Source organism: Amblyomma maculatum, chromosome 1 (assembly GCF_055883805.1).
Source record: "Amblyomma maculatum isolate TAMU_Amacu chromosome 1, ASM5588380v1, whole genome shotgun sequence".
Lineage (NCBI taxonomy): Eukaryota > Metazoa > Arthropoda > Arachnida > Ixodida > Ixodidae > Amblyomma > Amblyomma maculatum.
The window spans coordinates 245088965-245161053 of record NC_139344.1 but is presented as its reverse complement, the minus strand read 5'-3'; the positions used below and the strand labels follow the sequence as shown (position 1 = coordinate 245161053).

The 72089-nt window shown below is 46.4% G+C and overlaps 2 protein-coding genes across 2 annotated transcripts; one reads left to right on the top strand and one right to left on the bottom strand.

Annotated features, from left to right (window-relative positions):
* Positions 1-25108: 25108 nt before the first annotated feature.
* LOC146206131 (pfs47 receptor-like) lies at positions 25109-35785 on the top strand. The gene is made up of 3 exons (XM_084608619.1): positions 25109-25124; positions 27731-27945; positions 35290-35785. The coding sequence occupies exons 1-3, from the start codon at positions 25109-25111 to the stop codon at positions 35536-35538; spliced, it is 480 nt and encodes a 159-aa protein (XP_084464745.1). The 3' UTR covers positions 35539-35785.
* Positions 35786-42863: 7078 nt separating this feature from the next.
* On the bottom strand, positions 42864-59254 carry LOC146206130 (pfs47 receptor-like). The gene is made up of 3 exons (XM_084608615.1): positions 59143-59254; positions 50564-50736; positions 42864-43172 (listed from the first exon to the last, which is right to left on the bottom strand). The coding sequence occupies exons 1-3, from the start codon at positions 59252-59254 to the stop codon at positions 42864-42866; spliced, it is 594 nt and encodes a 197-aa protein (XP_084464741.1).
* Between the last annotated feature and the right edge of the window lie 12835 nt (positions 59255-72089).

The following is a 72089-nucleotide window of genomic DNA, read 5'->3' as shown; positions in this document are numbered from 1 at the left end:
GAAGAATTGCAAACTCTAGTTAAGTATTGCGGAGATGAAGGGGACGCTCTAGGCTTCAGTTTCAGCGCAGTAAAGTCGGGTCTGATGATTTTCAACGGCTCAACTGATCAGGGTCCTAAAATACAAGGCCTTGAAATACCTAGAGTAGCAGAATATAAATATCTGGGGGTATGGGTAAACGAAGGATTGGCATACATTGGAAAGCACGAGCAATCACTTAAGGCCAAAGGGTGGAGGAATGCCGGGATAATGAAGCATAACGCATTGTGGGGATACAATAGGTATGAGGTTTTGAGGGGTATTTGGAAAGGAATTATGGTGCCCGGACTTACTTTCGGAAATGCGGTTTTGTGCCTAAAATCAGAGGTACAGTCGACATTAGAAAAAAATCAGAGATACGTTGGACGATTAGCACTAGGTGCCCACGGGGAAACTACAAATGAGGCGGTACAGGGAGATATGGGCTGGGCATCTTTCGAAGTACGGGAAGCTCAGAGTAAAATATTATATGAGGAACGCCTGAGGAAATTGGACAGTAACAGATGGGCAGCTAAAGTATTTAAATACCTGTACCTAAAAATCGTTGACTCACAATGGAGGAAAAGAACTAGGAAACTAACTAGTAAGTATGCTAGTAACAAGGTCGGAGAAATAAAGAGCATTAAGCAACAGGTGAAAAACACAGAAGGTAAAAATTGGATAAATTCGATGGAAAAGAAAGTGTGGAATTATACCGAAAGTGGAAAATGCAGATCAGGAAGGAAGATTTCTTTGATAACTCAAGAGGCAGCGCCCTACTTTTTGAAGCTAGATCAGGGTGCCTTAGAACACGCAGCTACAAAAAGAAATTTAACAATGGAGATGACGCATGTGCTGTATGTGGAAGCTCCAGTGAAACAATTGAACATATTATACTCGAATGTAATGGTATCCATCCGGAAGTTTGTGCAGGCGCAATCACTGTTCCTGAAGCTCTGGGCTTTAGAGATAACAGTGGCCGGGTGAATAAACCGGCGGTGGAAACTAGCAAAAAACGACTGGAAGATTGGTGGCTTAAAAGCAGAGAAGTGACATAATGTTAGCAATGTAGGAACAAATTTTAATAAACAGAATGGTGGTTTAGTTAACCATTCTAAATCAATAATTAAGAAATAGGGAGAAAAATGAGCATGATAGCTACTGCTACCACCCCGTTTCAAAGGGGACGCTCCTATATTCCATCCATCCACCCAGGTCGCGTTTTAGTCGATGTGACGTCGCCGTACCGCGCGCGCACGCGCGCGCTACGTCGGAGTATAACCGCGCCTTAACGCCACACATTACAAATTTCACTCTCTCACCTTCGGTAATGCCAGGGTCGGCGCGGCGAAACAGGCGCTTCATCTCCTCTACGTAGACCAGGACGGGCTGAGTCGCTTGGGAGTTACAGTCTTGATTGGAGGAGGGCCTGAGCTCTTTCTTTTAGGACAGAACTTGCAAAGGCCATCAAAAACTCTGCTTTGAATATCTCCCAATCCTTTAAAGAAGTCTCGTGATTTTCGAACCAAACTCGGGCATGTCCTTGAAGAACAAAGTAGACTTGCCCGAATTTCGCAGCGTCGTTCCAGCCGTTGAATTCTGCCACACGGTCGAAAAGGTCCATCCAGTTTTCCGCATCTTCGTCCGGTCGTCCATGGAAGCAGTTGGGCTCACGGGGTTGGACGAAAACAACCGGTGCAGTAGGCTGGGCCATTGTCAGCGTCGATGCCTTCCGAGATCGAATAAGGCCCGGCAGCAGACCGTGTTCAGGTTGGAGACCTTGAAGCCGGCAACTGGTTCGGTGGCCTGTTGGCTGGTCCTCCAGGGTAATAGGAACAAGGCTGAGGTCTTCGATTGAAGGACCAAAGGCGGCACCTCCACCAGATGTGAAGTAGTGGTGACAAGGCCGTTGACACCAAAAGAAGACACAGGCTTGATGGTACTGAAATTAACTCTTTATTTGGCTGACTTGCGCCCGCAAAAGAACTAAGCAACTCGCCGGCACCTATAGCAGCAAAGAAAAATTATTTGAAACTGAATGCTGCTACAACAACTCTGTAGCAGGAAAGGAGGGGGGAACATTTCTGGCAGAAGGTTTGAATTGTTGTAAGCAGCATGAGGTGGCGCCACAAGTACCATCGCTGGGGCAGCGTCTCGTCTGGCGTCGTCACCGCCGCACAAGATGAGAACATCGGACTTGATCGAATCAGGCAAGTACCCCGAACAAATTTGGTATTAAAAGATACTAGCAACAAAATACCATTTCTGTGCAAAATTTGAACTGCGAGGATTCCGCGGTTTAGCTGGGAAAAGCATTCTACATCGCGCCTCTAATTGTGCAACACACTATATGTATGTATGTATGTATGTATGTATGTATGTATGTATGTATGTATGTATGTATGTATGTATGCATGCATGCATGCATGCATGTATGTATGTATGTATGTATGTATGTATGTATGTATGTATGTATGTATGTATGTCCCTTTCCTGGATTACTGCCTTGTCGTGGCGGAGGGGCTTGCGAAACTCGATGATGTCGTGAGCTCTGCTGTGTAGGGCCACGCAACATCGACAGGTTACGGCAGAGAGTTCTGACAAAATGTGATTCACTGGAGAAGATAATGGCAACCCACTCCAGTATTTTCCGCCAAGAAAACCCTATGACCAGTCACAATAGCATTAATAATATGGCGCCGAAAGATGAGCCCCCCAGGTTGGAGGAAGGCATCCCACATGTTACTGGGGATGAACAAAGGGCGATTCCTAGTAGCTCCAGGACGAATAAAGCGGCTGGGCTAAAGCCAAAAGGACGCTGAGTTGTGGGTGTGTCGGGAAGCGACCGGAAAGTGCGATGTTGCAAGGAGATATATCACATAGCAACATGGAATGTAATATCTATGATGCAAGGTAAACTGGATGTCGTCAAGCGAGAAATGGACAGATTGAACATTGATATCTTGGGTATCAGCGAGCTCAAGTGGACCGGAATGGGAGAATTTAATTCCGGCTACCATTATGTCTTCTATTGTGGGCACGATGCCAGGAGAAGGAACGGGGTCGCTCTCATTGTAAACGGAAGAATGGACAAAGCAGTGCTAGGGTACAACCCCAAAAACGACCGAATGATTTCACTTCGGATCCAAGGTCACCCTTTCAACATAACGGTTATCCTAGTCCATGCACCAACCACTACTGCTGAAGAAGCTGACATTGAGAAATTTCATGCTGACCTGCAATGCCTTTTAGACCGCACTGCATTATCTCACATCTTTTTCTCATAGGAGACTGGAATTCTAAGGTTGGGAGTGAAGAAATATCTGGAATTACAGTCAAGTTCGGTCTTGGTGAGCCAAATGAAGCTGGGCAGAGGCTAGTAGAGTTTTGTCAACAAAACAACCTGACCATAGCGAATACTTATTTTCAACAGCACAAGAGGCCCGGTACACATGGACTTCACCGGACGGGCTGTACAGGAGTCAGATTGATTATACTCTTTGCCGGCAGAGATGGAGAGGCGCTATACAAGCAGTAAAAACAAGGCCTGGGGCCGATTGTGGCACCGATCATCAGCTTCTTGTTGCCAAATTTAAGCTCCGATTGAGGAAAACGCAGAAAACTAGAAGGGGTATGATCTGGATCAAATTCTATCAGAATATGCTGAGGAAGTGAGAACTCGATTTCAAGAATTAGATCTAGAAGACAGAGAGCCTGAAGAGAAGTGGACTGATCTTCGTGATAAATTACAAGAAGTTGCTACTAAGGTAGTTCCAAAGCAAAAGAAATGCAAGAATGCAAACTGGTTATCTGAAGAGGCTTTGCAAATAGCTGAGGAAAGGAGGATGGCAAAAGTTAAGGGGGAAAGAGAAAGATACAAGGTTCTCAATGCGAATTTTCTGAAAATAGCAAAAAGAGATAAGAATGCCTTCCTGAACATACAGTGCAAGCAGTTGAGGACAACAGCCAATTCAGGAACACAAGAGCTCTGTATAAGACAAATATATCAAAGGAAGCTTCTGTGCTAAGATGGGCGTGATAAAGGACAAACGAGGGAGGGACCTCGCTGGAGCCTCAAAGATAGACGAGGTGGCAGGAATACACAGAAGAAATGGTCAAGAAGGACCCGGAAGTGCAAACCCAACATACGGTGGTTGTGATTACTGATCTCGAGCCGGGCATCCTGAAGAGTGAAGTTGAATGGGCATTAACCAGCCTTGCTAAGAACAAAGCTAGCGGAATTGATGGCATTCCAGCTGAGTTGCCTCAAAACCTTAACCATAACGACGCTGTTAACGTTATGCATACATTATGTTAGCAAATTTGGACAACTCTGCAGTGGCCACAGGATTGGAGGAGGTCAGTTTACATCCCCATCCCAAAAAAAGGCAGTGCCAAAGATCGTTCCAACTACCGCACGATCACGCTTATTTCGCATGCTAGCAAGCAAGGTGATGTTGAAAATCCTCCAAGATAGGCTGCAGCAGTATGTGGATCGGGAGCTTCCGGACGTGCAAGCTCGGTTTCGCAAGGGCAGAGGAACTAGAGACCAGATTGTCAACCTTCGCTGGATCATGGATAACGCATGAGAGTTCCAGAAACCCATCTACTTCTGCTTTATTGATTATGCGAAAGCGTTTGACTGCGTAGATCACAGCAGATTGTGGCAACCTCTCCAAGAGATGGGAATTCCAATTCACCTCATCTGTCTGCTCAGGAACCTGTATGAAGGGCAAGAGGCCACAGTCAGGACTGGGTATGGTCTTACTGATTGGTTTCCGATTGAGAAAGCAGTGAGAAAAGGCTGCATACTGTCGCCCTGCCTATTTAACCTATATGCTGAGTACATCATGAGGAAGGCCGGTCTGGACGAGTCTTCAGCTGGAGTGAAGATTTCTGGAAAATGTATCAACAACCTCAGATATGCGGAGGATACCACTTTAATGGCAGAAAGTGAAATGGAACTCGAGGCTTCAGATGCGCGTACAAGAAGAGAGTGAGTAGTTTGGGCTTAAACTGAACTATAAAAAGACGAAGATCATGGCGCCTTGCCCTATCAAGTCCTGGAGCATCAAGGGACAAGAAGTGGAAGCTTTGACAGAATTTCTCTTCTTGGGTTCTAAGATTACCCGGGAAGGAGACTGCAGCCATAAAATTAGGAGATGCCTGCTTCTGGGAAAGAGAGCCATGGCTAGCCTTCACCGCCTAGTACAGAGCAGAGACATTACACTGCCAACCAAGATCCGTATAACTGGAAAGACCACAGTCTTTCCAGTTGTGATGTATGGATGCGAGGAGACTGCAGCCATAAAATTAGGAGATGCCTGCTTTTGGGAAAGAGAGCCATGGCTAGCCTTCACCGCCTAGTACAGAGCAGAGACATTACACTGCCAACCAAGATCCGTATAACTGGAAAGACCACAGTCTTTCCAGTTGTGATGTATGGATGCGAGAGTTGGACTGTGAAGAAGGCTGACCGCCGAAGAATTGACGCGTTTGAATTGTGGTGCTGGCGGAGACTCTTGAGAGTTCCTTAGACGGCCAGAAGATTAAATCCGTCGAGATTGTCGACCATAAACCCTGACTGCTCATTGGAGGGTCAAATTCTAAAGTTAAAGCTCAGCTATTTTGGTCATCTGATGAGAAGAGAGGATTTGCTGGAGAACGATTTGATGTTGGGAAAGGTTGAGGGTCACCGGAGAAGGGGTAGGCAGCGAACGCGATGGTTAGATGGACTCCTCGAGGCGCTGCAGACGAAGTTATGTGAGGTTAGGAAAATAGTGAGAGACCGGAAAGCGTGGCATGATATGGGCCATAGGGTCACGAAAAGTCGGACATGACTGAACGACTGAACTGCACTGATGTATGTATGTATGTATGTATGTATGTATGTATGTATGTATGTATGTGGTGTGTATGTGTGGTAGAACCGGGTTAAGTGGAGAAATATGGGAGAGGCCTTCGCCCTGCAGCGGGTATAATCAGGCTGATGATGATGTATGTATGTATGTATGGATGGATGGATGGATGGATGGATGGATGGATGGATGGATGGATGGATGGATGGATGGAAGGAAGGAAGGAAGGGAGGAATATAGGAGCGTACTCTTTGAAACGGGTTGGTAGCAGTTGCCATCATGCTCTTGTTTTTCCCTATATTCGGTATAGTTCCACACTTTGTTTTGTTTCCATTGTATTTATCCAGCTTTTATGTTCTGTGGTTTTACTAAGCGGTGCAACGAGTGTGCCACATCGTGGGCGATGGCCACCGAAAGGCTTTCTCCTTCTCGCTTTTTTTCGCCATTCTTGTGATGCGCGCTATAGAGTATCTTTTCATTATTTCAGCTGATCGCTTCTTGTGAAGCAGGTCATCGAAGATGGCTCAAACAAGGCCGGGACTGAAGCGTAGGCCGTAAAACTGAGAAAAAGGAGCAGTTTTTCTGGGCTATACTTCATCGATGGCGACGTCGATATAACGGGAAGCAACTATACTTGTCCATGCTAAGTGCAAACTATATGGCGACTGGACAGACGGCATGGCCGCTATAGTTTGACGTGATGTTCTGTACTGCAAGAAATAAGGATATCCGTAGGAAAAGATTCAACGACGTTTCTAGAAGTAGTTTGTGTGTTTGATAGACATGGGCGGCCGGAGAAAATTAGAAACTTAAAAGCTTTCGCTCTTATAACTAGGTTCAAGCCATGCTTATCCATTATTATCCAGTGTCACAGGTCTGTATTTGCTCATCAAATCTATGCAACTTTTACTCTTAAAAATGGTATAGATACGTTTTTTGTTGTTGATGTCGCAGTTTTCTTTCAGAAAAGAGAAATCACGGACTTAGCTCCAGCAGTGACATTGAACGTGAACTCTTTATGATCAGGGTTCATTTCAGCTTTCTACATATAGCGAAAAAGAAGTGCGGTCCTGAACAGGCATTTTGAAAGCGTCTTGAAAATTTTCTGCCGCTTACTGCGGTATTGTGAAACGAGTTGGGTTACACCTTACGATGAGATCTCAGTGATTAGTGAGGCATTGCCCCAAACAGTCGGGGCACTATAGACTGTCTCATGGAAGCCACTCGTACCGCCATAACACTCAAGAACGCACTTTCTCGAAGGGCAGCAAGAAATTGATTTCTGCACTGGGAATAACGGAAGGCATTCATGGACTGCAGATCAATCACGCAAGTATGGTGGAAAATGCGATGTTCGCGACATTGCTTTCTAGAGGTACTCAAGAGTCGCCTGATAAGTACTTAATATTACATAGCTCGCATCGTAATTCTCCAGGTCGTAATTTACTCATGCACCACTAGACGTAAATAGTGGCAGTGAATGAGAACTTTAGCCACTTTTCCATTTGTGGTAACGTCAAGGACTATCGATTGGCTATTTTGAATGCTCGATGTCGATTTCGACAGCCCGTTGAAGAGTCAACCACTAAATACGCCTGATGGGAGGCGAGTTGCGGCCTTCACTTTTAGTGCGAATGCAATATTTCACGAGGTCCAACCGGGCCTTCAGGATGTGCGCTACGGATACTGAGCCTTTCGTTTCCTGTAAACCAATTACTTATATGAAAGCCTTAGTAGGGTATGCAAAAATGATAGTGATGATGGTAATCGATAACAAATACTAATAATAATTTATTATAATTAGTGGGATAAAACAATTAAATAAAAACAAAATAAAAAATAAAATAACATCTTCCTGCGCGCCATGGTTGCTCGCATGGTGCACCGCGCAACTGCTACGGCACGTCAGGCTCGTCAGACGATTGATAACGCAAAAGCTTTAAAATGTCACTGAACAGTGACAATGCCATAGGCAACAACCGAGGAGACAGGCATGACACGGAAATAAGCTCTTTATTGGGCTGACGGGCCCCAAAAATGAACTAAACTCGGCAGCAGCAACAAACACACTCGACAGTTGTCGAACTAAAGGATTCTCTGCATTCGTAATGCTCAATTAAAAGTCGGTAATGAAACATCGAGATAAGGCCAGCAAATGCAACTATAAAACGACATGAATCAATGGGAAAGCAGCCGCGTGTGGCTGCTATCCTTCGAGATAAATCTCGGCGGGACTTGCGTTCCTAAGAAAGTGATCAAGCCGAGTCTTTGGAAGAACTGAAATTGGAAGCACTGAGCGTGAACCAAGAGGGCTAAATCATTGCAGCATAACACAGATCGTTCTGCCCGTTACAAGTGATATAAGGCCGAAAGCCGCCTGCTCTGTGAATTTACAGTCGTATCGTACAGCATCGACGAATCCAGCGACACCACCGCTAATTCTATCATCTATACATCGGGAACACGAGCCATTCCGGCTAGGAAAGCATGCTGGAGATCATGGCTGTACGGGAGCAGAAGTTCTGGAGGGTTGTCCTGGAACACTGCCCGAAGAGCACGTATCACGCGGTCTATAATGATGCCTTCTGCAGCGTTGATAGCAATTAGGGGCGTTCCAGGCCACATGACTACGTACGCCACACTGTGTTTAAGAGTGGAAAGTGTCGGATCTAAAATAAACAGGCAGGAGTGCACCGCAAGTCCACTGGCGTTCCACGCGAGTGTCACGTCAAGGTCGGGGTACCTCAAAGCAAGTGCTATGCCCTGGAACAGCGAACAGCACTCATCCAACTCCAGCGTTGCTCCAGTCCGGTACAGTATCCAGGCCGGCACGAACCGTCGTGGTAACATCCAGGAATAGAGCCAAGCTATGCGCGGCAGCCGGCTCGCCTCGGTCTCAGCAGTTTGCACGGCATCCCTGATAGCGTTGCGGATGATGGAGGGAGGCAGACCTCCTAGGCGCGGAAGCCACGATGAGGGAATATCGTCTAGACGCTGTAGTTCCGTTGATCTCAGCTCCGAGAGCGCCTCATGAAGTTCTGCCATGTCGATCGCGGTCATTGTAAAAAAAACGAGGTGATACGGTTGAGATTGAAGCAAAACCGCGTCGAAGAAACGCACCTCAACGCGTGCTCACGCCGTTTGGAGGGGTACGGACAGAAGTAAACGTACGGCGGAATTATGTATACCTTTGTAAATCAGCGTCCAATCCAGTCCAAGAAAACAACTGAAGGTCAGCGCCGCCTAGACGAGCCAGCCGAAAGCAGAAAATCGTCACGCGCATGTGCCCGCCTCCTGCCGGCGCGACCCTCCCTTTGTTCCATATGCCTTGTCACTATCGCTGTGTCAATGTTGCGATAATGATGATCATGATTGAATGGTCGCGCTCTTCAAGGCGAGCGGGCAGAATATGCGCGGACGGCTACCTTGAGACAATGTTACAAGAACAAACTCAGTTTTATGAGGAGAGTGTCCCAAGTGGCGGTCGTGAGAACTAGAGGCGCTGCAGTCAACTCTTGCTGCTTGCCAGGCGCGTCGTCTGCTACACGCGGCGCGAAAGCATGGAGCGGCTAGCAAACACGTAGCTTTTGCGTGCTGCCGTTGCACTGTACATGGCTGCAGTATAACTACATTACGACAGCTGTGGCTTGCAAGCGACGCATTACCTTGGAGAACGCGCTTATGTTATGCGAAATTCATTGGTAATGCTGTGAAATAAGCGTGAGCGCCGTCGGTTTGCTCCCAAGCACTATTTCTTGCGTTAGTCCCTCGCCTGTGTTTTGTAGTATGTTCTTGCAGAGAATAGATCCTATGATGCAAACAAATTAGTCAACTTTTCAGCCCGTAGGAGCACTCTAACCTTAGAAGGTAACGCAGTGGGTGTCACATTTACTACTGCGCTGCACATATTGCCGCAATTACACGCAGAAATCTGCTAGCCTGGGCAGCCTGTTCATGCAGTGCATGAAGTCTGGCTTCTCGCGTTAAACGATAAAGCGAACACAGATTACGCATAAACGGCCTCCGTCGTTGCCTAATCAGAAGCTCTTTTCTTGTTTTCTCACTTTCGAAGTATGGCGTGGAACATAGCTCCGGATCGGTACTCTTGCACTCCTGTGTATAGCAATGTAAAAAAATAATAATATTCCTTTGTCGTCTAAAACAACGTCAGATGCGAAGAGTTACGTAATGAGTTCACTAAAAGAGGAATAAGTGAGAATGGGCGTGTGCACTGCGAAAGGAAATGACTGAACAAGCGCATGCGTCTATTAAAAAAAACTTTTATTGCGAGTAATCAAGTCGCGCCCTGGTCGCTCTGGTCGTCTCCTGGACTGCCGTGTTATGCGCGAAGATCACGTACGGCAAGATGGCGTCCCAGGTCGTTTGTTCAACGTCGACATACAAGGCGATCATGTCCGCGATCGTTTTCTTCAGGCGCTCCGTAAGGCCATTGGTCTGGGGATAATATGCAGTTGTTCGTCGATGGCTTGTATGACTGTATTCTAGGATGGCATTCAAGGCTGTCTGCAGCCGTTTCAGGTGGTCTTCAAAGTTTGACGAGAAGACAACGACATCATCCATGTATACCAGGCAAATCTGCCACTTCAAGCCCGCCAGCACAGTGACCATTACTCGTTTAAAGGTCGCTGGTGCGGAGCAGAGGCCCAATGGCATCACCTTGAATTCGAAAAGGCCGTCCGGTGTGATGAATTCGGTCTTCTTGCGATCCCTTTCATCGACCTCAATTTGCCAATATCCGCTCTTCAGGTCCATCGATGAGAAGTACATTGCATTGCAGAGCCGGTCCAGTGTGTCGTCGAGGCGGGGAAGTGGGTAGACATCCTTCTTAGTTATGCTATTCAAGCGGCTGTAATTGACGCAGAAGCGACGTGTGCCGTCTTTCTTCACCAAAACGACTGGTGCCGCCCAGGGGCTGTTGGATGGCTGGATCACGTCATCATGCAGCATTTCCTCAACTTGAACGTGTATGGCCTGGTGTTCTCGCGGCGATACACGGTAGGGTCTTTGACGTAGCGGTCGAGTGTTTTCGCCTGTGATGACTGATGATGCGATGCTTTGCCAACGAAGTTTGCCGCCCCTTCGACGCTGAAGAAAAGCACTCGCTGTAGTTTTCAAGAAGAGCGCGAATTCGGTCTCGTCTGTCTCGGAGGAGCGCTGGATTAATGCCAAAATTGGGCTGCTTGGCTCGGTTGGCTGGGGAGGGCAAATACTTCCAAGGTGTGCGCTAGCTCGTCAAGGAAAGCAATAGTCATGCACTTGTTCAGGTGTCGATATTCGTCGGGGAAGTTTATGACGAGCACATGAGCTTGTCCATGACGGAAACGGACGATGCCTCTTGCGACGCCAAGACCTCTATCCAGTAACAACTGAGTGTGTCCTTCGACAACTCCTGTGATTTCGAGTTCTTTTGTAACCACGGGGACGATCATGCTTGATCGGGGTGGTACGGTCAATTCTCCGTCGAGGATGTTGAGAGCGAGGTGATGCGTCGATGTTCTCGTAGCCGGTATGGCTTTGTCGGTTGAGAACTCGATGAGCTTTGATCGGAGGTCGATGATCGCTCGATGTTCGTTCAGAAAATCCATGCCCAGGATCACGTAGCGGGAACAGTGCTGTGACGACGCTGGTAGGTAAATGTGTCCACTCACTGTCACTCTTGCGGAGCATCGCCCGTAAGGTGTAATAAGGTTCCCTCCAGCGGTGCGGATTAGCGGGCTGTCTCAAGTGGTCTTCACATTCTTGAGTTGGGCGGCGAAAGCTCCACTGGTGATAGAGTAGTCGGCACCGGTGCCCACTAGGGCGGTAACCGTGCGTCCGTCGACAGCAACCTCAAGGTCGCTTGTTCGAGTCCTAGTATTGCACGTTGGCTTCGGTGTTCGATCTCTGCTTCGTCTTGTGCTGAGGTCGCAGCCGGGGCACACCGTCGTAACGTCGCTGGGCGGCGATGTCAACTTGATGTCTTGTCGTGATCTCGTCGACGTTGTCTTGTGGATTGGCGATTTAATGGCTACGTCATCGTCACTCATCGTCGGCGATGGAGGACCTCTGTGTTTTGGCCGGGAAGCAACCTCGCCACCAAAGGTTGCTCAGTTTAGTTTCCCCTGCGCGGGCTTGGGGACCTTCCGCGCACACTCTCATCGTAGTTACGGCCTGGCGACGAAAAACGGGCGCTGTACGGCGATGGAGACCTGAACCGACGGCTTGGTGGTGCAATCTCACCGCTACGGAGATAGTTGTCGATTTCTTGCGGTCGTTCACCTGGGCGTGGTCACGGAGCGCCGACTGCAGATCTGCGGAAACCGATTCGTCGGTATGGGCAGTGGCGCACAATGTGGCCGACCTCACCGCAGTGGAAAAATAATGGCCGGTTGTTTGCTGTTCTCCAGGCGTCGCTCTTCCTGGGGCTTGGGGGTCGTTGGTAGGCTTGGTGGGCGGGAGCCAAGGGGCGGCTTTCAGGAACAGGACGGTAGCGGCGAGGGCTTGGAAAGTCATCACGTCGGGGCGCAGGGCGACGTAATGCAGCAGCGTAGTTCATCCCTGTCGCCTCTTGTGCTGGAACAGTAACAGCCGTCGCTTGGGGAATGCCCAGTACCTGCTGGACTCCTTCACGGACGACGTCCGCGATCGTCGCCACCTGGGGTCGTTGGGATGGTGGCAGCAATCATCAGAGCTCTTCTCGAACGATCTCCCGGATGAGGTCCCGATGATTGTCTCCACTCGCAGATATGCTGGGGTAGTGGCTTGAGTAGTCTAGTTGGGTTGGTCACTCGTAGTGGCGCATCCCGGTGTCCAGCGTCTTCCCGATGGTCGATGCTTTACTTTGAAATTCATCCACAGTTTTCGGCGGGTTCCGGACGAGTCCTGCAAAAAGCTACTCTAAAGGCGCGGTTATACTCCGTCGTTTTTGGCGGGCAGGCGAGCGGTGGTAGAAGTCTGATACGTCAAGTCGGCGACGCCGCTCCACGCAACATTGGCTCCACGCGCGTAACCTGCCATCTACTAAAACCTGCGACACTCTCCTCCACTCCGGCGCTTTCCTCCTCGAATATCCTCGCCCGCCTGCTGCGCGCGCTGCACACGGCACGCTTTTTGGGGCAGCGCTCCTTCGCCATCCGGAAGTGGCTGGCACGCGCTCTTAAGTTCGCGCTTTTTCAATGCTCTGTTATCGAATAAGACACGAGTAAGACATGCGACTCGCTTGATTATACCGCGAGCCACATGAATTAGCGTATCGTACGCGCAGTGAAGTGCAAATTACGAGCGCTTATTGCATAAACAGAAAATGCTTGCTGCATACACCTCTCATTCCTTTTGACTTTTCAATACCGTGTGGCTCACCACGGCATAACATATTTGGCGTAATATTTACTATATATTTGAACATTACGGAATATTCTCAGCATTCCGATGCTCAGTTAAATGTAGATTCACCTCAGACTAATTTTAGCAGAAGTAAAGTTTATGCAGTTGTTAACGAGCGGAGTTTCAGAAATGCGATGGTTGCTAGCAGCAGGCTGGAACATTTGCTTTGATGGTCATCCTAAAATTTTTCAATAAGGTTTAGACTGCGTTTGGTACCGCGCAGTGCACATGCAGCTACTTAATTGTTTTCGTGGTTTTTCTTTTGCTTTGAGTAGACTAAAGAAACGTGACCCAGAACACTTTCACCTCTTCTAGTGGCAAATGTGGAAGTACAGGCATTATGTCGATAACTGCGACAGGGTGCGCACGTACAAAATACTCCAATATCAGCTCAAGACCAAACAGCATTGTTTTCTTTGTACACACTAGACCTCTCGGGTCCACGGCCGACGGCTGCTCTACGCTCCGAAAATGGACATGACGCCCGTTAACTAGGCACATAATAAAGGAGACCCACTTAAATTTGGACGTCAAGACTGAGTTGGCCATACTCAAATCTGGTTATAGACACCGATTTCCGGTCAGACTCGGACCTGGTCACATTTTGGTGATTCAGAGGGCCAAAGTTTGGGGGTGGCCCTCATAATTTGGAGATTACCACTGAATTCCCCATACTCAAATAGGTCGGACACCAATTTTGGTCAAATTTGGACGAGGTCAAATTTCGGGGGTCCAGAGAGCTACATTTGGGGAATAGGCCACGTAGGTTTGGAGGTCAACGCTCAATTCGCCATACGCAAATTAGGTTGGACACCAATTTGGTCAAATTCGGATGAGGTCAAACTTCGGGGGTCCAGAGAGCTGGGTTGCGCTGGTTCAGTCTTCACTACATTTATTTTTAGCTGTATGCTGGAACCGTCAACCATATCATTCCTTTTTGAATGTTTCTTTCAGCATTTGTGATTTTAACGCCTATGCGAATGTCGCCATAGCATATTCTCGTCTTTTATCCCTACTGCACACATATACATTGGCATATATATATATATCTTTACTGGGCTGACTCGGGCCCACAAAACAAAACGGCTTCATCATAGTAGCAATCGTGCTCATCGGTCGTCGAACTATGAATGCACGTTCATTCGACAGTGCTCAATTTAAATTCGGCGTAGAAACATCTAAAGAGATCAGCGAAGGCATACTAGAAAAGTCAGAAAAATGGACAGGTGATGCGGCGGCTATGAACCGTACGAGCAAAGGTCAATTCAAATTTACAGGGTGGCCATGTAAGCACTCAAGAACTGTAGTGAAGCGCTACTCATTTGGCGGCTGACGAGAGCCCATGATCACAGAAAAAAGCACGCCATGGTGATCCTGAGGCAAGCGAATAGCGCCGAGGTGTCGAAATCGCTAGCACCCCACAACACGGGTTGCACGCCAGCTTTGAATGTCATTTGAGGGATCATGCTATTGGACCGAAGGCGATGCCCGGGCGCGCCAATCGGGACGCTGGAACCGTCCGGCTGAACGGCAGTCAGCAAAACGATCGTACATTACCCCTTCCGCACCTTGTCTGCAAGCGGACAGAAAACGTGCGGAGCGGGTCTAAAAAGCAACTGTACAGGGTTATCCTCTCTTCACACTACATGTCCTGCCCATGTCCATTTCTTCTTCTTAATTTCCACTAAAATGTCGGTAACTTGAGTTATTTCTCTGACCCACTCTGCACGCTTCCTATGTATTAATGTTACCCCTACCATTTTTCGTTCCATAGCCCTCTGGGTTGTCCTCAACTCAAGTAGAACTCTTTTGGTTAGCCTCCACGTTTCAGCGCCATAGGTGAGTACAGGTAAGATGCAACTATACTTTCCTTTTTAGCGATACCGGTAAGCTGCTAGACATAATCTGCGAGTGCTTGCCAAATGCGCTCTATCCCAGTCTTATTCTTCTTGTTATTTCCTTTTCATGGTCCGGATATGCGGTTACTACCTGTCCTAAGTAGACATATTCGCCTACTACTTCCAGTACTTCGCTACCTAATGGAAACTGCTGTTCCTTCCCGAGGCTGTTGAACATTACCTTAGTCTTCTGCATATTGATTTTCAAGCCTACCTTTCTACTTTTCCTGCCTAGGTTATCAATCATTATTTGTAGTTCATCTCCCGAGTTGCTTAGCAAAAGCAATGCCATCAGCAAATCGCAGATTACTGAGGTATTCTCCATCTACCCTTATCCCTAACTGCTCCCATTCCAAGGCTCTGAATACTTCCTCTAAGCAAGCTGTGAATAGTACTGGGGAGATTGTGTCTCCTTGCCTAACACCTTTCTTTATGGGAATTTTGTTACTTTCTTTATGCAGAACTATGGTTGCTGTGCATCCACTGTATATATCTTCCAGCACTTTCACGTACGGCTCGTCTATCCCCTGATTTCGCAATGCCTGCATCACCGCCGAGGTTTCAACTGAGTCAAATGCTTTTTCGTAATCAATGAATGCTATGTATAAGGGCTGGTTATATTCCGAGCATTTTTCTATCACCTGATTGATGGTATGGATATGATCAATAGTAGAGTACCGTTTCCGAAACCCTGCTTGATCCTTTGCTTGATTGAAGTCTAAGGTTGTCCTGATTCTTTTAGCGATTGCCTTAGTAAATACCTTATACGTAACAGACAGTAAGCTGATTGGTCTGTAATTTTTAAGGTCCTTAGAGTCCCCTTTCTTATGAATGAGGATAATGTTTGCATTCTTCCATGGTTCCGGTACCGTCGATGACACCAGGCACTGCGTATACAAGGTGGCCAGTTTTTCTAACACGATATCCCCCCCGTCCTTCAGCAAATCCGTAGTTATCTGATCCTCTCCAGCTGATTTCCCCCTTTTCATAGTTTCTAATGCTTTCTTGACCTCGTCCTTCGTCACTGGTGGAACGTCTGAATGTTTATCCCTACCGCCAATCTCATTACGGTCCTGACTACTTTGGCTACTGTAGAGATTTGTATAGAACTCCTCGGCTACTTTGACTATCTTATCCATATTCGTGATGACGTTGCCCGCCTTGTCCCTTATCGCATACATCTGGTTTTGCCTATGCCCAATTTCTTCTTTACCGCTTTAAGGCTTCCCCCGTTCTTTACAGCATGCTCAATTTTCTCCATGTTATACTTACTTATGTCGGCCAACTTGCGCTTATTGATTAGCTTTGATATCTCGGCCAATTCGATCCGGTCTGTTGGATTGGAAGCTTTCATTCTCTGGCGTTTCTTGATAAAATCTTTCGTCTCCTTAGACAGCTTACCGGTATCCTCTCTAACTGTCCTACCGCCTACTTCTACAGAGCACTCAGTAATGATATCTCTGAAATTATTGTTCCTTGCTTCTAGGGTAATGTTCCTTGCTTCTAGGGAACACATTATGATTCATAATGTGTTCAACCGTTCAACCCCCGCCATTATGCAAGATGTAGAGGTAATCGTGAAAGTGCGATGCAGTGACCACAGTATGGTGAGGGCCCCGAATCAGCCTAAATCTGAAAAAGGAACGAAACAGATTAGTAAGAAAGAAGCCCATCAACGAATTAGCGGTGAGGGGGAGGGCAGAACAGTTCAGGATCTCGCTACAGAATAGGTATTCAGCTCTAACCGAGGATGGCGACATTACCCTAGAAGCAAGGAACAATAATTTCAGAGATATCATTACTGAGTATGCGGTAGAAGTAGGCGGTATGACAATTAGAGAGGATACCGGTAAGCCGTCTAAGGAGACGAAAAATTTGGCAGTGAACTAGGATTTTTAAAGATGTGTTGTGAAGCAGATGAACACGATGAGGTAGCACCAGAAGCTTTTCTCGCAGGTTATGTTGCGAGGACATATCAGAAAAAGCTACGAAGTTCTTTTTTTATATAAGCATGCAATTTGTTCTAATTTTACCGCGCTAGTCTTGGAAGTAAAGGAGCCTGTGCATACAACATTTGTTTATACTGTCGAGACTGTTTGAGCCGACGCGATAAAATGAAAAGCACCGTTCCACAGAAAACCCGGCGCCCGCTCTATCGGCGGAAAGTCGGAAAGAAACCTCTCTGGTAAGAGGCACTTTGATGATATGGCCAGACACCTTTCGCGCAATGAGAACACATGACATGTTCAATGTGGCAGGAGCTGCCAAACCAGAGAGAGTCAATAAGATGTAAGGGAGAAATGGGAATTATTGAAAGCGCGACCCTTAGATCCCAAGTCAGGCACACTATACTCCTATAGGGCACGTTCTTACGGCTTCGGTAAAGAGGGGCTTTATATAGCTATGTGTATGGTGCTATTTCATATAATGCGGTGGCTTAAGGCTGCATTCTAATGATATGCGACAGAAGCAGCAATTACGGGATACGGTGAATAAGCAGGTAGCAAAGTGCGGGCACTCTAACGAGGCTCCTCAAGGAGACTTAAGAACCCCAAGTTTTGTTTATCACTACCAGGTTTTTGCTTAATTTATGCGATATTTGGTAATGGTTTTGCGGCGACATGTCAGTCGAGCAAGAGCCTGTTGCAGGGAATATGAGTCAACAGGTTAATGAAAACCAAGGACAATGGAGGCTTGATGTACCCCGCAAAAAAAGCAATCAAGTTTTGTCAGCTTACGAGCACCTTCATTAACAAGATGATGAAGTCTGAAGAGGTCCGGCGAAGTAGTGGGCTGTGTAAACTTTTGGTTTCATCATTGTTTTCTCACTGTACACAGTATCTGCAGCTAATCTAGAAAAACAATGATCGTGCCCATGTAAGGCGCTATGCAAGCTATCGTTAAGTTGCTGCCCCCACTGATAGCGAGCTGGGCTGGAAATGTCAACAGTGGAGCAATGTTTACGGCAATGTCATAAACCTCTCTCAAGAAAGGTTTTTCGTCTGTGACTAGCAATTTTCTTCCTTTTTTTGTGTGGCCATTAAATAAGCATACTCAGCTGCTCGCTGAATCTCGGCTGCAGTTGCGCTCTGACGCGTGAACATTCTTGTGATCACAGCTGAGAGTTTCACAACAGCAACACTCGATGCGCGTTCTTCCATTAAAAATTACGTACCAGCAAAATTGTATGGCTTTGCGAGCAGCCAATAAAAATAGTAATAAAGACTTTCGGCGCATATACGTAGCACCTTGAGGCAGACCGGCTCTATGAAGCACGCTTAGTTTGTCCGGTCATGCAAAATGTGGGAAGCCATGACGGATAGCGTTCTGGCGTACAAAGTTTAAGGTCTCCAACTGAGTCGAATATCCCAGGTTACCATTTAGATTTAACCGAATAAACATCTTCATATTTCCACCGTAAAATTTGTCACAATCAGATAGAAAGCTTGGTTACATTTCGCATTTTCACAGAGGTTGCTCGTAGTAAGACATTGTTTTTTTTTTATTGGGTAGCGCTGGCAGCTTAGAACAGGTTGACATCAATTTGTATATAAAAGCTGCTGCAGGAATGAGTAAATGGTATGAAAATGACACACGGAATTTGCGACATAGTTAATTAAGTGGTTATGCATTAGGCTACCATGGCAGCTGAACAGCTTCGAATAGTTCACAGCCGGGTCGCATTTTAATGTGACGCACAACTGGATCCGAATGCAACACCACGGTAATGCGAGCTCTCCAATCGAGTGGCCTTGAACCACCGTCACTATAAGTTTTTCGGGGCACACTCCAGTATACATGGTTGCCGAGCAAGTGCTAATTGCTGACGTGGTCACACTAGATATGACAGTATATACTAATCAATCAATCAAAGTGATCTTTATTTGTATGCAACGAAATACACAAAAATTATTTGAACCGATAGCCGCGAGGCTATCGGTCCAAATAATTCTTGTTGCCAAATTGTGTAAAGCGGAGGTCTTATATCCTTTAAATAAAAGGCTTCTACCACGCCGACGCCTCCCTCAAAGCGCAGCCAGGCGCAGCTCTCCGCGCGCGGCTGTCCCCGAATGGTGGCGCCGCGGCGGTGGCGACTGGAAGTAAGCGCTTCTCGCCGGTTTCGGACGACGTAGCAAGCCGCACCTAGTGCGCTTCCATCGAGCGGCCTGGTATGTATGTATGTATGTATGTATGTATGTATGTATGTATGTATGTATGTATGTATGTATGTATGTATGTATGTATGTATGTATGTATGTATGTATGTATGTATGTATGTATGTATGTATGGACGGACGGACGGACGGACGGACGGACGGACGGACGGATGGATGGATGGATGGAAGGAAGGAACGTACCCTCTGAAACGGGGTGGTAGCAGTTGCTATCATGCTCGTCTTTTTCTCTATATCTTAATTATTGTTTTAGATCGGTTAACTATACCATCACACCATTTATTGAATTTTTGTTTCGACATTACTAACATTATGTCATTTTTCTGCTTTTAAGCCACCAGTCTTGCACTCTTGCAGTTTTTTAGCTTCCACTGCAGGTTCATTCACCCGGCCAGTGGTATCTCTAAACCCCAGGGCCTCAGGAAGACTGATTGCGCCTGCATCTTATTCCGTATGGATACCATTACATTCGAGTATGTTATGGTTAACTGTTTCTGTGGATTTTCTACATACTGCACATGTGTCATCTTCATTGTTAAATTTCTTTTTGTAGCGGCATGTTACAAGGCACCCCGATCTAGCTTCAAAAAGTAGGGCAGTGCCTCTTGATTTATCAAAGAAAGCTTCCTTCCTGATGTGCCTTTTCCCTTTTCGCTATAGTTCCACACTTTGTTTCGTTTCCATTGAATTTATCCAGTTTTTATGTTCTGTGTTTTTACTAAGCGGTGCAACGAGAGCGCCACATCGTGGGCGATGGCCACCGAAAGGCTTTCTCCTTCTCGCCTTTTTTCGCCATTCTTGTGATGCGCGCTATAGAGTATCTTTTCATTATTTCAGCTGATCGCTTCCTGTGAAGCAGGTCATCGAAGATGGCTCAAACAAGGCCGGGACTGAAGCGTAGGCCGTAAAACTGAGAAAAAGGAGCAGTTTTTCTGGGCTATACTTCATCGATGGCGACGTCGATATAACGGGAAGCAACTATACTTGTCCATGCTAAGTGCAAACTATATGGCGACTGGACAGACGGCATGGCCGTTATAGTTTGACGTGATGTTCTGTACTGCAACAAATAAGGATATCCTTAGGAAAAGATTCAACGACGTTTCTAGAAGTAGTTTGTGTGTTTGATATACATGAGTGGCCGGAGAAACTTATATAGAAACTTAAAAGCTTTCGCTCTTAAAACTAGGTTCAAGCTATGCTTATCCAGTATTATCCAGTGTCACAGGTCAGTATTTGCTCATCAAATCTATGCAACTTTTACTCTTAAAAAATGCTATAGATACGTTTTTTGTTGTTGATGTCGCAGTTTTCTTTCAGAAAAGAGAAATCACGGACTTAGCTCCAGCAGTGACATTGAACGTGAACTCTTTATGATCAGGGTTCATTTCAGCTTTCTACATATAGCGAAAAAGAAGTGCGGTCCTGAACAGGCATTTTGAAAGCGTCTTGAAAATTTTCTGCCGCTTACTGCGGTATTGTGAAACGAGGTGGGTTACACCTTGCGATGAGATCTCAGTAATTAGTCAGGCTTTGCCCCAAACAGTCGGGGCACTATAGACTGGCTCATGGAAGCCACTCATACCGCCATAACACTCAAGAACGCATTTTCTCGAAGGGCAGCAAGAAATTGATTTCTGCACTGGGAATAACGGAAGGTATTCACAGATCGCAGATCAATCACGCAAGTATGGTGGAAAATGCGATGTTCGCGACATTGCTTTCCAGAGGTACTCAAGAGTCGCCTGATAAGTACTTAATATTACATAGCTCGCATCGTAATTCTCCAGGTCGTAATTTACTCATGCACCACAAGACGTAAATAGTGGCAGTGAATGAAAACTTTAGCCACTTTTCCATTTGTGGTAATGTCAAGGACTATCGATTGGCTATTTTGAACGCTCGATGTCGATTTCGACAGCCCATTGAAGAGTCAACCACTAAATACTCCTGATGGGAGTCGCGTTGTGGTCTTCACTTTTAGTGCGAATGCAATATTTCGCGAGGTCCAACCGGGCCTTCAGGATGTGCGCCACGGATACTGAGCCTTTCGTTTCCTGTAAACCAATTACTTGCGAAAGCCTTAGTAGGGTATGCAAAAATGATAGTGATGATGGTAATCGATAACAAATACTAATAAGAATCTATTATAATTAGGGGGATATAAAACAATGAAATAAAAACTAAAAATAAATAAATAAAATAACATCTTCCTGCGCGCCATGGTTACCTGTATGGCACACCGCGCAACTGCTACGGCACGTCAGACCACGCCAGGATGGAGAATGAGACGGGTCCTTCTACTGTATCGGCCAAAAATCACGCCGTAGCCGACGGGCTGAGTTGGAACGGGAGAGAAAACGCCGTGAACGTGAACTTGTTGTCTAATGCCTGTTCATCCTAAATCATCACCAAATAGAAAGTAGAGAAAAAAAAAAGCAAATACCGACCAACAGCTAAACCGAGTTCAATTTCAATTTTGTTTATTTCCAATGTATACATGGAGTGGGTCGAAGGAAAAAAGCCAGATATTGTGGCTCGACGTGCCCCTCGGCCCCTACATTGCAGGGCAGCAGGCAACATTCAAATATCTTTAAGAAGCAACATCGCGAAATGCAAACAAGTTTATATATAAAAAAAAAAAAAACAGCTGGCACAGAAGAAAAATAGAAAAAAAAAGGCGAGAAAATGAAGCAGACAGAAAAAATAACAAAAAGCAACAAAAATACAATTAGTAGAAAAGCAGGGTTCCGGTTATTCAAAACAGATCAACGCTTCATGGAACGTAAGAGACAAAGAAGCAAAGAAAGCACGGTGAAATCTAAAAAGTAGAACTTACATCCTGTATACATTTGCGGCATGCTCGAGATATATCAGCTTTTGCAGCATGAAACTCGTTCAAAAAACGGGGCAACCTGTTTGCTAAGCTATATGTACCGTGTATTGTGCGCCATGTTTGAATATGCCACAGTTCACCCTGTCTGCTAGGGTAAAATTTAACATTTAGCGAAAGGTGTGACGTGTCACGCAAGTAATTCCCATTTTACTTTATGCCCTTCTTATATCTTTCAGCCAGCCTAATGTTATCCATTTCAGATAAATTTGCGGCACTGATTTGGCGGAATAAATCAGATTTGTTAATATCACAATCTGCGTTTAGTATTGCACGCAGAGGATTCTTCTGTAGAACGTAAATTTGATGTTTATTAGTACCTGTAGCTGTTCCCCAAACTAAGTGCGCATAGTTTACTTGGGACATAAAGAGTGAATTATACAGAAAATTGTGCTTTCGCACACCTAACTCAGTTTAAGCTTTGTTGAAGCCCATCTAATTTCTTTTTTTACTTTGCGCAACGGCCTATATCTTAGTACTGCCGAGTGCCGATGGAGCTAACATACTAGTTTTCACATGAGGGTTTGTCCTGCTGAATCTCTTTATGTTACTGAGACGTTCGGGCATTTATCGAGGAGTGATGCATACGAACGAAGCTCACAGCAACTGACTCCAAAAAAGCGTAGATGAGATCTTGTGGTGTTCATAAATGGGAAATAATTAGGTATTTATTTTATGATTGAAATATAATGAAATAGACAGCATAAAAACAACCGCGACATTCCGCTGATGGGATCCGAACCCACCACCTCTGAATTTCGCTGCCGGCGCTTTACCATCAGAGCTCCGCCGATGGCTGCTCAACCTTCTATTTTCGTAGGTATTTATACTGCGTGTAACCAAGCCCTGAGAGTGTTCACCGGCACCACCCTCACCCGCAGCGGAGGACGTGGAAAGTCCTGCTTTACCGCTACTATATCGTGTGGAGCGTAATTTAACTGGGAGGCTGGGAACTGTGCTAAAACCCTCTTATGCTACCAATATGGTGTCAAGGTTGCCAGAATCCACGCCTGCGTCCAGCCAATCAGCAAATCGATCTGACAGTTACTGCACCCATCCGTTTCCTTAAAAGTGGTTTTCAATTTTCACGCTCCGTTTTCTTGTATGCGCGTGTTATATGAGTACATGACGTCCTGTATTGTTTCGACACTATAACTAAAAAAATATTTCTTGAAAGTAGCGGCGAGCAGCCCTTAAACACTATGACTGCGCGCCGGTACTTTGAAGATGCACAACCAACTAGATGCCTTTAAAGCTTTCCTTACGCTGTAGAATTTCTTCATGTACACGAAGGAATTTCCAGAGAGCAGAAGCGCATACTTGACAGGGCACGTGGCCTGAAAATAAGAACTGGTAGCAGAGAAAAAATAAGAACTGGTAGCAGAGAAAAGATAAAAAACCAAGAGTTAAATTTATTTTCATATTCGTCATCATCATCAGCAACAACAACCACTTAGAGGAGGTACTTAGACTTGCACCATGAACCTCAACTGAACGGGCATAATATGGTTGGTTGGTTTGTGAGGTCTAACGTCCCAAAGCGGCTCAGACTATGAGAGACGGCAACGATCAAGTAAAACTAATTGCTGGGCTAGTTGGTGCATTGCTCCTAAAGGAAATATTAACAACGCTAAGAAATGAACAAATAGACACTCACAAATAGGCACACAGGACAGGCGCTGACACTCCACCTTCCGACGCTCTAGGAGCATTTGGTTGTTGAAGAAGAAGCTTGTCTGTGGGTTGTTACGAAAAAGAAGTTGGAGTGTCAGCGCCTGTCCTGTGTGCCTATTTGTGAGTGTCTATTTGTTTGCGCTTTTAATCTTTCTTTTTAAAGACAACGATCAAACTATGGTTGTTTGATATTATAGATTATATCAGAGTCCTTTAGGCATGGTATTGCTACTGCGTTCCATAAGCGAAATTTTGTTCATCCGTTAAATATCCGCAGTAAATGCCAAAAGAAAAATTTCGATGCAGAAACGCATACGTGGCCCACCGTTTTTGTAAGAACCTTGAAAACGCTTTTTAATATTGGCCCCTCGCGGACAAAATTTAATTTACATTTCGTCTGTTGCCATCGATGCCGGAGGTTATCCTATTTATGCAAAAGACACAGCTCTTTCATTCGATGAACACAGAACTGAATCTTTCTGTCTAGGTTCTTTAAAATGAAAAAAAAAAAATGATAACATTCTCTATTGAGAACATTGCGCTCAAACATATATGCACCTAATTCTGAGGCTGATAAGGTTAAAATTGTTTTTAACCCCCACAGCAGGCAACATTTCTAAGGGGTTTGCTAAGCACAGTCATGGTCGTCATAGGAGCAGAAATCACAGAGCAGAATATGTTTGTGAAGGAACGCTAATTGCCATCGGTCAGCAAGAACACTCCGCCAATGCATTACATTTAGACTGAAAAGATAACGTCCTTATTGTTGTACGTCCGCTACGGGTCAAGGACATCTCCAAATGATTTGCAATGCGGCTTTTTCTGCGTCGGCAGCGGACTCTTCACCTCCGCAAGTTCCCTCGCATCATTTCCCCGACGCTGTGCCGCTCACTGTAATGCTTATCCTTTCTTGGAACCCACGCCGTTATCCCTAGCGACCGCCGAGTATTGGCCGATATATTCAGGATTTGCTCTCCACATTAAAACAACAGATGCAGCCAGAGGTAAAAATCGGTGCCCTAAAACAATAGTGAGGTGATCTGTCCGTGTACATATAGCAAGCCCAATCCCACCAGCGAGTTCATATAGTTCGCTTATCTCCGGCATTGACTGGTGGATCTCATTGTCTGTGCTGCCGTATATATAGACCGTGTTACGCTAGGCAGATTATAGTGGAAGTGAAGACCGTACCACCACAGCTTATTAACGATGGCGAACTACAGATGTAAGTCTGGCTTCCTTGCTTCATGATGCATATTTCTTGTTTGGTAAACAGATCCATCGTGGCTGTTGGATATGTTGCTAATTCGTACTACCCAAAATAATACAAGTGCTTGCCACACTACTTTGGAACTTTGAGAGCATTAGATGCGCTTTATACTCGAAATGCAGATCGGGAACCAGCCCCCTTCATCATTAACCAACGTAATAGCATATTCCATGTAGTTTCGTACACTGCGCTAACCATACTGAGTCACCCTTGCCGGGCGCTAAGCTGTAGGTTTTAAGATTTCTAGTCGGAATCGCAAATGGTGCTTCTTTAATTCACTCGCTCTTGTCTTTTTACACTCATTTCATCAAGCTATATCTTTACCGCATATTTATCGTTTAGATTTGTTTTCTTTTTCGGGTCTGGTTTTTATGTCAGCAACCAGTGCTTCATAGCACACGCCACTGCAGGGCACTATGTCCCAGCGCTCAACGCCGCACTGAGCTCGTAATCTGACATGCCCTTAGGACATGGGCTATCAGTTGCAATAATTTCCACGAGCTTCTCCGGAGAAATCAGCATACACAGCTAAAACCTACCATTTAAAGCAGGCATGCAAAGACGCCCGCATCACGCTGGGTATCTGTATCGAAACGGCACTATAGCGCCGTGTCGGTAGTGTCGTTTCGGCGCTAATTTGTGGCAGTTACTGAGGGGACGGGGAAGCGGAAAATGACTTGGTAGCAACGCCAAAGCAACGCCAACTTCGCGCATTTCAGGGCGCATATCGGTGGTTAACGATATCGGATATGCCGCATCGTATATCAAAAAGCACCTAGGAACGAGAAGTGATCATATTCATATAGAATAAACAATGTACTTATGATGCGTGATTTATTAGTGCTGCATGCGTCGGGGATCTCTGCTTCTCCGACAAAGACGGGAGCCGAGAACGTAGCTTCACCAAGGGTTAGTAACTACTTATAGCACGTCCAATTAAGGCTTCTGATAAAAACGGAAAGGATTCATATTTCTTCCAAGTAAACTCTAAGTGGCTGCCACCGACAGACGTCGGAGTGTGGGTATGCCTTTAAAGCCAGCAATGCAAAAGGATTACCGGGGCAGTATAACCTGTTCGCTAAGCAAAAAAAAAGAAAAAAAAATTCAGTCTAAAATATTTGTGTCGTCAAGTGAAGTCAAAAGTCGGGCAGTCATAATTTGACATATGGCAGGAAGTTGAATAAGCTGTTTACGTTAACTATATATATAAATATACATCCATCGGCGCGTTGTTTTTTCTTCCCCTTTGCATTTAATGTTCTTTAATTCAATAATCACCATTACTATAAATGTCAACAGTATAAACAGAAAAAAAAAAACCCAGCGTTTGCCTTGCACTCGTACACTGTTCGCTCCTTTTTCTAGCACAGCTTTCGCCCTCGCTCTTGATCACGTTCTACGTGACGCTGGCGCTAACACAGGACGTTCCACGTCCACCGCCGCTATGGCTGAGGGTGGCGCTGGTGAACACTCTCAAGGTTCGTATACAGACAACATTAATACCCAAGAAAGTAGCAGGGGTACAGCGGCCGATGCAGCTCAGTTGGTAGAGCACCGGACGCGATATTCGGAAGTCGTGGGTTCGGTTCCCACCATCGGCACGTTGTTTTTTCTTCTACCTTGTGTTTAATTCTCTTTCCCCTGAACAGATTACATTACTAATTTATGTGATTATCAAAGTAAAAATAAAAAAAAAGACAAAGTACAATCCCCAATGCTTTCCTTGGCCTCGCCGACTGTTGGCTTCTTTCCTTCATGTATTATAACGAGCACCCTCATTTCCCCTTCATTTATCTGCTTGTAGCTTACGGGGGCCTCGGTCCTGGCAGTCTTGAGGCCATAGGTAGCCTAAGAGGGTTCTAGCACAGCTTTCGCCCTCGCTCTTGATCACGTTCTACGTGACGCTGGCGGTAACAAAGGACGTTCCACGTCCGCCGCCTTGGCTGAGGGTGGCGCTGGTGAACACTCTCAAGGTTCGTATACAGACAACATTAATACCCAAGAAAGTAGCAGGGGGGACAGCGGCCGATGTAGCTCAATTGGAAGAGCACCGGACGCGATATTCGGAGATCGTGGGTTCGGTTCCCACCATCGGCACGTTGTTTTTCTTCTACCTTGTGTTTAATTCTCTTTCCCCTGACCAGATTACATTACTAATTTATGTGATTATCAAAGTAAAAATTAAAAAAAAGGACAAAGTACAATCCCCAATGCTTTCCTTGGCCTCGCCGACTGTTGGTTTCTTTCCTTCATATATATATATATATATATATATATATATATATATATATATATATATATATATAATCGGCTTTGTGGTGTATGTCCCACAAACAAAACAGTCAGAGTTGATTTAGACTCAAGAGGTTAGTAGCTTAGAAATTTCAGTGCACGATTGTCTTGCGTTTCGTGTCACCGCAACGAGTGCATCTTGTTTAACACTCGACGAACCGCTGTTCAAAGCGAAGGCAGGGAAGTTTAGGGGATTCCACTTCATGGAGCTTTGGCATACGCAAACATTTCGCCAGTGCACGTGATGGGTATTTGATATTGCCTCGCAGCAATCAGCTACAAGTCTCCATGCGTCTGGGTGACCTGTAAAGAAGGGAATATCCCGGTGAACGCGGTGCCCGGAGGAGACGACACCGGAGGCGAGATCACCTATGTTGGGCGCGCGGTGCACGAGGGCAACGTGATACCTGGCAAGGTGCTCACCAGCCTCGCCTACTGCTACGTGGGCCACAATAAAGAGGAACACAAATACCGGGACTACCAGGTCAGCGCAAGGGCACTGATTTCTCCATTTTTCTCACTGTTGCACATGCATTGTTATCACGCTGCTACGGCCTTCGCTATATAGGAGCGCCTTGTATACCGAATTCGCTATTACCAGCGGGAAGGATCACGCGTCGCGGAGTCGGCAGCAAAACACACGCCGCGATAGCGGTATGTTTGGTGTGCTGTAAAAGAGTCCTGCAGCTTTATTCCACGGCTTGGCGAGTATGTACCTCATCATGAAGAAGCGATCCAAGTCGCGTTGGTTCAAGTATAGAGCTTAATTTCGGTACGTTTTTGCTCCTATAGACGGTGGTACGGGAAGTTTAACGTCCCAAAGAGATTCAGGCTTTGAGAGACGCGAAAGTGGAGCACTCGGTAATAATTTCTGACATCTATAGCCTCTTTCAGCGCGGGGCGGATATTGACGACATGGAGGTGTACATAATGGCTATTACAGGCATGCGCTCTTTCCTCTAATTTATAGTATTTAATAGGCCCTCACCTGACTGTTCTGCGCAAGCAATGCCGATGCCATCACTTTGTTTTCGCGCCCGTGTGCACGGACCTTGACTTTTGACTTTCTGAGCTATTTGTTTGGCAATTTGGAGACATTTTAACGCAACAACTTTAAAAGCCTCGTTATCCAGAAAATCCGGCTCCGGCGTCCGTGTTGTGAGCGAAAAATGACGGGCATGGAGCTGGCAGGTTGTAGCTGGCAGCTGATTCATGGCCAGGCACTGATTCTTCGACGGTTTGTTCGACAACCACGTGATGACATAAAGTTGGGAGGAGCTGCCAACTCGGGTTGCTCATTTGTAGTGGGAAGGTGGAATAATTGAATCAACCGTACAGTTGGATATCGAGTCAGGGATGCTACACATTTAGGCCACGCACGCTTGGTTAAAGCGACGTGGTCCCTATATATGACCAGTAGATTGATAACATTGTAACATAGTGCTGTATGCTAATGAGAATGTGTGAAATATCAGAGGCACAAATTAAGGGATTGGTAATTAATCGAGCCGAAACTACATGTAGGCGAAAGAGCAACCGCAAGCGGACCTCCATGAGGGGAGCTGTTAAGGCTATCGTGCCATATACCCTTAAAGGCGGAGCTTAAGTGTAGGCTGTTTTTTTTTTCCTCTGTTTCCTGTAAACTCAGACACCACTGAAGGCATGCTCTCAGCATTGACGTTTCACTGTTGACGACTGGACGAAGGGCAAGAGTCGTTAAAGCAATATTGTCGCAAGCTCACGGTTCCATGAAATACACATTGGACACTTAAGTGATGATTATGAGTGTGTTAAAAAACGCAAAATTCCACATATCATTTGCTATTTCTATATAATTTACGCACAAACGATACATTTGCCGTGCCAACGTTTTCCCGTGTTTCTGTGCCTTCTCTGAACAACGATGCAACTTCGCGAGGACACATGAACTCTAAAACATACAGGCCGGGTGGCCAGTGAACTCGGCGTGCCACTATGTGCTTTGCGGCCCACAGACTAAACTAAGTCCATGCTGTCCAAAATTTGCGTGCGCAGTTTTCAAAGAAGACAAAAAGTAATTGCTATCATCATAATCATCATCATCATGAAAACTACGCCCACACAAGTTAGTCTTGTCCCGTGCCACTTGCAGCAGCCACCTTACCACAGCAAACTTACTCATCTCATCCACCCGGTTGTCATCTTCTGCGCTTCCTGCTGAGTTTGGCTCCCTGGAACCCAGTTCATTACCCTAAGGAACCATCGGTTATGTTGCCTTCGTATTGCCTGCCCTGGTCGTGCTTGTTTCTTATTTTCAGTTTCAAATGGGATGCCATTGACTCACGTTTATCATTGGGCAACTCAAGTTTCTTCTTAGCTCTCTATATACGTTTCGTGTACCTAAGATTTTTCTGTCTTTACGTTACTGCATTGTCCTCGCTCTGACTTCAGCTCTTTTTGTTAGCCTCTAATTTTTTGAGTGCTGGAAAGATACAGCTCTTGAAGATAAGCTGTCATTCATTACCTGCGTGTGCCTGCCAATTCACTTGATTTCACAATAATGAGAAATAATTTATGTCCCATTAGAAAAACATCCGGCAGCGTCCATGGCACGAGATTCGAATGAGTGACCACGCCCATGGTAGGTGCCACAACGTATATAAGATATGATATGCATAGTAACGAATGTTAAAGCGAATGTTAAAGCGTTCTAAGATGTTTATGAATACTGACTCATTTTCATTGTGCAACGTAGCGACACAGCATTTTGCAAAGTAATGTACTATAAGTGAGTCTGTACAAACATTACGCCCAGTCATTAGTTTCTGCATGACTCATGACTAAAACTCATTATGCAGCGTCGCATGACTCAGTACCGTACGAAGTAACGTAATGAATGGTGTAGGATTGGTACGAAAACTACGTATAATCCTCACTCACAGTCCAAATCATGTCTCGTTACTCATGGTCATTATGCAATGTGTCATGTTAACCCAGGCAGGGGGCGTCGCCGCACACGCACCGGAGCGCTGTCCGAGAAAGCAGTCCAGACACCGTACTCCCAAGCGATGAAAAGGCCCCCGCTTATTATCGCACTCAGCTTTTATACACTGCAACCGCAGATCCACTATCGCAGTCGCAGCTGCCAGTGGCTGCTGACGTGGCGCGTCAAGCAGGAACAGATGGCAACAGCACGCAATGTAGCATGACTAGCGACCATTTACTTATTAACGCAATAAAAGTAAGATTTAAAGTTGGCACAAACATTAAGCACAGTTATGACTCATAACTCAGTATGTATGTAACGCAGCATGACCCTCCACTTGACAAAGTAGCGTACTTCTCACACGTAAGCAGTCTTCAATATAAATGTCTCTTCCAGTATTTTTTTTCCTCGTCATTTCGCTACCGTGGTTCGGATCAGTTGTTACATACCTGGCTGAAGATAAATTTGCTGGCCCTTCCAATACTTTGCAGTTAAGTGTAAACTGTCGCGACCTTTCGAGTCTATTGCACATTAAAAATTTTTACACGCACGTCCCACCATTCTCTCTCTCTCTCTCGTTCTTTTTTTTTTTTTAGGTTCTCGATTATGCTTCGGAATACGTCCTTTCAGTTACTTGCGCAGGCAACATCGTTAGGGAATCTGAAATTACCAGGTTTAATAAGTTTCGTCCCCAACGCTTACCTAATCCACTCCTCTCAATGTTTCCTGCCTGTAAGCATGCAATGAATAGTATATATACTGGTAGGCACGGCAACCTCTATTGAGCGGCCGTAGTTGCTGGAGAGATCGTCTCCTGGCCTGATACTTTTCTAGAGTTGGATTTTGTTACTTTCCTTATGGAGGACCATGCCGGCTGTAGAGACACTATAAATATTTCGGAGTAACTTTTCATATGCCTCGTCTACATCGTGCATAATTCCGGCATACTTGCTTTACTACTGAAATTTCGACTCAGTCAAATCCTTTCTCGCAGACTAAAGACATTAGCCCAGCACCATATTTACAAACAAAAGAGCCATCTATCGGACGCCGTAGCAGAATAGAGGTGAAAAGTAAGGTTAGCGTTCATGAGAACACAGGGAAACTAAAGCTTCCAAAGCAGTTTTCTGATTTAGCGGCTAGCCTATGATATCATTGAAATGAATAGAAACCATCAAGATCTTGGAACTTATTCTGAAAGTTCAAAATGTGATTTCAAAGGTGCTGTATTTTGAAACACCGCGATATGTATGAAGGTAAGCGTCGGGTGGGCGACTCATATAAAGACGCAGGTAAACAAAACTTATCATATATTTTTTTCTTGTTTCACATGCGTCATTGGAATTGGCCGATCCGTTAAAATTTGCCATTAAAGCGTATTTTTGGGCAGTTGTGTTTACCCTTAGTGAGTTTCGTCTCTACGCTACTTTCGTGCTTGTAAACAGGTTGTTCTGTTCTCAGTATTCTTTGGAGGCTACAATCACACAATTTGCTGCATGTGCCGCAAGCACCTTGGCTATCGCTCAGCCATGCAACTCACTACCTACCGACTTATCAGCGATACGATTAATTCAGTATCTTCACAATTCTACAACACTGTGGCCGGAAAGTTTTCTGGTCAGCATGCACACTTTCTATAAAAAATGCAGATGCACCCACGAGTTATTAGGGGCCACATTAACGCCGAAAAGTGTCCCACGGATTTCCCATAGAGGCCGCTCTATTATGGCAAAAGTCTCCTCCGGTTCATAAGCAGCGGAACCCGGCGTTTCTCAACGTAGAACACGGTGTACCAAAATCTCATATCGGTCAAGCGAGACCGTCACGTCATCACCCCGATAACCATTTTGCAACCGGAGCCAAATTCTTCTTGGCCCACGTGACGTTAATGGTCATCATAAGCGCCTCTGCACCCACTTCAGGACAAACGATCCCCCCATATCCCTCCCATTAACTGGTCCTGTTCCAGCTGCATCCACGTAATCCCCAAAAACTTCCTAACCTCATCCGTTCGTATGACATTCTGCTGCCCCCGGCTACGTTTCCCTTCATTTTAAACCAGCCAGAAGACGAGACCAAGGAAACAAGAGAACAAGACAGGGCTGGCCATATTGCTGTAAACTACACCCATGTTACTGAAATCAGGCGTGCAGAGAGACGGGTCATCCTCCGATTTACACTCCCGGAATTGCACATGTAGCGCCAGATTAGAATTCGCCTTCCGTCCTAGAGAACTATAGAGTGCTCCGTCAGGCGCATATTCAGACATCTGCCTGTCTGCCCGTAGTAGCACCGGCCACAATTGAGCGAAATGCGATAAACCACGTTCTTTCTGCAGGTGGTGAACCTTTTCCTAGGTGAATGAAAACTATCACGAGCTGTATTGTCGAGCCCCCTTCTAACTCTGGCGCACAAGCCTCCTATCTTGTTTTTCGCTGTAAATACAACGTCAACGTCGTACCTTGCCGCAAGTTTCTTGAGTCGGTGCGAAACGCCATCGAAGTAAGGTATGACAGCCACCTTCTTTCGCAGCGTCACCACACCAACATCAACCTGCCCCGTTTTGCTCTTCCTTGAACGTGTTAAAACACGTTCAAAATGAACCGTTACCAACTCGCCCAGTCGTCAACCTTGTTGAATTACTTTTGCCTTCCCTGACAATCCATTATGTCACACATCGGTTATCTTGCCTTCGCATTACATGCCCATCCCACGCCCATTTCGTACCCTTGGTTTCGACTAAAATATCATTAACACGAGTTTGTTTCCCAAGCCACTCTGGTTAGTCCTTGTCTCTTAACGTTACACTATACCATTTTTCGTTCCATAGCTCTCTGCTTTGACCTCAACTTAAGTTGAACCCTTTTGGTTAGCCTCCGCGTTTCAGTTCTATTGGAGAGTTACCGGTAAGATGGAAATCTTATATTTTCCCCTTGAGCGATACCGGTAAGCTGATGGTCATAATCTTCGAGTATTTGCCAAATGCGCACCATCCCAATCTTATTCTTCTAGCTATTTCCCCGTCGTGGTTGGGATCCCTGTACTAAGCAGACATATTCGCATACCACTTTCAGCGCATTGCTACCTGTCGTAAACTACCATTTCCTTCCAAGACTGTTGAACAGCACTATAATTTCCTCCGTATTAATGCTTAGACCTACTATTCTGCTTTTCCTTTCTAGACTATTAATAATTATTCGTGATGTGTCCCCTGTGTTACTCAGCAACAGTGAAGTCTTCAGTGAAGCGCAGATTACAGAAATGTTCTCCCTCAGCCCTTAACGTTAACTGCTCGCAATTTAGGTCTCTGAATACTTCCTTTGTGCACGTTGTTAATAGTACTGTAGGTATCGTGTAGCCTTGGCTAACACCATTCCTTATGGAAATTTCCTTATTTTATTTATGGCGGACTGTGGTTGCTGCTGCAGCCACTTCAAAAACAGGACAAAATATTTGTATTGACACCAAATTTCCGACGAAGCGTTTTGTAAAGAAAGGAAAGTAAATGAGCTGAGATTTGAAAATTTAGATAGAACGGGAATCGAAACCCCGCAAGACCACCAGATTTTCAGATGGCCACGCGCGCTATCCGCAAGTCACGTATGCCCGTTGGCCGGAGCTGAGCACAGGGAGACCTAGTGGAATGCGTGGTGCACTCATAAGTTTCTGAAAAGATTAGAAAGTAATAAAATATAATTAGTTGAAGGAATGTAATACACAAAAACTAAAGTCAGAGCATTCAAAAATAAAAATAGAAAGCAAGGAAACCAAACATCACTAACGATAACATACTCCCGCCTTCACAGCACGCACGCGGTTCAGGAGCTCTCCGTATCTTTTCTATATATATGGCTAGAGGTTGTCTCCTTCGTCCAATTCTTCCTCTTCATCGCCTTCGTGTTCGTTTGCGCTCTCCTGAATAACAGGGCTGACCTCTCCTGCTACCTACACGGCAACCGCACGCCCTGTTAAAGACATATGGGTCGCCGTATTAGTTGGGCTCATGCCGGTATTGTTGCTCAAGTCAGTCCTGCAGGGCGGACGCGGAAATGTATTCCCAAAGTTTGAATGACAAAGTGGCACAAAAGTCTTTCCAAGAAGCTGAGGCTCACAAAGTAGGGTTAAAAGCTGAGGAAAATGTGTAGCGCTACGCGCAGTAGGTCCTGTGCAACCTTTCGAAGGAAGTCAGTCAGTCAACCACTCAGTCCAAGCGTTTTATCCTAACAGAAAGGACGTCTGCCTGCTTATGGAAGTGGAGGGGCATAAAAGAGGCTGGCGAAAATGCGAGGATGCCGGTTGTTGTTGTTTTCTTTTTGAAAACTGCAGATCGGTAGCTCGCTTTTTATGCCGGTGTTGGGATAGGTCCGTGTTTGGTACATGGCAACTGCATGTCCTGAATGCAACGGTGTCTTGTTTTGTCGGCGGATGGGAACCGCCAAGACAGGGCAGGTGTTTAATGATGGTGCATGTGTTATTGCCGCATCTGCGCCATTTGGTTGCTTCTGGTGCTGATAGCTTCTTACCCACTTGCTGGCTACTTTGGCGGTTAGTGCGAAACTTGTTTTCGAATTGTGGGCTGCTACTCGCGTAAAAATGTAGTGGTTTAGCTTTCAAAACTGGTTAAGCAGAGGGTAACAGTAAGGATACATCAAATGGCTCATTGAACAACGCGACAAATCAAGTGAAGCTCGCTATTTCTGCAGTATCGCCTATCAACTTCAGAACGTCTCCAAATGTGAAAAATGAGGTGTCTTTGTTCTTCAGACCCTATTGCCCGCCTCTCGCGTCGTGTGATCGATGACACCCTTTGTTACCAATCAGAGCCAGTTTAATCACACTCCGCGTTGTAACTCTGGTTCCCAGGCGCTCGTCTGCGATAGTGCATGCCTGGAGTGGCAGGCGGCTACTAATGGCGCAGTGCCGAACGGAGCCATCCAAGGGGGCGTGACCTCTGATGGAGAGCCGCTCTACGTTGCACGCGCTCTCTACAAGGGAATGAAGACTGTCGGCAGGCTGCAACCGTCCCAGCGCTGCGCGATAGTCACCTACGGCGACGTCGAACATCGCTACACCGACTACGAGGTCCTCGTCTGCAAGACAGTCAACTTCTGAGAAGCCCATACAGCATCTTCAGCTACAGTAACAGTCAATCCTGCTCAAAATGGCTGGTGAACGACGCATGCAACAGAGAGTATATTGCTTTAATTTCGCAATGCGGGTCTCTGTTGGAGAGCATGGTACAAGGAATTCGCCCAAGGTATCAAAACATGAACAAAATAGACACATCTAGAAGTGCTTCCGATGGCCTTCCGCTTTGTGGCACCACAAATCGTGAATAAAATGAAATAAGAGGAATGCATTTTGGTCATTCGTGCATAGACATAGCGGGCGGTGCCACTAGAGGACCACTATAAATCGCATGGAGAGCAGATAGGCCTCCATCACACACATGCCTATCGCCTACACCGCCGGTCATCGCGCTCATCACATTCATGAACTTTTTATGTATCTGGAACAACAGTACCTCTGGACACAATATGCAAAACGAATTCCTAAACTAGTCGCTTTATCAAAGCCTCGGCTTACTATTCCCGTTTATTCTTTTAATCACTAGAAGCCCCCAACTGCATCGCCTCCGATCCTCACATCCAACACGCCGTCAACGCAGAACAGCAGCCAACCTCTCATGCTTCGCCTGTAAAGGAGGTAAACTTGACTGGTATATTCAATGTCATATCGTGACCTTAATTCGTGGTCTAATTGCAGCTTCGAACAGGCTCAATGAGCACGTTCAACCGCACGTTCGGAGAAAAAATATTTGGAATAAATACGCGAAACGACGATTGCATGTGGCACAGAAATCCGTCGCCGCCGATTACTCCGCGCAGAATCCGCTTTAGGGCATTAATGGGATTTCTGTAACCCATATAGTGTTCCCAAAGCTTGACGCTAATTAATGTCAAGCATGAAAGTGTTCAGTTCGTCTGGAAAGGGGCCCACCACAAATGAACGTCGAACAAATGAGCGTAGCTGTCACACCACACTTACATGCGCTTCCCATAAACTGAATTTAGGAAACAGAGCAGGAGTCGATACTGTCTTCTCAGGCCCGAAGAAACTGCATCAGTTGTGTGAAGAAGTAAATTCCGACACCGAACGTGAGCCCGACTGCATCACGAGGCGCCGTCCACGTCTCGTGGATTGCGAAAAAGATATATACATTCGATTCCCCTGTCTTGCGGAAACATCTATATAGGCCAAACAGGGAGATACCTGAAGACCAGATTACACGAACAAAAAAGGAATCTAAAGGTACCAACTCAAGGGAACTTGCCAGGCACTTTTAGTTGGGCGTAAGCAGTAAACGTGCATACCTATCGCACACTGCGTTGCGTGCACTGCAAACGTCGCGAACACGACACTTTTAGTTGGCCGTGCCGAAGCATACGGCACAAGCGGTGTGCATGGTGGCGCCATCTAGTGACAATCTTGCCCGCTAGTTTGAAAAAACCTTTCAACTGTAACTGCTGATCAGATGAATAGTCGCACTGTCAACCATTTTTTTTTACAAGGAGAAAAACTACACAAAGTGAAGGATATGAAAGCCACAAGCCAGAGCGACAAGAAGGTTGCGAAGGAATGTCGTTGCTATGGTGAACAGATACACAGCTTACAGATAGGCTTTGAAGCTTGAAATTCGTGAAGTCTATCTAGAAAATCAGGGATATTTGTAGCTAATACATTTTCGTGTGGGCGAGGATTAGTGTAGTAGAAGAGAAAGCCTTCTGGATATTTTAAAAGGAAAGAGAAAAGAGGGAAAGGTCAGTGCAGTAAATGAACCCCCTGCTCCTCTCCCGGAGGCCTGAGTGCCGTGCCGGATGGGGTAGGTAGGGAGGGCCGGTTGAAAACAATACAGTTATACTGATCTGATCTGAGAAAGGAATGGACATCATCGTAGGTTCACAAGCCTTTCGTATGCCATTCCATTTCCGTAATCATGCCGATGGCCACTCTGTTAAGGCATGACTGGTTGTATATGGCGGGTATAAGGTGCGATAGGGTAAAGCGCTCACGTCAGTAGGTCCCCTTGCGGTTCCTCTCGCCTACATGTAGTCTCTGCTCGATTAATTACCAATCCTTAATTTGTGCCTCTGATATCCCACACATTCTTATTGGCATACTGTACTATGCTACAACGTTATCAAGCTACAGGTGGTTTATAGGCGACCACCTCGCTTTAACCAAGCTGTAAGAACGTGCGTGACGTACATGTGTAAAATGCCTGACTCAGCATCCAAGCGCACTGTAAGGTTGATCCTGAGCAACCCTAGTGGCAGCTCCTTCCAACCTTTTGATATCATATCTTGTCAAGTCGCACAACCCGTAGAATATATCAGTGCCCGACCGTGTCAGCAGCCAGCTACCGCCTGTATAGCTTCATGCCCCGTCATTTTTTCGCTCACAACACGGACGACGACGCCGGATTTTCTGGATAATGAGGCCGTTAACGTGTCGCGTTAAAATGTTTCCAAATTGCGAGAGGAATAACGCGGATAGTCAAAAGTCAAGGGCCGTCCACACGGGCGCGAAAACAAAGTGATGGCATTGGCACTGCTTGCGAAGAACAGTCCCGTGAGGGTCCATGAAATACATTAAAGGAGAAAGCGCACCCATCTGAGTCGGATATAGCATATTGCATGCCTCCGTCAAGTTTCGTTCGTGGCTGCTGCCCGCGCTCACGGCGGTGCCGCATCTGCAGACTAGTCAACCGTGCATCAGTTCAGTCGTTCAGTCGTGTCCGACTCTTCGTGACCCTATGGACCATGTCACGCCTAGCTTTCCGGTCTCTCACTATCTTCCTAACATCACATAACTTCATCTGCAGTGCCTCGAGGATGTCATCTAACCATCGCAATGCGGATTTTCTGAAAATCCGCATTGAGAACCTTGTATCTTTCTCTTTCCCCCATAACGTTTGCCATCCTCCCTTCCTCACTTGTTTGCAAAGCCTCTTCAGATAACCAGTTGGCTTTATTGCATTTCTTTGCTTTGGAACTACCTTAGTAGCAACTTCTTGTATTATATCACGAACATGAGTCCACATCTCTTCGGGCTCTCTGTCTTCTAGATCTAATTCTTGAAATCGATTCCTCACTTCCAATGCATATTCTGATGGAATTTGATCCAGATCATACCTGAAAGGCCTTCTAGTTTTCTGCGTTTTCCTCAATCGAAGCTTAATTTTGGCAACAAGAAGCTGATGATCGGTGCCACAATTGGCCCCAGGCCTTGTTTTTACTGCTTGTATAGCGCTTCTCCATCTCTGCCGGCAAAGAATATAATCGATCTGATTCCTGTACAGACCTCCAGTGAAGTCCATGTGTACAGGCGCCTCTTGTGCTGTTGAAAATGAGGTTGTTTTCTTGACAAAACTCTACTAGCCTCTGCCCAGCTCAACCATGACGCTGTTAACATTCTGCATACATTATGTCAGAAGATTTGGACAACCCTGCAGTAGCCACAGGATTGGACGAGGTCAGTGTATATCCCCATTCCAAAGAAATGCAATGTCAAAGATTGTTCCAACTACCGCACGTTCGCGCTTATTTCGCATGCTAGCAAGGTGATGTTGAAAATCCTCCAAGATAGGCTGCAGCGGTATGTGGATCGGGAGCTTCCGGACGTGCAAGCTCGGTTTCGCAAGGGCAGAGGAACTAGAGACGAAATTGCCAACCTTCGCTGGATCATGGAAAAGCAAGAGAGTTCCAGAAACCCATCCACTTCTGCTTTGTAATTATGCGAAAGCGTTTGACTGCGTAGATCGCAGCAGATTGTGGCAAGCTCTCCAAGAGATTGGAGTTCCAATTCACCTCATCTGTCTCCTCAGGAACCTGTATAAAGGACAAGCGGCCACAGTCAGAACTGGGCATGGTCTTACTTATTGGTTTCCGATTGAGAAAGGAGTGAGGCAAGGCTGCATACTGTCGCCCTGCCTATTTAACCTATATGCAGAGTGCATCATGAGGAAGCTGGAGTGAAGATTGCTGGAAAACGTATCAACAACCTTAGATTTGCGGATGATGCCACTTTAATGGCAGAAAGTGAAGTGGAACTCAAGAGACTTCTGATGCGCGTACAAGAAGAGAGTGAGAAGTTTGGGCTTAAACTGAACATTAAAAAGACAAAGATCATGGCGTCTTGCCCTATCAAGTCCTGGAGCATCAATGGAGAAGTGGAAGCTGTGACAGATTTTCTCTTCTTGGGCTCCAAGATTACCTCAGAAGGAGACTGCAGCCATGAAATTAGGAGACGCCTGCTTCTGGGAAAGAGAGCAATGATTAGACTGGACCGCCTAGTAAAGAGCAGAGACATTAGTCTGCCAACCATGATTCGTATATCTCGTGTTAAGGTCTTTTCAGTTGTGATATATGGATGCGAGAGTTGGACTGTGAAAAAGGCTGACCGCCGAAGAATTGACGCGTTTGAATTGTGGTGCTGGCGAAGACTCTTGAGAGTACCTTGAACTGCCAGAAGATCAAATCAGTCGATATTGTCGACCATAAATCCTGACTGCTCATTGGAGGGTCAAATTCTAATGTTAAAGCTCAGCTACCTTGGTCATCTGATGAGAAGAAAGGAGTCGCTGGAGAAAGATGTGATGTTGGGAAAAGTTGAGGGTCGCCGGAGAAGGGGTAGGCAGCGAACGCGATGGTTAGATGGCATCCTCGAGGCACTGTAGATGAAGTTATGTGATGTTAGGAAGATAGTGAGAGACCGGAAAGTGTGGCGTGACATGGTCCATAGGGTCACGAAGAGTCGGACACGACTGAACGACTGAAATGATGCACGGTTGACTAGTCTGCAGATGCGGCACCGCCGTGAGCGCCGGCAGCAGCCACGAACGAAACTTGACGGAGGCATGCAATATGCTATATCCGACTCAGATGGGTGCGCTTTCTCCTTTAATGTATTTCATGGACCCTCACGGGACTGTTCTTCGCAAGCAGTGCCAATGCCATCACTTTGTTTTCGCGCCCGTGTGGACGGCCCTTTTGACTATCCGCGTTATTCCTCTCGCAATTTGGAAACATTTTAACGCGACACGTTAACGGCCTCGTTATCCAGAAAATCCGGCTTCGTCGTCCGTGTTGTGAGCGAAAAATGACGGGGCATGAAGCTATACAGGCGGTAGCTGGCTGCTGACACGGTCGGGCACTGATATATTCTACGGGTTGTGCGACTTGATAAGATATGATATCAAAAGGTTGGAAGGAGCTGCCACTAGGGTTGCTCAGGATCAACCTTACGGTGCGCTTGGATGCTGAGTCAGGCATTTTACACATGTACGTCACGCACGTTCTTACAGCTTGGTTAAAGCGAGGTGGTCGCCTATAAACCACCTGTAGCTTGATAACGTTGTAGCATAGTACAGTATGCCAATAAGAATGTGTGGGATATCAGAGGCACAAATTAAGGATTGGTAATTAATCGAGCAGAGACTACATGTAGGCGAGAGGAACCGCAAGGGGAGCTACTGACGTGAGCGCTTTACCCTATCGCACCTTATGCCCGCCATATACAACCAGTCATGCCTTAACAGAGTGGCCATCGGCATGATTACGGAAATGGAATGGCATACGAAAGGCTTGTGAACCTACGATGATGTCCATTCCTTTCTCAGTTCAGATCAGTATAACTGTATTGTTTTCAACCGGCCCTCCCTGCCTACCCCATCCGGCACGGCACTCAGGCCTCCGGGAGAGGAGCAGGGGGTTCATTTACTGCACTGACCTTTCCCTCTTTTCTCTTTCCTTTTAAAATATCCAGAAGGCTTTCTCTTCTACTACACTCATCCTCGCCCACACGAAAATGTATTAGCTACAAATATCCCTGATTTTCTAGATAGGCTTCACGAATTTCAAGCTTCAAAGCCTATCTGTAAGTTGTGTATCTGTTCACCATAGCAACGACATTCCTTCGCAACCTTCTTGTCGCTCTGGCTTGTGGCTTTCATATCCTTCACTTTGTGTAGTTTTTCTCCTTGTAAAAAAAAATGGTTGACAGTGCGACTATTCATCTGATCAGCAGTTACAGTTGAAAGGTTTTTTTCAAACTAGCGGGCAAGATTGTCACTAGATGGCGCCACCATGCACACCGTTTGTGCCGTATGCTTCGGCACGGCCAACTAAAAGTGTCGTGTTCGCGACGTTTGCAGTGCACGCAACGCAGTGTGCGATACGTATGCACGTTTACTGCTTACGCCCAACTAAAAGTGCCTGGCAAGTTCCCTTGAGTTGGTACCTTTAGATTCCTTTTTTGTTCGTGTAATCTGGTCTTCAGGTATCTCCCTGTTTGGCCTATATAGATGTTTCCGCAAGACAGGGGAATCGAATATCTTTTTCGCAATCCACGAGACGTGGACGGCGCCTCGTCATGCAGTCGGGCTCACGTTCGGTGTCGGAATTTACTTCTTCACACAACTGATGCAGTTTCTTCGGGCCTGAGAAGACAGTATCGACTCCTGCTCTGTTTCCTAAATTCAGTTTATGGGAAGCGCATGTAAGTGTGGTGTGACAGCTACGCTCATTTGTTCGACGTTCATTTGTGGTGGGCCCCTTTCCAGACGAACTGAACACTTTCATGCTTGACATTAATTAGCGTCAAGCTTTGGGAACACTATATGGGTTACAGAAATCCCATTAATGCCCTAAAGCGGATTCTGCGCGGAGTAATCGGCGGCGACGGATTTCTGTGCCACATGCAATCGTCGTTTCGCGTATTTATTCCAAATATTTTTTCTCCGAACGTGCGGTTGAACGTGCTCATTGAGCCTGTTCGAAGCTGCATTTAGACCACGAATTAAGGTCACGATATGACATTGAATATACCAGTCAAGTTTACCTCCTTTACAGGCGAAGCATGAGAGGTTGGCTGCTGTTCTGCGTTGACGGCGTGTTGGATGTGAGGATCGGAGGCGATGCAGTTGGGGGCTTCTAGTGATTAAAAGAATAAACGGGAATAGTAGGCCGAGGCTTTGATAAAGCGACTAGTTTAGGAATTCGTTTTGCATATTGTGTCCACAGGTACTGTTGTTCCAGATACATTAAAAATTCATGAATGTGATGAGCGCGATGACCGGCGGTGTAGGCAATAGGCATGTGTGTGATGGAGGCCTATCTGCTCTCCAAGCGATTTATAGTGGTCCTCCAGTGGCCCCGCCCGCTATGTCTATGCACGAATGACCAAAATGCATTCCTCTTATTTCATTTTATTCACGATTTGTGGTGCTACCAAAAGCGGAAGGCCATCGGAAGCACTTCTAGATGTGTCTATTTTGTTCATGTTTTGATACCTTGGGCGAATTCCTTGTACCATGCTCTCCAACAGAGACCCGCATTGCGAAATTAAAGCAATATACTCTCTGTTGCATGCGTCGTTCACCAGCCATTTTGAGCAGGATTGACTGTTACTGTAGCTGAAGATGCTGTATGGGCTTCTAAGAAGTTGACTGTGTTGCAGACGAGGACCTCGTAGTTGGTGTAGCGATGTTCGACGTCGCCGTAGGTGACTATCGCGCAGCGCTGGGACGGTTGCAGCCTGCCGACAGTCTTCATTCCCTTGTAGAGAGCGCGTGCAACGTAGAGCGGCTCTCCATCAGAGGTCACGCCCCCTTGGATGGCTCCGTTCGGCACTGCGCCATGAGTAGCCGCCTGCCACTCCAGGCATGCACCATCGCAGACGAGCGCCTGGGAATCAGAGTTACAACGCGGAGTGTGATTAAACTGGCTCTGATTGGTAACAAAGGGTGTCATCGATCAAACGACGCGAGAGGCGGGCAATAGGGTCTGAAGAACAAAGACACCTCATTTTTCACATTTGGAGACGTTCTGAAGTTGATAGGCGATACTGCAGACATAGCGAGCTTCACTTGATTTTTCGCTTTTTCAATGAGCCATTTGATGTATCCTTACTGTTACCCTCTGCTTAACCAGTTTTGAAAGCTAAACCACTACATTTTTACGCGAGTAGCGGCCCACAATTCGAAAACAAGTTTCGCACTAACCGCCAAAGTAGCCAGCAAGTGGGTAAGAAGCTATCAGCACCAGAAGCAACCAAATGGCGCAGATGCGGCAATAACACATGCACCATCATTAAACACCTGCCCTGTCTTGGCGGTTCCCATCCGCCGACAAAACAAGACACCGTTGCATTCAGGACATGCAGTCGCCATGTACCAGACACGGACCTATCCCAACACCGGCATAAAAAGCGAGCTACCGATCTGCAGTTTTCAAAAAGAAAACAACAACAACCGGCATCCTCGCATTTTCGCCAGCCTCTTTTATGCCCCTCCACTTCCATAAGCAGGCAGACGTCCTTTCTGTTAGGATAAAACGCTTGGACTGAGTGGTTGACTGACTGACTTCCTTCGAAAGGTTGCACAGGACCTACTGCGCGTAGCGCTACACATTTTCCTCAGCTTTTAACCCTACTTTGTGAGCCTCAGCTTCTTGGAAAGACTTTTGTGCCACTTTGTCATTCAAACTTTGGGAATACATTTCCGCGTCCGCCCTGCAGGACTGACTTGAGCAACAATACCGGCATGAGCCCAACTAATACGGCGACCCATATGTCTTTAACAGGGCGTGCGGTTGCCGTGTAGGTAGCAGGAGAGGTCAGCCCTGTTATTCAGGAGAGCGCTAACGAACACGAAGGCGATGAAGAGGAAGAATTGGACGAAGGAGACAACCTCTAGCCATATATATAGAAAAGATACGGAGAGCTCCTGAACCGCGTGCGTGCTGTGAAGGCGGGAGTATGTTATCGTTAGTGATGTTTGGTTTCCTTGCTTTCTATTTTTATTTTTGAATGCTCTGACTTTAGTTTTTGTGTATTACATTCCTTCAACTAATTTTATTTTATTACTTTCTAATCTTTTCTGAAACTTATGAGTGCACCACGCATTCCACTAGGTCTCCCTGTGCTCAGCTCCGGCCAACGGGCATACGTGACTTGCGGATAGCGCGCGTGGCCATCTGAAAATCTGGTGGTCTTGCGGGGTTTCGATTCCCGTTCTATCTAAATTTTCAAATCTCAGCTCATTTACTTTCCTTTCTTTACAAAACGCTTCGTCGGAAATTTGGTGTCAATACAAATATTTTGTCCTGTTTTTGAAGTGGCTGCAGCAGCAACCACAGTCCGCCATAAATAAAATAAGGAAATTTCCATAAGGAATGGTGTTAGCCAAGGCTACACGATACCTACAGTACTATTAACAACGTGCACAAAGGAAGTATTCAGAGACCTAAATTGCGAGCAGTTAACGTTAAGGGCTGAGGGAGAACATTTCTGTAATCTGCGCTTCACTGAAGACTTCACTGTTGCTGAGTAACACAGGGGACACATCACGAATAATTATTAATAGTCTAGAAAGGAAAAGCAGAATAGTAGGTCTAAGCATTAATACGGAGGAAATTATAGTGCTGTTCAACAGTCTTGGAAGGAAATGGTAGTTTACGACAGGTAGCAATGCGCTGAAAGTGGTATGCGAATATGTCTGCTTAGTACAGGGATCCCAACCACGACGGGGAAATAGCTAGCAGAATAAGATTGGGATGGGGCGCATTTGGCAAATACTCGAAGATTATGACCATCAGCTTACCGGTATCGCTCAAGGGGAAAATATAAAAGAGTTCCATCTTACCGGTAACTCTCCAATAGAGCTGAAACGCGGAGGCTAACCAAAAGGGTTCAACTTAAGTTGAGGTCAAAGCAGAGAGCTATGGAACGAAAAATGGTATAGTGTAACGTTAAGAAACAAGGACTAACCAGAATGGCTTGGGAAACAAACTCGTGTTAATGATATTTTAGTCGAAACCAAGGGTACGAAATGGGCGTGGGATGGGCATGTAATGCGAAGGCAAGATAACCGATGTGTGACATAATGGATTGTCAGGGAAGGCAAAAGTAATTCAACAAGGTTGACGACTGGGCGAGTTGGTAACGGTTCATTTTGAACGTGTTTTAACACGTTCAAGGAAGAGCAAAACGGGGCAGGTTGATGCTGGTGTGGTGACGCTGCGAGAGAAGGTGGCTGTCATACCTTACTTCGATGGCGTTTCGCACCGACTCAAAAAACTTGCGGCAAGGTACGACGTTGACGTTGTATTTACAGCGAAAAACAAGATAGGAGGCTTGTGCGCCAGAGTTAGAAGGGGGCTCGACAATACAGCTCGTGATAGTTTTCATTCACTTAGGAAAAGGTTCACCACCTGCAGAAAGAACGTGGTTTATCGCATTTCGCTCAATTGTGGCCGGTGCTACTACGGGCAGACAGGCAGATGTCTGAATATGCGCCTGACGGAGCACTCTATAGTTCTCTAGGACGGAAGGCGAATTCTAATCTGGCGCTACATGTGCAATTCCGGGAGTGTAAATCGGAGGATGACCCGTCTCTTTGCACGCCTGATTTCAGTAACATGGGTGTAGTTTACAGCAATATGGCCAGCCCTGTCTTGTTCTCTTGTTTCCTTGGTCTCGTCTTCTGGCTGGTTTAAAATGAAGGGAAACGTAGCCGGGGGCAACAGAATGTCAGGCGGACGGATGAGGTTAGGAAGTTTTTGGGGATTACGTGGATGCAGCTGGAACGGGACCAGTTAATGGGAGCGATATGGGGGGATCGTTTGTCCTGAAGTGGGTGCAGAGGCGCTTATGATGACCATTAACGTCACGTGAGCGAAGAAGAATTTGGCCCCGGTTGCAAAATGATCATCGGGGTGATGACGTGACGGTCTCGCTTGACCGATATGAGATTTTGGTACACCGTGTTCTACGTTGAGAAACGCCGGGTTCCGCTGCTTATGAACCGGGGGAGACTTTTGCCTTAATAGAGCGGCCTCTATGGGAAATCCGTAGGACACTTTTCGGCGTTAATGTGGCCCCTAATAATTCGTGGGTGCATCTGAATTTTTTATAGAAATTGTGCATGCTGACCAGAAAACTTTCCGCCCACAGTGTTGAAGAATTGGGAAGATACTGAATTAATCGTATCGCTGATAAGTCGGTAGATAGTAAGTTGCATGGCTGAGCGATAGCCAAGGTGCTTGCGGCACATGCAGCAAATTGTGTGATTGTAGCCTCTAAAGAATACTGACAACAAAACAACCTGTTGACAAGCATGGAAGTAGTGTAGAGACGAAACTCACTAAGGGTAAACACAACTGCCCAAAAATACGCTTTAATGACAAATTTTAACGGATCGGCCAATTCCAATGACGCACTGTGAAACAAGAAAAAAATATATGATAAGTTTTGTTTACCTGCGTCTTTATATGAGTCGCCCACCCGACGCTTACCTTCATACATATCGCGGTGTTTCAAAATACAGCACCTTTGAAATCACATTTTGGACTTTCAGAATAAGTTCTAAGATCTTGATGGTTTCTTTTGATTTCAATGATATCATAGGCTAGCCGCTAAATCAGAAAACTGCTTTGGAAGCTTCAGTTTCCCTGTGTTCTCATGAACGCTAACCTTACTTTTCACTTCTTTTCTGCTACGGCGTCCGATAGATGGCTCTTTTGTTTGTAAATATTGTGCCGGTCTAATGTCTTTAGTCTGCGAGAAAGGATTTGACCGAGTCGAAATTTCAGTAGTAAAGCAAGTATGCCGGAATTATGCACGATGTAGACGAGGCGTATGAAAAGTTACTCCGAAATATTTATAGTGTCTCTACAGCCGGCATGGTCCTCCATAAGGAAAGTAACAAAATCCAACTCTAGAAAAGTATCAGGCCAGGAGACGATCTCTCCAGCAACTACGGCCGCTCAATAGAGGTTGCCGTGCCTACCAGTATATATACTATTCATTGCATGCTTACAGGCAGGAAACATTGAGAGGAGCGGATTAGGTAAGTGTTGGGGACAAAAGTTATTAAACCTGGTAATTTCAGATTCCCTAATGATGTTGCCTGCGCAAGTAACTGAAAGGACGTATTCCGAAGCATAATCGAGAACCTAAAGAAAAAAAAAACAACGAGAAAGAGAGGGAATGGTGGGACGTGCGTGTAAAAATTTTTAATGTGCAATAGACTCGGAAGGTCGCGACAGTTTGCACTGAACTGCAAAGTATTGGAAGGGCCAGCAAATTTATCTTCAGCCAGGTATGTAACAACTGATCCGAACCACGGTAGCGAAATGACGAGGAAAAAAATACTGGAAGAGAAATTTATATTGAAGACTGCTTACGTGTGAGAAGCACCCTACTTTGTCAAGTGGAGAGTCATGCTGCGTTACATACACACTGAATTATGAGTCATAACTGTGCTTAATGTTTGTGCCAACTTTAAATCTTACTGTTATTGCGTTAATAAGTAAATGGTCGCTAGTCATGCTACATTGCGTGCTGTTGCCATCTGTTCCTGCTTGACGCGCCACGTCAGCAGCCACTGGCAGCTGCGACTGCGATAGTGGGTCTGCGGTTCCAGTGTATAAAAGCTGAGTGCGATAATAAGCGGGGGCCTTTTCATCGCTTGGGAGTACGGTGTCTGGACTGCATTCTCGGACAGCGCTCCGGTGCGTGTGCGGCTACGCCCCCTGCCTGGGTTAACATGACACATTGCATAATGACCATGAGTAACGGGACATGATTTGGACTGTGAGTGAGGATTGTACGTAGTTTTCGTACCAATCCTACACCATTCATTACGTTACTTCGTACGGTACTGAGTCATGCGACGCTGCATAATGAGTTTTAGTCATGAGTCATGCAGAAACTAATGACTGTGCGTAATGTTTGTACAGACTCACTTATAGTACATTACTTTGCAAAATGCTGTGTCGCTACGTTGCACAATGAAAATGAGTCAGTATTCATAAACATCTGAGAACGCTTTAACATTCGCTTTAACATTCGTGACTATGCATATCATATCTTATACACGTTGTGGCACCTACCATGGGCGTGGTCACTCATTCGAATCTCGTGCCATGGACGATGCCGGATGTTTTTCTAATGGGACATAAATTATTTCTCATTATTGTGAAATCAAGTGAATTGGCAGGCATTCGCAGGTAATGAATGACAGCTTATCTTCAAGAGCTGTATCTTTCCAGTACTCAAAAATTTAGAGGCCAACAAAAAGAGCTGAAGTCAGAGCGAGGACAACGCAGTAACGTAAAGACAGAAAAATCTTAGGTACATGAAACGTATATAGGGAGCTAAGAAGAAACTTGAGTGGCCCAACGATAAACGTGAGTCAATGGCATCCCATTTGAAACTGAAAATAAGAAACAAGCACGACGAAGGCAACATAACCGATGGTTCCTTAGGGTAATGAACTGGGTTCCAGGGAGCCAAACTCAGCAGGAAGCGCAGAAGATGACAACCGGGTGGATGAGATGAGTAAGTTTGCTGTGGTAAGGTGGCTGCTGCAAGTGGCACGGGACAAGACTAACTTGTGTGGGCGTAGTTTTCATGATGATGATGATGATGATGATAACAGCAATTACTTTTTGTCTTCTTTGAAAACTGCGCACGCAAATTTTGGACAGCATGGACTTAGTTTAGTCTGTGGGCCGCAAAGCACATAGTGGCACGCCGAGTTCACTGGCCACCCGGCCTGTACATGTGTTAGAGTTCATGTGTCCTCGCGAAGTTGCATCGTTGTTCAGAGAAGCCACACAAACACGGGAAAACGTTGGCACGGCAAATGTATCGTTTCTGCGTAAATTATATCGAAATAGCAAATGATATGTGGAATTTTGCGTTTTTTAACACACTCATAATCATCACCTAAGTGTCCAATGTGTATTTCATGGAACCGTGAGCTTGCGACAATATTGCTTTAACGACTCTTGCCCTTCGTCCAGTCGTCATCAGTGAAACGTTAATGCTGAGAGCATGCCTTCAGTGGTGTCTGAGTTTACAGGAAACAGAGGGGAAAAAAAAACAGCGTACACTTAAGCTCCGCCTTTAAGGGTATATGGCACGATAGCTTAACAGCTCCCCTCATGGAGGTCCGCTTGCGGTTTCTCTTTCGCCTACATGTAGTTTCGGCTCGATTAATTACCAATCCCTTAATTTGTGCCTCTGATATTTCACACATTCTCATTAGCATACAGTACTATGCTACAATGTTATCAATCTACTGGTCATATATAGGGACCACGTCGCTTTAAACAAGCGTGCGTGGCCTGAATGTGTAGCATCCCTGACTCGGCATCCAACTGTACGGTTGATTCAATTATTCCACCTTCCCACTACAAATGAGCAACCCGAGTTGGCAGCTCCTCCCAACGTTATGCCAACACGTGGTCGTCGAACAAACCGTCGAAGAATCAGTGCCCGGCCATGAATCAGCTGCCAGCTACAACCTGCCAGCTCCAAGCCCGTCATTTTTCGCTCACAACACGGACGCCGGAGCCGGATTTTCTGGATAACGGGGCTTTTAAAGTTGTCGCGTTAAAATGTCTCCAAATTGCCAAACAGATAGCTAGGAAAGTCAAAAGTCAAGGGCCGTCCACACGGGCGCGAAAACAAAGTGATGGCATCGGCATTGCTTGCGCAGAACAGTCAGGTGAGGGCCTATTAAATACTATAAATTAGAGGAGAGAGCGCATGCCTGCTCCGAGTCGGTTATAGCCATTTTACACACCTCCATGTCGTCAAGATCCGCCCGGCGCTGAAAGAGGCTATAGATGTCAGAAATTAATACCGAGTGCTCCACTTTCGCGTCTCTCAAAGCCTGAATCTCTTTGGGATGTTAAACTTCCCGTACCACCATCTATAGGAGCAAAAACGTACCGAAATTATGCTCTATACTTGAACCAACGCGACTTGGATCGCTTCTTCATGATGAGGTACATACTCGCCAAGCCGTGGAACAAAGCTGCAGGACCCTTTTACTGCACACCAGACAAACATACCGCTATCGGGGCGTGTGTTTTGCTGCCGTCTCCGCGACGCGTGATCCTTCCCGCTGGTAATAGTGAATTTGGTATACAAGGCGCTCCTATATAGCGAAGGCCGTAGCAGCGTGATAACAATGCATGTGCAACAGTGAGAAAAATGGAGAAATCAGTGTCCTTGCGCTCATCTGGTAGTCCCGGTATTTGTGTTCCTCTTTATTGTGGCCCACGTAGCAGTAGGCGAGGCTGGTGAGCACCTTGCCAGGTATCACGTTGCCCTCGTGCACCGCGCGCCCAACATAGGTGATCTCGCCTCCGGTGTCGTCGCCTGCGGGCACCGCGTTCACCGGGATATTCCCTCCTTTACAGGTCACCCAGACGCATGGAGACTTGTAGCTGATTGCTGCGAAGCAATTTCAAATACCCATCACGTGCGCTGCCGAAAGGTTTGCGTATGCCAAAGCTCCATGAAGTGGAATCCCCTAAACTTCCCTGCCTTCGCTTTGAACAGCGGTCCGTCGAGTGTTAAAAAAGATGCACTCGTTGCGGTGACACGAAACGCAAGACCATTGTGCACAGAAATTTCTAAGCTAACAACCTCTTGAGTCTAAATCAACTCGGACTGTTTTGCCTTTGGGACATACACCACAAAACCGATTACATATATATATATATATATATATATATATATATATATATATATATATATATATATATATATATATATACAAAAGAGCGAACAGTCTACGAGTGCAATGCAAACGCTGTTTTTTTTTCTGTTTATACTGTTTATAGTATACTATTTATAGGAATGGTGATTATTGGAATAAAGAACATTATATGGAAAGGGGAAGGAAAAACAACATACTCAATTCTACCTTGAAGAAGGACGGTCCACCGTCCGAAACTGTTGGAACAAAATAGATCATCGGGAAAGTTGTGTGACATCCTGTTGTGTGGCAGCCACTTAGAGTTTGCTTGGAAGAAATATGAATCCTATTCGTTTTTATCAAAAGCCTTAATTCCACGTGCTATAAGTAGTTACTAACACTTGGTGAAGCTACGTTCGCGGCTCCCGTCTTTGTCGGAGAAGCAGAGATCCCGGACGCATGCAGCACCAATAAATCACGCATCATAAGTACATTATTTATTCTATATGAATATGATCACTTCTCGTTCCTAGGTGCTTTTTGATATACGATGCGGCATATCCGATATCGTTAACCACCGATATGCGCCCTGAAATGCGCGAAGTTGGCGTTGCTTTGGCGTTGCTACCAAGTCATTTTCCGCTTCCCCGTCCCCTCAGTAACTGCCACAAATTAGCGCCGAAACGACACTACCGACACGGCGCTAGTGCCGTTTCGATACAGATACCTAGCGTGATGCGGGCGTCTTTGCATGCCTGCTTTAAATGGTAGGTTTTAGCCGTGTATGCTGATTTCTCCGGAGAAGCTCGTGGAAATTAGTGCAACTGATAGCCCATGTCCTAAGGGCATGTCAGATTACGGGAGCGCTGCGCGATAGTCACCTACGGCGGCAAAGAGCATCCCTACACCGACTACGAAGTCCTCGTCTGCAAGACAGTCAACATTTGAGAAGTTCAAACAGCCTCTGCAGCTACAGTAGCAGTGCATCCTGCCTGAAATCGTTGGCGAACGACGCATGCACTAGAGGACATATTGCTTTAATTTGCGCAGCCATCGCTATGTGGGCCTATGTTGAAGAGTATGGTGCAGGCAATTCGCCCAAGTTTTCAAAATATGATCAAACATGGCGCCGTCTGGAAGCGCTCACGATGGGCTTACGCTTTTGGCGGCACCACAAATCGCGAAGATATTGAAATGAAAATTACCGAAAATAAATGACTGCGAATAAAAAAGCCATCCTTGTGGGATTCGGGCTTGGGGCGGGTGCACTTTGGGCGGCCGCCGCCCTAGCCCTGTTGTTCTCCTCGTTCCCTTTCTCCCGCCGGAGGCGGCGGAGAGATGTTCGGACGACTTGTCACTGCTGTTCGGCCACAGCTCTGTCCTGGCGTCCCAGTGGCTGTTCTCATTGGCGCCTTTTGGCAGGAACATGGCGCCGCTTCGACGGCCGCGCTCGCGCGACAGTCCGAGCGGAGCCCAGAGAGAGACCTCTCCGAGACATCGCAAGGTGCGTACACTACTGTTGTATGCCGGCCTTTGTCCGCGCAGACCAGTGTGTACTCGAGTTCACCTGAGAGCGCAGCTCGTGCCTGTTGATCGTGATGCAACGATCCACGACAGGCGTACCTTGCGGTGGTTGCCCAAGCGCTCTCAAAGGAACCCTTTGGTCACCGCGAGAGAGAGATCACAGCACGTCCTTGCGTGCTTGAGGCGTGCATTCTTTGTCACTGCGTACGTTCAGGGGAGCCTTGCTCCCCGCGCGCTCCCGGGACGCGGTGACTGAATGTTTGTGTAGCGCTGGAGGACGGTGTTGAATAAACGTCTTCTGTGCCAACTAGGAGACTTGTGTTTCTGCAGCGAAGCGCTCTCCTCCCTACGGAGGTTGATTGCGCGCTGCGGTATTTCAGTGTGCGCGTGGTGACGGCTGATCAGGGTTTTGGCTCGCGCGACGCTCGAACCCGCGGTGGTTGGTGGCCCATGACCACGTAGAAGCCACATACTCTAGTAGTGCATTTTGGCTATTCGTGTAATAGAGATTGCGGGTGGGGCACCATGAGAACCAATATAAATCGCTTGGAAAGCAAAGATCCATGCTCGTAGCACGCCTTCATCACCCACATCGCCATCGTCATCGCCATGGTAGTCAGGCCATGGTCTGGCCTGATCCAGAACTTTGTGATCCCCCGATACAAAGGGGAATGGCCGCATCAGCATCAGCAATAATGGTTTTTTATTGCATTTGGAACAGCAGTACCTGCGGACATATTATAAAAAATGACTTCCTAAATTAAACGCTTTATCAATGCATCAGCGAACGCCAAAAAAGTTTTCCTACCATTCCCACTATTCATTTCAGTAAATTTGAGCCGCCGCCAGTTATATCGCCGCCGATCCTCACGTCCAACACGTCGTCAAAACAGAATAGCAGCCAAACTCTCATGTTTTCCTGTAAATGAGCTAAACTGAACTGATGCTGGTCTATAGCCTTTAGTCTGCGAGGAAGGATTTTGACTGAGTCGAAATTTAGTAGTAAAGCAAGCATTCCGGAATTATGCACGATGTAGACGAGGCATAGCAAAAGTTACTCCGAAATATTTATAGTGTCTCTTGCAGCCGGCATGGTCATCCACAACGAAAGTAACAAAATCTAAGTCTAGAAAAGTATCAGGCCAGGAGGCGATCTCTCCAGCAACTACGGCCGCTCAATGGAAGTTGCCGTGCCTACTAGTATATATACTATTCATTGCATGCTTACAGGCAGGAAGCATGGAAGGAGTGGATTAGGTAAGCGTTGTGGACAAAAGGTATTAAACTTGGTAATTTCAGATTCCCTGATGATGTTGCCTGCGCAAGTAACTGAAAGGACGTATTCCGAAGCATGATCGAAAACCTAAAAAAAAAAAAAAAGAAAGAAAATAACAGAATGATGCGGGGTGGGTGTAAAAAATTAAAATATGCAATAGACTCGGAATTTCACGACAGTTTACACTGGACTGCAAAGCATTGGAAGGGCCAGCAAATGTATCTTCTTCATCCAGGTATGAAACAGGTGGCCTGAACCACGGTAGCGAAATGACGAGGAATAAAATACAAGAGAGACATTTATATTAGTGTTTTATGCATATATAACAAACCTTCAACATTGATGGCAAGAGACAAAGTGCAGATTAAATTTTGTCCGCCGAGTCCTATATTTAAACAGACTTTTCAAGGTTCGTACAACGGTTGATAATAAGTTTCGGCTTTTATTTTTTGTCTTCTGGTTTTTACGACGGATATTTGACGTACAAACGTAATTCAATTTACGGAACGCAGTACCAATACATTTGCCATTCCACTGCAACATTAGCAATGATGTTATCTATAATATTGTCCCGGAGGATCGAACAAAGATGAAGTATTTGAAGGACAGAGGTGTGCGTTTTAGTGCCGGTGTTTCTTCATCATTTGTTGATGCACAGCTTGTATCAACGTTCACAGGGCTTACACAAGGCGAGATATCCATCGGCGAAGCTTCATGGCTACCGTCAACGAAGCTGGCAGGCTCTTGATCTAAGGGTCTTTCTTCCGTGACTGCATAAAGTACTGCAAATTTGTCGTGTCTGAGGGCGTATACCGGGCAGGGAAACCACTGCTAAGCGATGCATCCATTGGAGTAGCACCATCGCTCCCATTTACATCACTGGCAGCTTCTTGTTCTGAGGGTGCTTTTTCAGTCACTGAACAATGATACTGATAAGGTTTCCTGTCTTGGGGAACATACCCCATAGGGCAGCCATAGTAGGCTCCATTCCAATACTGCTGACAGGGTTCGTACGGTGGCCATGTAAGACCACTGCAGTAGGGATATAGGTGGAGCCCGGGCACGAACCAAAGCGGAGGTGGAGGTATGTGACGTCAGAAAGGAAAGAAATCACGCCCGCACAGTTCTGGCTTTGTGGCACGCTCTGCCCACAGGAATCGCTTCGAGCATAATTGTGGTCCAGTAATGCTGGTTGCCCGCCCGAGTTATTATTGGCAAAGTTCTGGTTTGGCGAAGCTGCCCGTTCAAACTGAAGCTCAGCGGTGGTGTTCTGGTCACACAGTTCTATCTGCTTACGTGAGTCGTCTCCGGTACAGTTCTGGTTCGGTAAGGCTTTCTGTCCATCTGAGTCGTTCCCCACCGCACAGTCCTGGTTTAACGATGGTCCTTGGCTATAGGAAGCGTCGTCAGCACAAATCTGGTTCGGCGGTGCTGTCTGCTCACATGAGGCGTCCATGACTCATCAGAAGCAGCACCCGAGCCATCAGAGTTGACGTACGGCAGGAGACGGATCCACGACGGTTCAGCTGCCCTCAGTCTATTTTTTTCACAACAATACTTGCAGTACGATGACGTCCGCAAGCTGCCGGCTCCGTTTCTTCTTCTTCTGCCTTCATAAATGGCACGTGCCCACGAAGGGGGATTGGCCAGGGTTCAGTGTGGAGTGCCTAGTGTCCTGCATATACCGGATCAGTGAATAAAATAATTGTCAAGTAAACAAAAACCTAAGGTTTATGATCACAAAACTGAATGCAAGAAAAGAAATACGACGCAAAACATTTGAAAGTTTGTAAATTTTGAATATAATTAGCAAGGGAATCTGTCCGTACCCGTCGAACGAAGGCGCGTGCACGAGTCTACGAGAACAGGAACCCGGTGTCACAGACCGGTGCACGTTCCCACGCGATCCCATTTCTGACACCACGCACACCTCTGTCCTTCAACTACTTCGTCTTCGTTCCTCCGTGACAATATCAAACATAGCAGGCTCATTCAGTTTAGTTTCATGGGGAAGCCTAAATATCATGCCTAAGTGATTGCTGATGATGGCGATGACAATCTTGGATTTCTTATCTATTATCTGCTACCGGTTCTTATTCGCAGGCCACGTGTCCCGTAAAGTATGTACTTCTGCTCTCCGGAAATTCCGTCGTGTGCATCAAGAAATTCTTCAGGTTAAGGAATTTTACAAATGCAGGTAGTTGGTTGTGCATCTTCAAAGTAGCAGCGCGCTGACATAGTGCCTAACTGCTGCTCGCCTTACTTTCAAGACATGTTTGTTTAATTATAGTATCTAAACAATACAGGACGTCAAGCACTCATTTAACACGCGCGTACAAGAAACGCGCGAAAATTGAAAAACACTTTTAAGGAAACGACTGGGTGCAGCAACTGTCAGATTGATTTGCTGATTGGTTGGACGAAGGCATGGATTCTGGCAACCTTGACACCATATAGGTAGCATAAGAGGGTTTTAGCAGAGTTCACAGCCTCCCAGTTAAATTACGTACCACGCGATACTATAGCGGTAAAGCAGGCCTTTCCATGTCCTCCGCGGCGGATGAGGGTGGTGCCAGTGATCGCTCTCAAGGATTGGTTACATGCAGTGTAATAACCTACGAAAATAGAAGATTGAGCAGCCATCGGCGGAGCTCAGATGGTAAAGTGCCGCCGCGAAATTCTGAGGTCGTGGGGTTCCGAATCCCACCGGTGCCATGTAGCTTTTTTTCTCTGCTGTCGTATAATTATATTTCAGTTATATATGAATTACATCGGTATTTTGCACTTTCAATGCAAACAAAGCTTGTCTAAGCTTTCTTTTTTTGAGTAAGTTGCTGTGAGCTCCCTTAACATACACCACTTCTCTATGTTTCGATGAATACCCGAACTTCTCAGCAGAAGGGATTAAAGGGAAACTGAACTGGGTTTAGATTCGATGAGTTTCGAGGGGTCGAACGTTTATAGCTTGCAGTTTAAGCATGCGAAATATCTTGGCGCTAGCATTTGAATCAGTGGCGCAATTAGCGATTCAAACCACGACCGTTATCAGGCTTCTCTGCACCACACAGCTGCGGGTGGGAGGGGCATGATTACGTCATTGACGGTACCAGTAGATTTCCCGCATAGAAACATTTGGTTTGAAAAGTAAAAAAAAAAGAAAAAAAAAAAGCTCTAACGAAAGCAAAGCCCTTTCTTTGTTCGGCGGCTTCAGCAAATGCACCGCTGGAAGTGAGCGAGAACAAGGATAATGATGTTACCGTCCGTGACGTCATTACCAAGCTTCTCTGGAGACCTTGAGTGCTGTGAGGGCAAGCTCGAGATTTAATCGTCGATTACGCCATCAGTTTGAATGCTAGAGCAAAAAACACTTCACATGCATTACCTGCAGCCTCAATAAATTTGAATACCTTGAATATCGCGTAATTCTCGAAAAGTGACCCAGCTGCTCTTCAAGCAGGACAAACCCTCGTGTGAAAAATAGTACGTTCGCTTCGTCAGCAGTACTACGGCAGGCCGTAGAACGAAGTGAAAAAGTCAAGGTTACAACGCAACTTCGACGAGGCGTAATCGTGCGTTGGCTCTGAGCGGACTCTTATATACCTTATCATAAACAGCATATAGCCTCGTGCGTTCAAAATAGCATATAGATTGTCCTAGTTATGATCTCAAATTGACCCTGACTAAACTGAGATCGCATCGTAGCGTTTAACCCACCTCGTTTCACAATTCCGCAGTAAGCGGTAGAACGATTTCAAGGCTCTTTCAGGATGCGTCTTCAAGGCCGCACTTCTTTTTGGTCATCTCTTGTGAAAGCTGCAACGACCGTGTTCAATGTCTTTGCTTGAGCTAAGTTCATGATTTTTTTTTCTAAATGAGTACTGGGACATCGTGTCTTGTAAAACTAAGATTTATTTATTTGTGTCAACAGATTTGCCCATCACATATGAAAATTTCTTTCAGTACAAACAAAAAAAAATATATGTTATTGGACCTAGATCGCCGTACTTAACTGAACGCACCAAAAACAAGATATATATTATTAGTACTTTTTTTATTGCATATTGGAGTAGGACATGACAGGCTGGGCGAGCCGCCACATGATGCAACCCTATCGAGTCACGCAGTGTTAGGCTCTCCTGATATCTGCTGCGCGCACTGAAAAAGAAAGAAAAAAGATGGTTAGGGTTAAGGCATGGCTTGAACCTTATAAGAGAGAAAGCTCTCTGTTTCTCTGGCGACTCGTGTCTATCGAACGCACGAATCCATTATTTGTAGAGGCGTCGTCGAATAATTTCCTAGGGATATCCTTACCTTCCAACTATTATCGTCCAACTATAGCGGCTATGTCATCTGGCCAGTCGCCGTATAGTTTGCGCTTAGCATGGACAAGTAGTTGCCTCTCGATATATCGACGTCGTCATCGATTAAGTAGCGAAATCTGCTCCTTTTTTTTTTTTTTTTTTTTTCAGTCTTCCGGCTCACGCTTCAGTCCCGGTATTTTTCGGGCCCTCTTCAATAAGCTGTTCCACTAGGAAGAAATTAGCTGACATTATGAAAATATATTCTAAAGTATGCATCACAAGAATAGTGAAAACAATTTAGAGAGCACTTAACACCTCTCCATAGCCTTAACGCACAAAGCCTCTCGGCGGCCATCATCGGTGGAGATGTCGCGCTCTCTTTGCGCCGCATGGTTTCACCGCAGCCGGCATTTGGCCTAGAAGTACTATAAAATCTATATAGTAACTCTAGGTCAGTCTAGAGCCACTGCCTATAGAGTCAGGTACAGATCACTGGGGTGCGTTACACGTCGCTGTAGGCTCATGACATGGCGCAAGGCGGCTGCGGAGATGGCACTGCCGACGCCGCTCGGCGGATTTCTTCACGTGTACCGGTGCGGACAAAAGTAAACGAAGCGCGCTGTTTGCTCCTGAAATTTTTACCGCATTGCATAATTGAAACTGACAGCCGTGGTATGTGCGAACCGGCACTAGTAGAGGCCAGTGCCCGCTTCTCTCGTAAAATCAGCCACAGTACACGGAGAGTTGCGTACCCGACGAGCAGCTGCTCCCTGACACCTCGCATAAGGTGGCGAACTTTCTTTGTCTCCGACATAGACGGATCTTCGCGGTTGAAAAACCGAGTAATCTCCTCAAACATGGCAATGCGCTTATTAGACATGTGCGCTCCGGACTGTAAGCAGCCATCAAATCCTTCAAGGTGGTGATACTAGACTCGTGTTTTTCGAGCCACATCTAGGAGGCATCTTCAAGAGCAAAATAAACATTCGGGAACTTGTGCTCCTAGTCCCATGTATTAAACGCAGAGACCCGGTCGGAGCTGCTCAGCCAGTCCTCACCGTCCTCAAATTTGTCGCCATGAAGCGGCGTTTGCATTCGAGGAGCATAGAGGAACCGCGGCTGGGCACTCACAGGGAGCTGGACGGTCTGGATTGCCGCCCAGTTCGTCATGGTTCGAGGTATAGTAAGGCAAGGGGACCGCACTCAGGAACTGAGCCCCTCAAGAGGGTGAAAGCGTAAAGCGCGGCGAAGAGGTTAGGCTGCACTCGTGTGCTCCCTTAAGGTCTTCCCATGGTTGCGTGTACTCATTAGTGGGTTCTCGCTAATAACATTAGCTCATTAGTTTCACTCTATTCGCAGAAATAACCCTAAATATTATACCTAAACTATATATTAAAGATAAGAAAAAAATGTTTCAACATTCCATATTTTGCAGTTGTAAAATTTGAGCGGTAAAAGGCTGATAAAGGACTGCTGGCAATAGTTACGTGATGTTTCGTCTGCTGTATACGTACCGTGTTTTAATACACTCGGCATGTATACTGCTCGAGTCGTTTCCTGTGCCCAGCAATGTGGACAGTACTTCTTGCTCGCGTTTCGGTCGATTGCGGGTGAGAAATTCGATTATTGGAGCCGTCGAAGCGGATGCCCGAAACCGTCAGAGAAGCCAACGCTTGTGCTAGATTGAGTCAGTGGGCCGTGCGTGTGCGGCCTTGCCTTTGCTCAAGAAGCTAAAGAACACAACCAACACAAACGTCCGCTTTCACACGACATCCCATTATTTGTTCTGCACAGTAGGCGCTATAAAACACGCTGCCCGCTGCAGTTCGATACAGGCCACGTTATTTAACACTATCTCATAGGCGCCCTAGTTTGAGAACAGTGTCACTACGTTTGCAAAACAAGGTGCCGAAAAGGATCGGGCATTCCGTTTCGTGTGTAAATACTTTTTTTTTTTTTCGCTTCAAATGGGAATATCTCCCCATACCTGCGCTTCCTTAGGGCTCTAATTCTACAGTTTTTCACGTCTCGCTTGTCAGGGCTCGCCACCACCTTGACCAACCTTCGAGCTCCCACAGTTGCCTAAACTTGGCAAACGAACTAGGAAGTATTCAGCTAGCAATATTGAATTGCGCCGCAGCTTCGTTCCACGCATCGCACCGCACGCAGTGCGTTGCACGCGGCCTCCGTGGCATAGAGATCTAGAATATTTCGTGGTACCGCGTTTTTCCAACGTTGCCAGGTTGCCACGCCGTAATTTGCGCTATTTTTGGTCCAAACGTCGCGCGTGGGAAGTTCTGGTTACCATGCGCGAAGTACCATCATTGCTGCGAACACGATTAACAAAATCGAAGAGAGAGTTTACATGGAGGTTTCGCCGCCGCTTTTGCTCTATAGTATGGTTTGCATTAACTCTATGAAGCCTCTCAAGAAGCTGCTCGCCTTGTGCACAGGTTGCAGCTGCAGACACTGGAGGCACCCAGAAACTCTTCGTGCATGAGATGTACTCAGCAAGCAACATTAAACTGTCACAGAAGCCGGGAGAGCAAGGAAACAGATTTACCGAGCGTCACGAAATCGGCGCACATTTTTATCAAGCCGGCGCGGCGCGAGGCCCGCGCGGCGCCGCATGGAAATTTCCACAAGGTTCTATAAAAACCTCCTTCCGCGTAGATTTGTACGCGTTGCCGTCACCCTCTTTCTCATCACCCGATGATGACTGTGATTCATCAGTCCGGAAAATGCCAGACGTCTCCAGAAAATTGTATGGGACCTAGCCAATGACGACGCGCGGCTCGACGGGAGGAAAAGGGAGCGCTCTAACCAGCGAAGCTATGTGTGTGTGCGCGCTAGCCTTGGCGCGCCTTAACAGACAGACGCGGCGCGCCCTATTTATGGAGGCCGCGCCGCTTGTGTAGTCAGTCAGTCAGTCAGTCAGTCAGTCAGTCAGTCAGTGATTGCGGCGTGTTCGCAAGTGCGACAACTGGACTCCCGGGGATCGCCCGCTGCTGGCAAGCCCACGGACCTGCGAGGGAGCGGCGCTCGTCTTGTATGGCGGCCACATAGTGACTCTCGAGGCGTCGGACTGCAACAGTGCCCGGTGAACAATTTGGTGTTTGTTTATGTGACTCTCTCGTGTTTGATCTGTGTTGTAAAGCCTCTGTGTTATTGAATACCTTTGTAGTTGCATGCTTTGCGTTTGTTTTCTGTGAACCTCTGTCGCCTGTGCATTTTAACTGTTCTTGTGTATTGCTTTGTATCGTCTCTTGCTGTGTATAAAGTTTGTTTTGTTTGTTACTTCTGACTCCCATCCTTACTCTGGCTGGAACCGGCGACAGCTGGGCACCAAACGGCCACCCCCTTCTGTCACAACAAGGTAGTTGAATTCCGGTTGAGCTTGCCACGCGTAGAGGGCATCTCCTTTGCGACCGGAACCGCTACCTCCCCTCACTCTAAGGGTGTCTGAGAGTGTGCACACCGTTAAGGGCGCATCGTTAATAATACCCTCTAATTATTAACGGGTGACACCGAGCACTGCAGCACGCACAAGCTGTAGAAAGCAGACATGGTTAGGCTAAGCTACCCTTGAGCGAGCTAGCTCCGAGAGCGAGATGAGCGCGTGCCAGTCTCCCGAGCTTGATCACATGACGGCACCAATAAGTATTTAACACTACGGCAATATGTACTAATTTGTCTATTAAATCCACATTCTCTAAACGTTTGTGCGGTGAAAAAAAATTAAATACTCTGGATCTCAACAGACTTCAGTGGATTGAAGGAAACGTCCTAACTTTCTGAAAAACGATTATCAAATGGTTTAAATAAAACTTCATAAAGTAGTCTCACATATCATCAAACCACGGTGGCGAAACTCTAGGCAGTAGCCGTCTGCACCTGAATGAAAAGTGCGCAACGGAGACCTTTCTCAGCCATGTCATGCTTGTCCGCTGCCAGAAATGTTGAAGCGGGGCTGCTCCGAAAAGAAAGTCCTTTCGTGGCTTCTTTCTCGGGGATACACGGCGGCGATAAAGTCTCCTCACAGGCGTCGGCGTCCATGTGGTGAAGTTCCGCCAGACTAACAGCCAAGCTCGCCATGAGCACTGCACCGTCTTTGCCAAAAGTAACCGAGCAGCTCCGCCGGCCTGCAGAGCAGGCGGGGGAGGAGTGGCGGCGCTGATCCCCGGCAGCGAGTGTAAAGTCGCTGACGTGAGGCTGCCATAGAGAGGCTGCTCCCTCGTGGCTGGGATGATAAAATATAAGCTGGTAGCATATGCGGTTCCAATTTCGTGTTTTCGCGGAGCGCTGTGCTATATGAGAGAGGGCGCTGCACACAGCTAAACTTACTAATGACTGTTTGTTAGAACACCTTGCGTGTTTAATATCAGTACGCAGCTCGTGTAGATACAACGAGTAGGAAAACAAGTGCTTTTTTTTTTTCTCGTTTCGAGTGTTATCGAAGTAAAATGGGGCACGGTTCTCGAACATTCGATGTGGTTTTTTGCCGCGATTTCTATTTGACGGATGTGACGCTTCATTGAGGTGGAGGATACAGCATAACGAGGCAACATTTCCCTCTGTTTCAAGCGCGACTATTGTTGCATATGTAATGAGGCGTATCCTTCAGTGCCGCGCTTGCTGCCGCTAGATAACGCACAGAAGTCCATTATGTTTTGGCGACTGTAACCCAAGCGCGGATGCCGTAAATTTGATTAAATAGTGCAACTGCGTCACAATTTTTGGGCAGTATATCATATGCGCAATGTTAATGCTCTGTAACGTATTGTCCCCCAAGAATGTCTCCCTATTATGAAGGGCGACTACGAAGAAATTGTTTCTCTAGTGCAATGAACCTCCCGCTCTCACCATGTTCCGGCGACACTTAGCAAGAGCGACAAGTTTTAGGCTCCGAATGTGATCTTGCGTGCAACTGGAAGGTTGCATAGAGCGTTTTAGAGTTCCTGATGCTACCATTCTCTTAGCGGGCACTGTATCATCAATCAACTGGCTCGGTAATATATAGTAACACAAAACTAAATCGCATTTCTTGTGCCGCGTGTGCGGTTTTCGGTTCATATCTGGAACATTCTTGTGAAAGCCGTAAAGAAACTGCTGCACGTATTAAGAAATTGAGTGTGAGAATGAAATTTTTTCATGCACTGTGAACAAGAGTCATGCAGATCAATGTAAGAATCACCGCATGAAATGCATTACGCCCTTTTGCATGTTACTAAATGACATGCTGTACGCAACAACAGGTGCACTTGAAACGGCTCGAGATCTTGTCTAGCTATTTTTTTTTCCTCTTCCCCCCTTAACGAAGCGTCACAACACAGCCGGACGTGGTCAAAAAAGAAGTTTGGGACCAGCAGACAACTGAGCATCAAATTTCGGAGATGCGTTTTTTTTTTCTTCCTTTTTTCCCGATATGCCAAAAGAGTAGCAAAAATAACATTTGTCTTATCTTGACAGCTGTAGGAGCTTCGTGATGGTATTAAACGCGCAAGTTATTCTAATGAAGAGAGCAACTTCACAGCTGCAGCCAGATAGGAGCGTTGAGCGAAGTATGCTAAGCGAGAGAACCACGCGCACGTATATGCGGAAGCTATGCAGAGCGCGCAGTTCCGCCAGAACCAACTGATGATGATGCCGGAACGGCGAGATGCCTTTAAAAGAAAAAATAATGTTACGGACGTGCCTATTAGCGTCAGAAATGGCGCGAAGCTATGACTGGCATGAAGGAAGGAAAAACTTCATCCATGATGACTGGCACGCGGTTGCGTGGCCGCTACCCGCTATCGTCGCGGTTTGATAAGGAACCTCGTGGAACAAAACTATATTTGCCGTGGGCGTCGCTGATTGCCTGCTGCAGCGGGCAACTCAGAATTTGAGCAAGCGACGTTCTGCCATGCTCTTGAGGAGCGATATTTGAACCTCTTTCTGCGCCGGTTGTACACTGGTTGTCTCACAATATTTGAGGCATGGTTTTAGAAATAAAAGGCACTTCGGACGGGAATGGAACCTGATGTATAATGTTGGCACTGGCCTAGTATTACTCAGGCTGTTTTGTTTTCCCCTTAACGAACAGATTGTTTAGTTACTCAATTTTATAGATGCTGGCTGCGGACCTGAAGTATGGTATACGTAAAGTTGTTGCGCGTCTTCAGAAACCTCCAAATAAAATGGTTTATGCACAGTTTTCCCGTCGTCTTTCCTCAGCGTTCCAAAGAAGCCTGCGAAATTATGAAAGAAAACGTTTTGTCGTTGTTCGAAAACATGGATGCTTTATTATTTCCGCGGTTCTCGGCCATAAACGCGCGTTTGCTCCATCATGCGAAATGCAGCGGAAGCCCACATAGAACTATAGCCTCATCCCGGTGGCCCATCACTCTGCAGCGTACTAAAGATGGCGCGACGGACACAACTGGCATGATCAGAGGATTACTACAAGCAGTTTTAATCATGCAAACTATTTTATTGCGAATGCATTTTAGTTTATACACTGCAATGTATACTAAAAAAACATATAGCTTTATTGGCTTCCTTTTTTGTGTGTTTTATTTTTTAGTAACACCACCCGGCACTTCCGTTGCTGCAGTTTTCAGGGAATGGCAATACGCGTGCCATTTATAAAGGCAGAAGAAGAAGCGGAGCCGGCAGTGGCGGACGTCATCTTACCGCAAGTATTTATGTGAAAAATAGCCTGAGGGCAGCTGAACGGTCGTGGACTTTCGATTCCTGCGGTACAAGTCAACTCTGGTGACTCGTGTGCTGCTTCTGATGAGTCATGGACACCTCATGTAAGCAGACAGCACCGCCGAACCAAATTTGTGCTGACGACGCTTCCTGTGACCAAGGACCATCGTTGAACCAGGACTGTGCGGTGGGGAACAACTCAGATGGACAGAAAGCCTTACCGAACCAGAACTGTACCGGAGACGACGCGCGTATACAGTTAGAATTGCGGCACCAGAACACTGCCGAGGAGATTCCGCTTGAACGGGCAGCATCGCCAAACCAGAACTTTGCTAAGAATGTCTCGTGCGGGCAGCCAGCATTACTGGACCACAACTATGCGCGGAAACGATACCTGTGGGCAGAGCGTGCCACAAAGCCACACCTGTGCCGGGAGTGATTTTTTTCCTTTCTGTCGTCACATCCCTCCACCTCCGCTCTGGTTCGTGCCCTGGCTCCAGCTATTTCCAACTGCAGTGGTCTTACATGGCCACTGTACAAACCCTGTCAGCAGCATTGGAATGGAGTCTACTATGGTTGCCATATATGTACCCAAGACACGAAACAACGACTGAACAGATAGCGTTCTCATTATTCTTCGTCTGCTACGGGTCAAGGACATCTCCAAATGATTTACAATTTGCATTTTTCTGCTTCAACAGCGGCCACACAACCTTCGCAAGTTCCCTCGTTTTATCTCCCCGAGACTGTGCTGCCCACAGCAATGCTTATCCCCTCGTGAAACCCACTCCGTTATCCCTAGCGACCGCCGATTATCGGCCGATATATTCAGAATTTGTTCTCCACATTAAAACAAGAGATGTAGCGGTGTGTAAAAACCCTGTGCACTAAAACAATAGCGTGGTGACTTGTTTTTGCACAGCACGCCTCAGGCGTAATCCCACCATCATAGCGAGATCATGGTTCGCTATCTCCGGCGATGTCTGATGGATATAATTGGCCGCGTTTCGCTAGTTAAATTATAGTGTAAGTTAAGAACATACCACCACAGCTTATAAACAATGGCGAACTACGAATGTAGGTCTGCCTTCCTTGCTTCATGATGCGTTTTTCTTGTTGGTTAAGCAGACCCATCGTGGCTGCTGGATATATGGCAAATCGTACTGCCCAAAATAATACTAGCGCTTGCCATTCTAGTTCTGAACTCCTAGAGCATTAGGTGCGCTGTATACTCGATATTCTGATCGTGAAGTAGCTGGCTCCGTCAGTGACCAACGTACTAGAAAATCTATGTGGTTGCATTCATTCTTGGCGGGGCGCTAAGCTATGGCTGTTGAGACTGCTGGTTGCAATCGCAGAGCTTCTTCTTTTATTCACTCATTCTTATCGTTTTACCTTGATTTCCTCGAAGGACGCCTTTATTAACTATTTCTTGTTTAGATTTTTTCTTTTTCGGGTCATTAATTTCTAAACCGCCACCAGTGGTGCATAGCAGTAGCTCCCATCACCACAACGCTCCATGTCCCCGTGTGTCCAACGCTGCACAGAGCCTAAATTTTCATTCGGACATGAGCTATCAGTTGCGCTCAGTTCTACAAGCTTCTCCGGAGAATTCAACATATATGACTAAAACGTAGTTTCCAAAGCAGGCACGCAAAGACGCACACGTCCCGCTGGGTATAAGTTTCTTCCATCGCTCTAGAGTGACTTTAGAGCACTTTCGGTGCTAATATGTGGCACTTACTGAGGGGACAGGGAAGCGAGCAAAAAATTGGTAGCCAACAAAGTAAAGCGAAAATCGCAATTTTCGGAAAGCACATTGGTGGTGGCAGGCATCGTATATTCCGCATTATATATTAAGAAGCACCTGGAGATAAAAGTGACCATAATTATAACACGAATCATGTCCTTATGAATGCGAGTTATTAGTTCGACACGCGTCAGTTATCTCTGCTTCTTCGAAGTTATTAGTTCGACACGCGTCAGTTATCTCTGCTTCTTCGACAAAGGTGGGCGCCGCGAACAAACAAGTTTAATCAAGGGTTAGTAGCTTCCTATATGTTGAATTAGGGCTTCTTATGAAAACGAATATTATTATTTCTTTCAAGCAAGCACTAAGTAGCCGTCGTCCACGGTGTGTCAGCGCTGTCTTGATGCTAGGACTGGTGGGTGGTAGTGTTTTTGTTTTTAATAATCAAAAAGGAGAAAAATAGTATTGCCGGCCGCAGCAACTGCTATCTAAAAAACTGAAGGACTTGAGTGGCGGCTAGCGGGAAAGAAAAGGGGATAAGGTGAGGAGAGCGAGGGGAAGTATAGAAGGCAGCGATAGGAAGAAAGGACAGGGGGAGCTTTGTACATTATTTACAAAGTACAAACGGTCATCGAATTCGCGTCACTCGCGCGCAAGTGTCCGAGCACTGTCCACAAATGTCTGCGCGCGATCGGCCACTGCAATTGTTTACAATGTATATATATATATATATATATATATATATATATATATATATATATATATATAGTACCATTGATGTATATACATAGTCGCGCCCACGTAGCGTCCTGTCGCATTCACAGCGCGCGCTACACAATGCACCAGCTGCCGGGGTGGGGCGCCCGGCAGCCTACCTCGAGGTATACACACGGAGCGTTCAGGCCACGCACGCACTGCCTGGCGAAGAGCAAGCGAGGCTTCAAGCCCGCCTGCTCGATGAACGCGCAGAGGCTCACCATTGTCCTGTCACGGGTGCGCGCACTGCCTCGCGGCCATAGGAGCGTCTCGATGCTGTCCGGGGTGATTCCGAGCGCCCTATAAGCCGCGAGCATCTCGCGACGTGGCTCTGCGGATGCGATACAGCGAAGCAGCATGTGCTCTAATGTCTCCACTGCACCGCAATCACCACACACGTTGCTCGACGAAAGTCCGTGGCGCACCCGTCTTACTTCAGGCCACACGCAGCCGACGCGCACTCGGATGAGCATTGCAAGCTGTAGGCGCGACAATGAGAGCGCGCCGACAACAGGTGTGGGTCCGGGTGTTGCTGAAGGATGTGGTCATAGACCACCGTACGCACGCCCTCCAAAGCGAGAAGTTGGTCTCTGAGAGGGAGCTGATGTGCGGCGGTGACGTGTCCCATCGGCTTGCTCATTGCCGTGTATGCCGCAGTGGCCGGGCACCCACTGCGCGCGAATGCTGCACTTTCGCTCTGCGAGGTTCTCGAGGCGCTCGCGTATCGCGCAAAGCAGCGGTGTGCCACGGCCGAGAGACTGCAGGCGGCTGAGGGCGGCGCGGGAGTCACACAAATGTGCACACCTGAGCGGTGTCGAAGCAATGGTAAGCAATATGTCCTGGGCCATGCGAAGGCCTTCACTTGGTAGCGTGCTGAGACTTCGGGTTGAGTTAGGATTGAAGCTTCGAAATGGGTAAAACAAAAACAAGTTGGTTTAATTGCGCTTTGAGAAAACGTATTTACACGACGAAAAAGGTAGGAACTGCAAAAAGGCAAGAGTTAAGAGTTCATAGCGAAAAAGCGTCTGGATGAGCTGTTTACCCAGGGCTCAGAGCGTCATTTCGTGCTCTGCATGCACCAACCTTAAATCCCTTTATGTTCAGCCCCTCTCTGGCTGACCAATCAATTCCAGGCTATATCCTTCAGATATCGGCAACCAATCGAACACATCACCGCACTGATGGTCTGGTGCACTGACTGATCCAGTATTGTTTCATCGGGCGTGGTCACTTGTCGTGTAGAGCATATAGGAACGGCAAGGAGGTAAACTCCGCTTCTTCTGCAAAAAACCGCCATGACAGTGCAGGTGTGTTTCCCTCTCAGAAGCACACGTATACGAGCGGCGCCAAGGAGACGGCTCGCATCGTCGGGCTTCCAGCTGTTTCCTGCGGTCACTGGTAGCGGCCTCTAATTGCCGTAATCCCCAGGATCCTTTCTTCTGCCGAACGTCTGCGGAAGGGTCACTCCGATCGTCCCTCGCTGACAATGGGCGCCCCTCAACGGGACGGTCAACAGTCGAACGAAGCATGGGAAAACACCTCGGGCCGTTTCTCACGGGAAGTCGTTTCTTTTTATTTTTCTTGAAGTTCACCTCGTCAGGCGAAACGTCGCCAACTTGGCAGTTGTACGGTCACAACCGCGCCTATACCACAGCTAATAACATGCGACGTGGGGTGAATATGCCTTTAACGCCAGCAATACAAAAAGCTTACCAGAACAATAATCTGTTCACTATACAAGCAGGAAAAAAATGTCATCTAAAATATTTGTACCATCAAATGAAGCCATATTTTGGCAGTCATAATTTGATATTTTGGGTAGGGTGTTGAATAAGTATAGTTTATGTTCGACAACGATGTATATATAAGTGCCAAGTCACATTTGGCTGGGAGCCTGTGTGAACTGTGATTCATGTCCCACACGCAAAGCAGCCCGAGTTTATTTAGACTCGAGAGATTATTAGCTTAGAAATATCTATGCACGATCATCTTCCATTTCGTGAGACCGAAACGTGTGAAGTTTGTTGAGCACTCGAAGAACCGCTGTTCAACGCGAAAACAGCAAATTTTGGGTGATTCTACTTTCAGCAGCTTTGCAATACGCAAAGTTCTCACCAACGCATGTGGTAGGCTTTTTTTTTTTTTTCAATTGCCTCGCAGCGATCAGCTCCAAGTCCCTATGCGTTTGGGTGACCTGTAAAGGAGGGAACGTCCCGGTAAACGCGGTGCCCGGAGGCAACGACACGGGAGGCGAGATCACCTATGATGGGCGCGCGGAGCACGAGGGCAACGTGATACCTGGCAAGATCCTCACCATCCTCGCTTACTCCTGCGTGGGCCAAGATAAAGTGGAGCACAAATACCGGTACTGCCAGGTCAGTGCAACGGGATTGATTCCTCCATTTTTCACACTATTTGACATAAATTGTGTATCACGCTGCTACGGACTCCGCTATATATATGAGCGCCTAATTATACCAAAGTTGCTATCACAAGTGCGGGAAGAATCGCACATCGCGTAGTCGAGAGCAAAACACACGCCGCGATGGCGGCAAATTGGTCAGGTGTGCAATAAAAGTCTTGTAGCTCTGTTCCGCGGCTTGCCACATATGTACTGTTCAGTTGAGTCGTGTCCGACTCTTCGTGACCCTATTAACCATGTCACGCCACGCTTTCCGGTCTCTCACTATCTTCCTAACATCACATAACTTCATCTGCAGTGCCTCGAGGATGCCATCTAACCATCGCGTTCGCTGCCTACCCCTTCTCCGGCAACCCTCAACCTTTCCCAAAATCAAATATTTCTCCAGCGACTCCTCCCTTCTCATCAGATGACCAAAGTAGCTGATCTTTACCTTTAGAATTTGACCCTCCAATGAGCAGTCAGGGTTTATGGTCGACAATATCGACCGATTTGATCTTCTGGCAGTCCAAGGAACTCTCAAGAGACTTCGCCAGCACCACAATTCAAACGTGTCAATTCTTCGACGGTCAGCCTTTTTCACAGTCCAACTCTCGCATCCATACATCACAACTGGAAAGACCATAGCACGAGTTATACGGATCTTGGTTGGCAGACTAATGTTTATGCTTTTTACTAGGCGGTCAAGGCTAACCATTGCTCTCTTTACCAGAAGCAGGCGTCTCCTAATTTCATGGCTGCAGTCTCCTTGCGAGGTAATCTTGGAGCACAAGAAGAGAAAATCTGTCACAGCTTCCAATTCTTGTCCCTTGATGCTACAGGACTTGATAGGGCAAGACGCCATGATCTTTGTCTTTTTAATGTTCAGTTTAAGCCCAAACTTCTCACTCTCTTCTTGTACGCGCATCAGAAGCCTATTGAGTTCCACTTCAATTTCTGTCATTAATGTGGTATCATCCGCATATCTAAGGTTGTTGATACGTTTTCCAGATATCTTCACTCCAGCTGAAGACTCGTCCAGACCGGCCTTCCTCATGATGCACTCTACATATAGGTTAAATGGGCAGGGCGACAGTATGCAGCCTTGCCTCACTCCTCTCTCAATCGGAAACCAATAAGTAAGACCATGCCCAGTTCTGACTGTGGCCTCTTGTCCTTTATACAGGTTCCTGAGGAGACAGATGAGGTGAATTGGAACTCCCATCTCTTGGAGAGCTTGCCACAATCTGCTGCGATCTACGCAGTCAAACGCTTTCGCATAATTAACAAAGCAGAAGTAGATGGGTTTCTGGAACTCTCTTGCTTTTCCATGATCCAGCGAAGGTTGGCAATTTGGTCTCTAGTTCTTCTGCCCTTGCGAAACCGAGCTTGCACGTCCGGAAGCTCCCGATCCACATACCGCTGCAGCCTATCTTGGAGGATTTTCAACATCACCTTGCTAGCATGCGAAATAAGCGCGATCGTGCGGTAGTTGGAACAATCTTTGACATTGCCTTTCTTTGGAATGGGGATATACACTGACCTCCTCCAATCCTGTGGCTACTGCAGGGTTGTGCAAATCTTCTGACATAATGTATGCAGAATGTTAACAGCGTCATGGTTGAGCTGGGCAGAGGCTAGTAGAGTTTTGTCAAGAAAACAACCTGACCATAGCGAATACTCATTTTCAACAGCACAAGAGGCGCCTGTACACATGGACTTCACCGGAGGTCTGTACAGGAATCAGATCAATTATATTCTTTGCCGGCAGAGATGGTGAAGCGCTATACAAGCAGTAAAAACAAGGCCTGGGGCCAATTGTGGCACCGATCATCAGCTTCTTGTTACCAAAATTAAGCTTCGATTGAGGAAAACGCAGAAAACTAGAAGGCCTTTCAGGTATGATCTGGATGAAATTCCATCAGAATATGCTGTGGAAGTGAGGAATCGATTTCAAGAATTAGATCTAGAAGACAGAGAGCCCGAAGAGATGTGGACTGATGTTCGTGATATAATACAAGAAGTTGCTACTAAGGTAGTTCCAAAGCAAAGAAATGCAATAAAGCCAACTGGTTATCTGAAGAGGCTTTGCAAACAGCTGAGGAAGGGAGGATGGCAAACGTTATGGGGGAAAGAGAAAGATACAAGGTTCTCAATGCGGATTTTCACAAAATAGCAAGGAGAGATAGGAATGCCTTCCTGAACATACAGTGCCAAGCAGTTGAGAACAGCCAATTAAGGAACACATGAGCTCTGTAGAAGACAATCAAAGATATCAAAGGAAGCTTCTGTGTTAAGCTGGGCGTGATAAAGGACAAACGAGGCAAGAACCTCACTGAAGCCTCAGAGATAAAGAAGAGGTGGCAGGAATACACAGAAGAACTTGGTTTGTGGGGTTTAACGTC

What these genes read in the sequence shown, in the direction of transcription:
- LOC146206130 (XM_084608615.1), bottom strand. Translation starts at nt 59,254, where the DNA reads ATGACGAACTGGGCGGCAATCCAGACCGTCCAGCTCCCTGTGAGTGCC. An exon ending in TGGCGACAAATTTGAGGACG is followed by an intron (nt 50,737 to 59,142) that starts GTGAGGACTGGC and finishes ATTGCTTCGCAG; the next exon opens with CAATCAGCTACAAGTCTCCA. An exon ending in CCAGCCTCGCCTACTGCTAC is followed by an intron (nt 43,173 to 50,563) that starts GTGGGCCACAAT and finishes TCTGATTCCCAG; the next exon opens with GCGCTCGTCTGCGATGGTGC.
- LOC146206131 (XM_084608619.1), top strand. An exon ending in ACAAATACCGGGACTACCAG is followed by an intron (nt 27,946 to 35,289) that starts GTCAGCGCAAGG and finishes TCTGGTTCCCAG; the next exon opens with GCGCTCGTCTGCGATAGTGC.